Here is a 54,293-nt window from a genome sequence, read left to right as displayed (position 1 = left end):
AATAACACTAATATTTGCATATATTCACTAACCAATAAAAGGCTTTGACTAAAATTTCTTGAGTAATCAGATTTTACAAACATTTTTTAAACAGCTTTTTAGAATAACATACCTTTAAATTATCAAGGGGTTTTCACAGTTCAAGAAATGTTGAAAATTTGAAGTATTTTGCATTAGTTTTTCATAAATATTTTACAAAGTAAGAATTAAATGCAAATAAGGCTGTTTCAATATGACAATCTGTGGAAATTACAGACATAAAAAGAAGTTTAAAAGACATGTTGCACTATATCTTCATCTACTCAAGATAATTTCTAGAAAAGCCTTATTATTAGTAATATATTTATCTACTGTCCAGTGGTTTCCTATTGTTATTGATCTCCTTCAGTTCTGGTTATTCAAAAATAGAAAATTATTCAAACACTTATTTCTATCTTTAATATTTCTTGTATGTAAATATTATCCTTTACTTAAAGGTTTTATTGTAAAAACAAATGGAAGAAATCAACAAAGCCCATAAAAAAATTAATGTAATCCAATTGATACTGTGAGGTGTTGAAAAATCCCAATTTACCATATAAACACTCAAATTTGTTGACCATCACTTCAATGGAGAAACATACAATTAAAGAAAACTATATATATACGAAAGTGATGCTTGTTTATAAATATATTATTTTTATATCTATGTTAATATATATGGAATGTTACTATTTTCAATCAATATACTTGATGGATTTCTACAATATTAACTTGCAGACAATAATCCTTTATAAAACATTTATTATTTAAGAGAATACACCTGACAAAATGTAGAGGTATGAATAATTAGGAGCGTGGTAGCATTCTATATTTTTGTCATGAAGAACACATAATAATCAGCTGTATAATTTCTATTGTCTAATGAAAAAACTATGATATGTTAGAATGACCATGATTTACAAATGGTACAGCGATTTAAGGGGCCTGCCCTTTGATAATATAAGCAGGGTCAAAATAAAATATATATTCAAGATCTACTTAGAGGTAGAGCTGTTGACAGAATACCCAGAAAATTGAACAAAAATATCATGTTATAAATCTGTGCTTTTTAAGTTTTTATCATTTTGATTAATATACATTTTCATCTAGTACAAATATATATTGTTTCACATTGAACTGAAGCGTTGTGTGTTTTTTAAGTAGCATAATAACAAATCACATTCAAGAGTCTTAATCGAAATATTTTGTTTTAATATCTGTTGTGATTTAAGTTTGGTAAAATTTGTTCAAAATCAGAGGTATGAATAACTAGTAGCCGTTCTCTACTTGTGTCATGAAGAACACAGAATTATCACATGTTTAATGTGCACAAAAGTACTTTGTAGCCAGAAATAAATCAAAGCTTAAAAATTCAGAAAAATTACACCTTTATAAAATTTCCCCGTTATAAAAAATAAGAGAGCATGCATAGCAAAATATAGGATATTTGCATAAAAAAAATTAAGAAAAACAGACAAAATGACTTATTCATTTATATATGATTCTTTTTTTGAACGATTACATCTGAAAGGTGTTTAGAAGGAATGATTAAATTAAATGATATATAATACAGTGATATATGAGTATTAATGACATACATATAAATGATACTTTATCTAAAATTTACAATGTTTTATCAAATCAATTGCACTTTGCTATATCTTCAGAAAAAATTTACTTTGTATTAAGGACATTTTAGTAGAACTATATACTGTAAGCGCTTATTTTTGCAGCGATTATTTACAATTTTTAAAATGCAAAACCTGCTGATGAGGTCTAAATATAATTTTTTTTTATTCCTGTCTATTTTTCCGTATACATTAAATTCATGTGAATCTTATGTTAAGAAAGTTCGCTTGTCATGTTTAAGGATTTTTGTCTGATTTTCAGAATCCTCTGAATGCCTTTAAAAAATTTGCCCATTGACCCCCATTTTTCTTTATATAAATCTTTTACATGTATAATGATAGGCAATCTGTAAAAGTCTTACAAAATTTTATAATTATTTTTTAAATAGTTTTTGAAACAAACTTGTCAATGGTAAAGCTATGAATTGCCAAAGAAGAAAAGTTTCCCGCCACAATTTCAATGGCATATATCTCGAAAACAAGCACATTGACCTTTATTTTTTTTTGCTCTTTTGATTCCTTTATGAACCCCATACCAATATAAACTAGTGTTTTGAAAAGTTAATTATTTTTAAACTGAGAAGCGAACTCCCTTAATCATGAAATTAACTTTAAATTAGCTTTCAATAATATATCTTTAGAATAACATACATATATCAATCTAATGATAAACTGTGGTTAAGCATTTTACAAGTTGTTATTTAAAATAACTGTCTATTAACCTGGTTTTCGCTATAATATAAAAAGCTTAAGTGAAATTGGCAATCTGTGTTTTCCCCCAACAAAATGTTAACAAAGTTACAAAACATAATAATATGGAACAATAAATTTTACAAATAATATATCTATCTGTCTCTATAGGAAGCACAATGATCAATATAATGGACTAGCAAACCGCTATACACAATTCTCGACAGACTAAATACAAATAAAATTTATATCTTAATTTCATTTTATTCTAATCTCTTAACAACAGATAGCTTCATACATTTTTTTCACAACCATGTTGCCAACCATTACAATCCTTGTTTCTGAATACACATATTTATCTATATATCTAATATATTCATTGTAGAATATAACACACAGGAGTTATCTCCCTTTGATCAAAGTTCACTAACAGGTTTGACATAATTAGCTGGATAAAGTTTTTCTTCACCATCTGCCTTCCGTCCTTTACACCAACCTAACTCGTCCTCTTCGCTTAATTTGTAAAATTCTTCACCTGTAATAATATTATAGTATAGTTTAGCAGCATTCAGTAATATTATTATAGTATAGTTTAGTAGCATTCAGTTACAAGTGTTCTTATCTTTTATATTAAAATATAATTTAATTTTGGATGTAACGCGTCTTCTGATTGGCTGACGTTATTTTGTTCTGAGCCCATAGACATAATCTAGTCATGTGACCATGACGTCATCAACGTTTTTTCATGGTTTTCTACGGTTTAAAATAGAATTAAATTATAAGAAATGACTGTAATATTTTTTCTGTCTATTCGAAATAACATAAAAAATGTGGTGCACACTGTTAAATAACCCGCTATTCAGTGTGCACCAAATTTTTTTGTTATTTCTTCATAGACAGAAAAAATATTACAGTCATTCCTTAAATGACAATTAGTTATACTTTTCATTATAAAGCTGATATGGTGTCAAGCAATCACCAATCAATCTTAATATCACCTCTTTTCTGTGATACTGAGGTCAGTAGTATAAACATATGTCTTTTTAGTGTACTTGTTTGGAATATTAATATTTGTGTACTGCACTGTTGTCAAAATGGCAGAGCGTCACTTGGAGAAAATTGATGCAGATTTTGCAATAATTGTGAAGCAAGAAGTTGTTTTAATTGCACCAGGGCTATTAATTATTGATATGTGTAACATCTGCACAATTAGTTTAAAGTATCAAGGTGCAAAATTTCAGTTGTTAGTCTCACGGGTTGGTTAAGTAAAAGGTGGGGAGAGTCTCAAGTTTTATTTCACAAGTGATATTACTGAAATTGATTGTACATTTAAATCACTATCATTTATCATGTTTATGTAATAATATGAAACTATCAAAATATACTGATTGGACTATTATACACCTATGGCAGCCCTTATCTATGTAAACAGGATGTTTTTATGTTGGTGTATACATACAGAAATTGAAATAACTCAGCGGGAGAATTCAATATACACTTTTGAGAATACTAACCACATTTGAAACTGAACTCATCTTGCTCAACCGCTTCATAATCAAAGACAGCCCTAACAAGGACAGGGTCAGCTAGCCGAGGAGATTCTTTCGGTGAATCTTCTGAACCTGTGTCCTCATTACCAAAAGGATTTGAATCTTGCTCAGGCTGGTATGTTCGACCATTGTATGTTTGTTCAGTGGGTTCGTCTAGTTCTGGTTCTGGTTCATAGCTTGGCTGTGGATAGGATGATCTCTGGTTGTTTCTGGAAGGAGATAATTAAAAATGGTTGTATGAAGATAAAATTTACTAATAGCATTTTATCATTAAAGTGCAAAAAGCATTGTAATACAGCATTAAAAGGACAACTGTATGACACATTTGAAATTATCTGATGATGATTGGTTAACAACTAAATATTAAAAAAGATTTTTCAAAATAAAATTATGTGGTACAGCTGTGCTGATTCTTTTCAATGGAGTTCGTAAAAGCAACAGATCATTGATAATGTTGTATTTATAGCATTTTCAATATCTAATTCTGCATTCCGGCAAGTAAACATGGTACTGATTTAATATTGTCTCTTATGAATGATAGTATTTAGAGCTTGACAAGATACATGCTTGACAGATTAGAGATTTTATATAAGACCCATGCAATGAAGTCATAGTAGTAGCTTCAAACAGTTTAAAACATCAAGACCAGTCTATTTTGTCAAATTAATGTTTTTTTAAATCTCTGAAGCATGAACTATATCACTTGAAATAATTATTTTTTTAAATCCAGACATTTATTTGTATTTCTAAATAAAATGAATTAATTAATTAATAAATCAAACTATCTGTTATTAATCTAAGCATTCAATTTCTTTATTATTTACATGTACATGGCTATTTATATTAGTATCATTCTGATCAAGGAAGAAAAGCTAATATAAGGGGAATAGGCTGTCACAAATTTTAATTATATTGAATGTGCAGGTATTGAGATCTATTCCTGAAAATATAATTATCAGTCAATAAAAGTACATCTTCTAAACCATTAGTTAACAATATCATCAAAAAAGATTCTGTATTAAACTTCCATAAGAAAACAGAACATGTGCTTTCAATTCTTTTCTCTCATTATTTTATATTTGATTTTTTAAAATACATTTTTATGATGGAAATGATAAAATATGTTAAAATAGTGAGACACCAAAAACGAATTTGTAGTTCAATCTTATTATCAACCAATGGTTTAGAAAACATGAAAATGCATAAAATATTCAAAGATAAATGATGTACAAACATTGCTGAAAAATAAATAGCAAAATCAACTAGTATTTCATGCTCTGAAACATGGCAAATCTGGAAACCATAGATAACAACATGCCAGGCAATGGAAATCAGGAAAACGAACATTCAAAAGCTGTTAGAACAGTAGTAGGCATACGTCAGTTGGATTACTTTTCATCATCCACTTTGTCGTTTTCATCTTCATCGTCATCACCAAATGGATTTAACGATTCGTCATATTCTACTTTCTGTTGTATACTGCTGCCAGATTGATTCCTTATAAGTGTTCTCTTTGCAGGGGTTGGAGGAGACCGGTTCTGTCCTTCAGGTATTGGTCTGGTTTCGTTTTTATCAACTAATGAACTAGGTGCTCCCTCAGGTTTTGTTCTATTTTCTGACTGTTTATGTAGAGATGGACTTCGTTGTGGTTTTAAAGGTCCCACAGAGGGGTTTCTAGGTAAGATAATACCTATGGAATTTTTCCTGATAAAAAATTCAGTTTAAGAAGAGATACTTAAGTATACTAAGCAGTACACAATAATTTACAAATTAAACATTATTATTTTTAATTAATGCATTACACTACAACTCTTCTTATTGGAGACTTAAAAGTTTTACCTACTTTTTTTAGAACAACTGACAGGGTTGTTTTCGGAAATGCTACATAGCCAATTCCTGTAATGGATCATCATCATGATAGAAGACCATGATAAGAAGAGAATTCCATAGACAGATATTTCTTATTGAAGATCCATTTGATTGCAATAAATTGCCTAAAATACATATATCATAAAAATCAACTGACCTGCCATTATCACTATCATTTGTTTTGTTAGACGATTGACGATTGTAACCTCCAGCGTTTGGTGAAGCTGGTGCAAATTCTCCCTTGTGTCTAATGCTTGTTATCGTTATACCATCATTAGAATGTAATTGGGACTTCCTTTCTTTCTTTGAAATGGATTGCAGATCTGGTGAATATTCCTAGAAATAAATAATGATGACCCTTAAATAATAAAAAAAAATCAAGTAGTATACTGACTTGACATTATAATTCTGCAATTACAAGATAGAAATATTAATGTTTATATACCCATAGTGCTAAAAATGAAAGCCATTTCATGAATTGTAAAAGTGATGTCACCCAATTTCAAACTTGATCTGTGTTTTGTAGTAATAAGCATTGTGTATACCAGTAGTTTTATTATATTTGGTTGAGGCAAACTAATGTTAAAGAACTGAAACCAATTGTGTGGTCCTATGGACAGACAGGAAGCAGATCACAACAAAATGCAGATAAAAAGTGGTTTGACTAATGAATGGACAAACTGATAGAAGAAGCAGTGTAAATATATGAATAGAATGATTCTTTGCTCTCAGAAGACTGTTCAATTGTATGCATTTTACAGGTTAGGTCTTTCAGGTTTTAACTTAGGCAAAGCTATGAATGAAAAAAGTAATTACTGTACAAGGAAGAATATTAATGATTTTAACTGTTTTTACCTCAAACTGTGGCCAGTTCATTGCCATGTCTGAACCATTATTGTTTGACCACCATCGTAAATCTTGATCAGAATCAGTTTTACCTATAACATTGTGGAGATCTGTATAAATTTGTGGAAACCTGAAACACAAGAAATAAACACATTATATTTTTATCAAAAAGATTGTATGGTACAAATACATATTGTAAATAGGATGAAGTAGTGCAATAGCATTTTCTAATGTAACTGTTTGTGTTTGAAATGTATCTTTGTCATCTACTGAGATACTGATTGATTTACCACTTATTTCAGCACTATTGTCCTATTTTGTGGCGTTCAGCAAACGTGCCCTGAGAGAGTCACCAACATGCAGTAGGAAAAAGTGACAATCCTTCATATGCTGAAATATGTAAGACAGATTACCTAAGAATCATACATATACACTGTTACTCATATTACAAAAGTGGCATATTTAAAGTAAATTTTAACATTTTTTAATAGAACTTTACTTTTACTAGTCAACAAGTAGTTTTATTTTGCAAAAGTGAACTCAGGTTGCAAGTTTCAAAGTCATTTCTTAGTTTTCTAATATCATGTCTGTTACAGAAAGATTGTTGCATCTATTTTAGATTTAATTAAAGGCCTTATATATATCACAAATATTGTAAATTGTTTAATTATTTTAACTGGACCTCAGAAAAATCTGAGATACAGTTTTGTAGCATTTAGCAGTCAGGGGACTTACTTAAATAAGTGATTTTCTAAATCACTGATTCAAGTAACATTATGTCCATAAAGGTCAGAAGTAAGAGATGTCTTTCTTTAATATAAATCACCTATTTAAGTAGTTCAAATTTATCACTAGACTGAGTGATTTAATTTTATTTTAGCTTTAAATATAGAATACTAATGATCCAGAGACTAATTATGTTGCTGAAATTATCAGAACCAACATATGTGTTGATAGGATGACTGGGTCATTTCAGGTGATGACCTTGTACTGAATCTAGGATGACATAAAAATCACTTGTTTAAGTATCATACCTCAATTTCCTTCCCAAAAATCACTTCTTTAAGTATCAATATTTTGATAAACCCCACTAATTTCAACACCCTCCGAACAGTGAAATTTTTATCGGGAACAGTAGAGTTTTATTACATAATCTGAAAGATGAAACCTTAAACTTTACAGGAAAAATACTCCCACTGCTGGGACAAATCTGTTAAGAAAGTATCAGTTTATTATGTAAAGCCATTATTTTAGCATTTTTTCAACTAAAATAGAATTTGCAGCTAAATGATAGCATCAAAGGCATAAACCTTGCTACTTAAAAGAAGCAAAAAGTTCACTTTTTTGAATTTAACAATTGAAAAGGTATAATCTAAACCTTCTGTTTAAAATTTTGGTAAAATTACAACATCACAATTTGTGACAAAACTTCGAATTTGCTACTTAAAGAAGTGATTTAAAATTTACTTATTTCAATAAGTCATATATTCTAAGTTGAAAACACTATTTCAGAATAAGAATGGGTGTATGTTTTCGATTTTCTGGCAAATATAGTCAGTTAGAAATATATATATGCAGACAGGTAATGGTTGTTTTACAGCTTTTTTTAGAAATGCTTCTTGGGTCTCCATTTTATAATGTGGTACTTTATTTCTCTAAATATCATTTTAAAATGATAGATGTAGTTTTTTAAATAAACATAACCACACCAAATTCTCCTCCACAATCAAACTGTTGTTATTAACTTATCTAATTAAAATTTAATCAGTTTCTACTTTTTTTCTATTGTAAAATCACTGTCGAATTAATGTATGCATGGTCATTTGTATCAACAAGTTTACAGATAAATATAAAATTCCCAAAACCCAGGAAATAATAACAGTATTCTATTCACGTGTTATGTTTTAAACTTTTCAAACAATGTGTTTGTATGGTGAAGAAATGACAAAAAAGAAGCTATAACCACCACATGTGTACTTAACTAGTCCACTTTTTTACTTACTGTGGAACAACAGAAAGGTCCAAACATTGATGAATATCATAAAATGTTGATTTAAAAAATTCTATTCTCTTCTTCTCAAATTCTTGACATTTTTGGAAAATCTGTAAAGAAAGCATAAAAGAAAATGTAGCAGAGTTCATGAAACTTCATTTTATCTTTAAGACACAGGACTGTCAGAGTGAAACCTATTGCAGGTTAAATGATTTGGTGGTCTTCATTTTTTAACTCCATGAATGATGGTTTGAAATAATGCATGTAATGCAAGTGCAGAAGTCATGAACATGATTTCAAACATATAATTTACATTTATTTTCTTTCAGTTGCATTAGAATACAGATAATAGGATTGCGTTTGAAAGCATCACTTTTTGTTATTTGATGGTGGAAAATATTGATTTACTTGTTCTCCTAATGGGTTTTTAGTAAATTCAATATGCAACAATCAAATTGTTATCAAAACCACCGGAGCAACTTTCATATGAGAAATGACTTTTTCCTATATTTATGAAAGATCATTCAATAGCATTGTCCAATGCCCAGTGATCATAGGAAGCAATCTTATAACTTTTTGTATGTATGTAATGTTTATTGTACTAGCAGCCTTATTGTAGGGTAGATGGCAATAAAAACAGCCCGGAATTAAATGATCCTGTTTCCTACCTCTGTCATATCTTCTATATACTTGGCATTATAGTTGTTTATATCATTCAGAGAGGCCTCATACTTGTCTTTTAGTCCTGCTACTTCCTGTTGACATTTTGATAATCTTTCCTCCATTTTCTTTTTCTGTAAAATAAAGATGGACATTACTAATAAAAGGTCGGACAAAAAAGTTTAAGCAGTCAAGATTTTTATACTATAAGCATGCTAAATAAAATTCTAGCTTTTTGGGAAAGATTATAGGTTTTCTGTTACAAGGGAATTTGTAAAAAACTTACTGTAAAACAATTGTGAACTGTACATGTGATACAACACTTAAATGAGACTTTTTCAAATAATAGTGTCCTTTCAAGTTTGGCTGCAATAGGTTTAGCAGGTTCAGATGGGGAGAGGATTTATGACTATATTGCTCATTGTTGAAGGCTGTACAGTGACCTGTTGTTGTTTTAAAATTACTTTGTCTCTCTAGGAGAGTTGACTTTGTGGCATTCATTCCACATCCTCTTATATTTATATTAAAAATAATGTTTGAATGATGATAACAGTGCACTTTGGCATTAATGGCTAATAGTTTTTTTCAAATCAAATCACTGTGAGGCAAATTTCTCTTGGAAAAAATTTATAGCAAAAGCAAACATTGATACACCTACGTAAAACAAACTTTAATCCTATTTACATAAGATAGAGTATTTCCTTAAAATCTCCATTCAACTGTCTGTCGATAATGAGAATTGTTTCATCAATCTCAGGGATGACACCTTTCTATATGAAAGATCAATTAGGTATAGACATACCAAACAGATAAAACAATTTACAAGATAAATTGTAAGATAGACCCTTAGTTGTCAACATACTTGAAAGATACTTTATCAATACTATGTTATAATGCCAAACAAACTCCCAGATTCTTACTTATGTAAAATCAATAGTTATCAAAGGTACCAGGATTATAATTTAATACGCCAGACACGCGTTTTGTCTACATAAGACTCATCAGTGATGCTCATATCAAAATATTTATACAGCCAAAGAAGTAAAAAGTTGAAGAGCAGATTCAAGAGAGATTCATTTATTTAATTTGTTTTCAAACAGTTATTGGCCTCTTATTTATGGGTAGTGTCAAAAAAAAGTTATGATTGAAATTCAACATAAGAGTGATTGATTGTTGATGTTTTAACACCACTTTCACCACTCTTGACTATAATGTGCAGTGACACATCCCAGGGTTTCTTGGGGGTTTCTGTTACACCCTTTTTGACATCAATGTGTCAAAGTGTCTTGCTATCTAGTTTTCAGGATAAATTAAATTTGTCAATAGATTACTCTGTGTACATGGCATATGCACAATGTTGATCAAAACTGTCAATCGCCAAGTAAATTTAGAAAGTGGTAACCAAATGATGTGAAAAATGTTATCCTTTTATATACATAATTAAAGGTAGGGTAACAAGGACAAGCAAATTATAATTCAACTCTAGTCAATGTGAATGAATGTGAGAAATTCTGTTGTTCTCACAGGTTATACTGTAATTTAGACATTCTAACTAAAGCATAAGATACAATTACAATTTGTATTCATAAACATAAAGTACATTAAAAAGTTACTGTAAAGAATACCTACACCTATCTCTCAAACTTAAGAAGGTGAAGTTTTTATTTCAGTGCAATTTAAAATTTGATACTAAGAGATATCTATAAAATTTTCATATCTTATAAACTTATATATCTGCTATGAAATCTCACCAATCAAATATCGTCAACCTCGTAAAGTAAGGTTGACATCTTTTGTCTGCCTCTTACACTTAAAATGTATATTGTAGTGGTTTATACATTATATATATATTTTTGGACATGTACAAATTCAACATTTTCATACAAGGACAACAACAAAAATCCATTAAAATTTAAGACATTATCAGCAGGATCAGCTCAACATTTTTTTTGGTGTCAAGTTTCAGTAAATGAATACATATATGCTCAATAACATAGGAATATGATATGGATTGTTGATATTTCATATCTATCTCCCTGAGTATTCTACCGGTCTATCTTACAGGTAAATAGTATACCTGTCCATTCAGGTGTGTACTGGCAAACAAGTTTTCTAACGGTCATTTAGTCAAATGGTAATTATATACAGTAATTTTCTGACCATCACTAATGTGAAATGAATGTAACATGAGATATTTGTCAGGCAGTGTGACACTCTGTACCTGATTAACTATTTAAATTAGATTTTCATTCTTCAAACCAAAAAAAATAATTTAAAAAAGCCTTAGGACAGTTTACACTCTAGCCACCCATAAAAATTCTTACTTGACAAAATAGACAATTAGATATCATATCAATTTTCAATTGTAGACCCCCAAACTGAATAACTTAAGAATGTGTGATCAGTCGCCTGACATAAAACTTTAAAGCAGACCAGTTCAAACTTAAATGGCTGTACTGAGGTCAATTCACACACTTAAATGGGTGTACTAAGGTCAATTCACACTGTAATACAATATAGATGTTTATCTTCCATATTTGGATTTCTATCAAGAGTTAATTACCATTTCAAATAAGTATTGAGAAGATGTTTAACCCACATGCCTAACTAGGAGATTACTATAGAGTGGACAGTACCATTTGAGTCAACATTACACAAATCTGGTTAACAAAGAAACACTTTAGAAAGAGAGCACAAACTGTTGATCATTACTTTTCAATGAATTTCAGCAGAAACATCTAAGTAAAGAAAGGTTTTCATCAGAATGTGTTATAACTATAATGTTTTCCATTAGAAATAACACTAGAACAAACCTGCGAAATGGCGGGCATATATAGCTTGTAAACTGTTGTAGGATGAATTTTTGTAAAAGATATTATGTCTGGAGAATTTCATATATAAGGTATCAAAAGCCCTCTCCCTTTTTTCAAAAGTCCGTTATTTGTTTCCTTTCTGTTAAATTCAATTATTTTTCGGGTTTCTGGCCTTATACCACAATTATTCCTCACCTTTACTAAATGCATTTTTGGTAAAGGTCAAATTAAATTCAAAATTTGCACTGCTTCAAACATAAAATAAATGACACTGCTTATAGACCATTATTATTCTAATAAAAATGCTTCTAGGACAATCCATCAGTGCTTTTCCTTTTGAGAGCCTTATTAACATGCCAATGGTAGGATTTGAATCTTGTATAAATGACTACGGCTAATTTGAGGGGTGGTCGGAGGGGCCCTGATCCGCAAATCCCGACGTGCATTTTTTAATGAAATTCATATCCCGACATCCCAAATTCGAAAAAATATTCCTGGATCCCGTAAGGATCAATCCTGAAATCATGAGCTTAAATGAACCGATTCCGACGTCTCGAAAAAGTCCTGCCTCACCTTATCTCTACCTTACTTTCATTTTGGCCAAATCATTACTTTCCCTTTCAACAATAAATTTGTATGCCCCATTTATGGGCATTATGCTTCTAGTCTGTGCGTACGTTTGTCCGTCCGTCTGTCCCGCTTCAGGTTAAAGAATTTTATGATGAGGTAGTTTTGGTAAAAGTGTCGATGCGGCATCCGTATACTATGGACACATTCTTGTTTCCACATGTTTTTCTTATTTCAATATATATATGCAACTGGTATGACTCGTTTGATAGTAAATATTTCAAAGAAAACAGTAGACAGAATACAGAGAGTCTCTATATATTATAGTAGTATAATTGTAGTTTACATGTGGATAAACCTGAAAAATAATTTTCTGTAAGGAGGTATAATAGTTGTGGTTCTTGCGATCTAAAAACCATGATATGGAGAACGCTCTGATTGGCTTATTTGTTTTTATTTTTGTAATCTATCATACGATTGGTTGTTATTGTTTCATAACATTTAGTTGAGCCAAACTAAAGTTAGAGAACTGAAATCAATTTCTGGACAGACAAAGTTGAAACTTGATGCCCCCCTCCGCTATTGAAGTGGCATAAAAACCTATAAATTTTTAAAAAGTAATCAAATTTTAGTATTAGAAGCTTTAAAGGGTGTATCTTAATCAAGTGCCTATTTGTCTTTTTTAAAGGCATATTACTTATTATTTTGTATCATTTTGTCTTATGCAAATGAGTATCTATCATAATAGTAATAGATACATCTCAATACCAACAGGAAAGATTGAAGACCTATACTGTAGTTTCTTTTTAACGGCTATAAAATTTTACAATAGATGTTTAAACTAGGTGAAGCAGAAAATATAAAGCCTAAGTTATTTACTACAGGTAAACATTTAAAGGTAGTTCAATATCTATTGTGATAGATATAATACACATAGTTGAGATACTTTATCTGTCCACCAAGTTATGACATTTGTCTATGATATGACCACACCTTATATATGTCTGATAAGGTTTCATCTCATTCTGTGAATATTCATATAATATGACTTAAAGAATATTGGCCTTTAGTGGTTCATGAACTCTTGCTACTGCATAAACTAATTATTTTTTCAACTTACAACATATTCCATAGTGAATATCTTGACAATGACTGTCGGTCAGAATACATCATGCTGTGCCATGCCAGCAACCATCAGCACAAACATTATACCTGATTGTAATCCAATTATTAACCAATGACCAGAATTTTTAAAGTTTCATCAAAACTTAAATAAACTGTTGACACAGAGATATGTCTTGTCTGATGGCAGAAAATTCAGAACAAAACAATCTAATGTACAGTAACATGGCTAGTTTATTCCAGAAAAGCAACACCTATGACTCCCCTTCTGCTATGAAAGTCAGCAGACAAGACTAAAACTCAAAGAATACAATAAATCAATCAACAATTAACATTCTTACTTACTCTGTTCATAACTCTGCATCCCTTTATTAAGACATAAAACTTTTATCAGTAACTTTATAATAATCATTTTTTTTTATAACATTGGAAAAAGTGCCAATTGATTCAAAGTTCCTGGACCATGAATCTGAGGCAGAACATCTAAATGGTCAACAACTGAGATGCAATGAATAAGCATCACCCAGGCCTGCAACTTTCATTGAAGACAAAACATATAAATCAACAGATCATCATGCTGTCATGAGTTGTTCTTTTAGTTGTTATACTCTCAACTCTCTTCTTTTTAATAGTATACCCACACCTATAAAAATAGCACAAGATGAGATGCCCCAAAAAGATTATGAAACTGCAAAATGCAATTTCATATTTAGTTACTTTTATAAATTCAGATGTGATTTGTATCACTGATGTACATTTTCAACTTAAAATCATTACTGTAACATTTTATTTAAATTTGTAGTAGCAAACATGTGTTATTTCTATTTTTAGTTGAGTATTTTCACAGAAATTTCTAGGAAAAAGCTGTTTTATTGTTTGAATATTTGTGGTATGCATGGGTGCAAGAAGTCTACCACAAATTAGAATTAAAATAATAACTTATTTACTACATTATCTAAGACTGACTGCTAATAATATATCTTCACATTTAATCATAGCCTTTGATCTTGTATAATTTCACTTTATCCCAAACCTATAAATTCCAATTCTATTGTTAGATCCATTATCTACCAGCCGAAGGGAGAAAATTTAAACATCCATTCATGAAAGAGATAATTTCCCATTAAAAATAGACGAGAAGTATCAGGACCAATTGCTAATGTTAGCCATCCTATTTAAAAACTTGACCAGGTCTACTGAAAATTCAGGAAAAAATGTTAATTTCCAACGAAAACAAAAACCAAACATTGTTAAGGCTTGTCACATCTACTTGTTTATATATGTATTACCTGCTGGCTACAACACAATTCACTGTCGCCCTAATGAAAATGCAAATTACCTCATTATTCAAACTAATTACTAAAGGAATTTACCTAATTATTCATACTAATTACTTGAGGATGTCATAACTAAGACTAAGCTGGAAATAAAATAGAGTCCATGCTCTAAGATAATCAATAAGACAATGGAAAGTTAAAACACGAAAATTTCTTCACAATTTGTTAACTGTGCAAAAACATGAAGGATTTTTTAACTACAAATGTACGGCACATATGTAAAACTTCCATCAGGCTAAATTCTAAATAGATACTTTTCCAAAAGATAAGGCTATTAAAACTGGGAATCAATCAACCATGAAAATAAGGTCAAGAACAGGTGAGCACTGTCTAATGGCAATGAAAACCTAGCATTATTCTACAAACTGAAAAATGAAGGTCAGTTGACTCTTCTTAGATGGACATGTTCACCATACAAAGATTCTACATTATGTATCACTCTTTGTGTTTTAGAAACAGATCTAGACCTATTTAGAATATCTAGTAAACATTGAATTAAGTCATAAGAGCATGAAAATGAGGTTACGATGAGTTACATATAACAGATCTGAATACAAAATATGGATGTCTTAAGATTCTATACCTTCTGAAATACTAAGCTATATATCATCAATCAAGGCCATCTCTGGTTGAGAATACCCATCATGTACTTCTCAGATGGTTTCAGGCAAGACCATATAAATGCATGATAAAAAATCAAGGATGCAGGACATATTTATTTCTTGTTCACTCAAGACCCAAAACATTTTTCTATATTTTAAAACATTTTGTAAGCATTGAAGCAATGAGTTTTATTTTCCTAAAAGTAGAACCTCACACTTAGCACTTTTTAAAGATGGTAGACAATATCCCACATGATTAACACTGACAATGTAAACACTGATGTTATTCATTCAGGCAATGTCAATGATAAAGGAAGGTTAGGAACAATAAAAGGAACCATTTTCCACAATTAGCTTCACTTCATGACAATCAACATTGAAGAACCAAACAAATTGCTGGAACCATTAGGTAATACATATACACGGTAAACAGACATAAAATTTACAAAAAAGAAAAAAAGAATATATATATATGCATTTACAATTTCTAAATGCATTCATAAAGTATTAGACACATGGTATCCATAATAAATTATATCAGAATCTGTTAACTAAAAGAGATTTTGACTGAAAATGTTTCCTGATAATTCTCAAAGGTACTTATTACATAATATCAATAAATTACAATTTTGTACTTCCAATCATCAAATATTTGCACTTCCTCACCTGTACTTATGGTGCACTTCACCTACTTGTGGTATGTACCAGTACTCTTGAAAACCACAAACATTTTCACACCATACAAACTATGACATTACCGTACATAAAATCATCTACAGACAACTAAGTCAGTGCTATTTTTTTTAGATTTGAAGGATTTCTTGGCTTAGCAGTTCTCTAATTGAGATATTTATTGTTTACAAACAGAGTTCATTTTTAGCTATTTGAAATGATTGTTTTTAAATGAGTGATTTTTATGTATTAAACATCATAATTTATAAAATGTAAAATAATTGATGGCCTTAGTAATAAGATTCAAAATCATTATAACTGTAGTTTCAATTTTGCAATAATCAGTATTTCTACAATGAACTGTATTATCTTTCATGATAACACCTGCTTCATAAAATTTATTTTCTTCATATGTAACATGTATGATCATATTATTGTTTTTAACAAATTAAATTGATCTATGAGATAACTCTGGGTACTGTAGCTTGTTTTTTTTTTTTTGGATGACTTTTCTACAAGTTGTCTGATAAAAAAATCCTTAATTTTCAAAGAGCCAAAAAGAAAAAAAAACAGATTTTGAATCATCATGAAAATGTCCCTCGATAACATCTCAACTGGGAGATTTCAAATTCCCTATCCATTACAACAAAAGATTCCAAAACATCTTTGCAATCATTTAGTTCATTCACCCATACGTTTGTACTTACAGTATCTAAAGCTACTGAGTCATCACTTCTCATGTTATTGACTTGGTTAGCTGTACTTTTCTCTGCTTTACATGCATTGTGGTAATCTTTTCTATTGGACATTACTTTTGTGTATTTCTTTTCCCATGGTTTCTGGGCCTGAAAAAATACAAAATAATATTGTAAAGTATATATGTTCTGTTAAATCTACCAATGAAAGTGTAACAGAAAAAGAAAATAAATTTAAATTACCACTTATCAAAACTTTAGCCTTGCACATAATGGACAGACTACCCCACTGCGGTAGGCAAAAAACATAAATGACAGACAGGAATAATTTTTTTATATGTATATACAAAGTGAAACTAGAGAATTTCTGTACTAAAACAGCAATTTCCAAAATGAAACAGGTATCTTTATGATTAAATATCATTTATGAACCTGTTCATTCTACAATGTAATAGTAAATCTAGCTTCCTGATAAAAATTTACTCAAACATAAGCATGAACTGTAGTTAAGTGATTTAAGCTAGCAGTTTAAATAATGGTTTCTATCAAATGTACCAAAATACAAAGTGGAACCACGTCATCTGGAAAGGCAGAGTGTAAATCAATATGCCTAAGACATAATATCATTGCAGGACGCATTAGATGCACATATAGCCAACCCAGAACATGATGCTGAGACTGGGAGACACAAGATACAAATAGCTATTATGTAATGCACAAATGTGAATATGTTATCAAGAAAAATGTAGGAAGTTTTGAGAAATAATCAAAGTCTGAGGGCTGTTATATTATATCAGAGCCAATTTGGAAATATCCTGTTTTCTAAAGAATTTACAAGGCAATTTTTTTCAATGAGCTCAAAAAAGTGAATTTGACATGTCTCCTCATTTACTATTGAATACCATTCCAAAATACTGAGTCAAAATACAAAATGTATATAAAGTGAACCAGAATATAAAAGTCACCCTCTGTACTGTTAATAACTGATTTATCACACTTTTGAATGGAGGATCAAATTGCATAGACATATAATTACAGCCTGAACAGAAGAGAATGATTGGACAAGACAAATGTGACATTTAAGTTCATGCTAACACTAGAACCTAACAATAACGAAAACAATACAAATAGTGTATATTCAATAACAACCAAGAAATGACCAGTCCTAAAACTATATACATGTAGTATTCCGGTAATACAATAATGTATGAATACTGAGCAGGACTGGACCAAGTATTTATATTTTTATAATACAGTATCTTTTTACAGGATAACAATGTCCCCCATTGTTCACAATCAAATCATCAACATTCTTTACATGTTTTTTCTACGTTGATGAACTGATTTCCATGGCCTTGTAAGTTGTATTGTAACATTGTGCATTTTAATGACACTTAAATCTGATACAATTTTATTATGACAGGTCTTGACAAATTCAGGTCAATTAAAACATAACATCTAACCTTGTCACACTTCTTCTTCCAAATTTTAAATTCAAACCAAAAAAAAAAAATCATGTTCTCTTTCAGGAATATGAATTACAACCTTTAAAGATTAGTGCATCAGTTATATCATCAATGAAAGTGTTGTACAAATAAAATCAAAGCTAAGGGTCAACTTTTCTACAAGCAAGCTGATTCCCACCGTCTATGGTAAAACATATAGGTAAAATGTACATTGCCATGTTAACATACGAAGTGTGCTGTTTTTACCAGTCCATTACAAGCTATATAGCATGTGGTGTATATTTTTACTCTCTGGCTCTACATCTTTGTACCATGTAATTCTTGTAAGGACCACATGAACATGCAGGTCACGATATATATAGTACATCAAAAGTTTATATGTTTTCTATGGTTATTTTTCTGTCCTCATTCTGTCAATTTAGGAATTTGGTATGATAGAAATCCTTGTTTGCCTACGTTAAATTTATTCATTACTTGCAAAGGGTAATTCAAGATCATATTTTCTCGATGTGTTGTTGGACTGCTGTTTACATTTGTTTGAAATTAATGAACATGTTCAACACAGTCAAACATCTCTATTTATTTATATTAATTACCTGTATGTAAATCATACATGTACATGTATAAAAAGTGAAATTCCTTTCAAAAAAATAATAAAATAGGTTTGAAATGGGCAATATGTTTACACATGTACATAATTTTTCAATTTGTGTGTCTATTCAAAGTCTGACCTAGATTGAACTATAAATATGTAACAATAAATCACAACATGATAACCAGACTAACTAGGTAGTGAAAACACCATAAACTATTAGTTATATAAATATAAACAGCCTCAGGACATGATATGATGACATGGTATTCATCCTTAATTCTATCTCCACTCAGTAGTGATTAGTACATTGTTTGTCATCACATTTTTCTTGTACTTATGATGTTTATCTTTTGTTAAATATCAATAGATTGATAAATGATTAAGAAAATCTGTCATACATCTTGTACTTTGTACAGATTGTAACAGTTGATCTTAAAGTATGACAAGCTTATACACATGTACTTTAAACACTTACGTGTGTCTGTAAGCAAGCTTAAGTCAGTGTATATCTATTGCACATTGTATATCTTTATTTCATACAAGGAAAGGAAAGGCATGTACATACTTTAAATAAAGTTACTGTAAAGTCATAAATTATTGTGTTTGTTAAGAATGGACAAAATGTGAGATTTATTGTTGCAATTTCAAGATAATCTGCATACAGATATCAGAATGTGAGTTCTCAATACCCATCCAATGGTCACATTTTTGGCATCAATTTTAAAATGTCTATCAAATTTATCAAGGGTCGTATTCAACATGTTCATTAAAATAATATAAACTAACATAAAATAAAATTAACATTTTGATCTAGCCAAATATCTTAGAATTTAACATGTTAAATAAATTGATGCTACATTTGAATATGTGTACTCCTACAACGATGAGACATTCATTTCTTAATTTGGCGTATAAATATTCGCAACACTTAGACTCAGTGATTCAGTTTTCACATATATATCAAGATTTCACCCCTTTTCTCTTGTCGAGTAAAAATTCACTGATCACATTGACATTTATATTTTACATTCATGATATGTTATCAAATAGAGTTATCTCTTTTTCTGATTGAACATTTTATATATTTGTAGATTTCCTACCATTAAACAGAGATCCGTAGACCATGATTTACATGACCAAGGTTGTCTCAATTTATTTATATTAAACTGATCAGTACAAATTCTCATCCCACATTGCTTTTTGTTTTATTTACGTATTATTAAGACAATCTTTATGTTTGTATGAGTATAGTGAAGAAGAACATAAAGAACTAGAATAGTGACAAAAGAAGACAGACAAGTGTCATTTCTACTTCTAACCAAGATAACCATTGACACTAGCTATGATGCCATACAAATTCTTATTAACCTTCGGATCAAAGGATCAAATAGGAATTGAATGAGTCTCATTAGTATACTAACAACTCGGCATAAATTTCCATTTTTAAGAAAAATTATTTGTATGTATATTGGCATTGAACTGTTTTCTATATGTTCTTTTGCTACGGCAAATAAAACATCTTTTATCTGAAACCTCTCATGACCATGATGATGGGCTTTTGAACATAAAATTAAGGACCCAGTCGCTACATTAGTAAACTAAACAGGTTATTGGTCCTTCTTAGTCCAAGTTGTGTACATTATATTAGTTTACAGCTTTTACATTAATGCTAGCAAGACAAATCTTTGTTTGGCTTGCTTGCTTTGCTTGTATCAATGTTTGCTCAAGCATGGTAATTAAGATAGGCAGGGCTTCGGCTTGTTTACATCATACTTAAATTTTATTGGACGTTATGTTGGAGGTTAAGGACACGAAATTTTAAAACATCTGGTAAAGATGCCAATGGTCTTCAAAGGTAACAACTCATTTCTCTGATTAATACTTCTTATAAACATGATTAACTAGTTTTTAAGTTAAGGTTCTAAAAAATTATGCCCAATCAAATCCTACCTTTTTGAATCCATCATCAAATTCCTTTGTTTCTTTATAGTGCATCATAGATTTGTGGTAATTTTCTTTTTGCCATGCTTTGATTCCTTGATAAACTTTCTGCATCAGGTTCTCTGCTACAACTGTATGTAATTCAGCTGTACTATTGGCCTCCTCTAGTAGTCCTCTCCACATAGCTTGTGTTGTTCCATATTCTGGACCTTCAATTATATACACACAATGTTTAAGTCTTTAAGGATAATAAGAGCACAAGAAATGACATAAACCTTTTGTTTTCAATTCAAAGCTTTTTTTCAGTCTTCATTCATTTACATTACAATATGTACAGCATGCATAAAGGGAAAACAACAGATACCTATTTCATTTTGATTATTGTTTCAGAAATATACTACTTTCAATTAATATAAAACAAAGAAATACAAATGAAAAATATTATCAATTTTATACATTTATGATGACTATATCATTGTATGTCTCCTCAATTTTCTTTTGGAAAGAAGCCTCACTTAGACTAGATACATTGTACATGAGTATATGCAGTCGGAAACCAGGTTGAAATAGAACAAAAGAATCGAAGCTCTCTATTAGAGAAGGCGATAAATGTTTACTGTATTGTTTACTATAGTGACAAATTTTTAAAAAGTTAATAGAAACAAACAAAACTGCAATTTTCTTCTCAATTACGAGGTGTTTTATTTCAAAAACACCATTTGCATAAGTTTTCAATTTATCTAGTACATAGTTAAGCAGAACAATTAGATATCAAGTCGACGACATGGGTATCTTTCAAGTTGGATGACAAAAATGCATAACCTCCGATTTTTTTGAAAAAATTACCACGGACGGAAAAGATATCAATCTATTAGTTCAGTAATTTTCGTGTCTGCCCTTCCATTATGTGACTGAATAAAAAATTCCAAAAAATAGGTAACAATTGTATCGAAAAGAGAAAATCGAGTGCACCTTTTTATGTTAGGGCGTGTTTGAGTTGAGTATTTTGTCTTGATATCGTTCAAAGTAAGAATATTTCATACATCGTCTCGCTTCAGATTCTATCATTTTTATAAATTAAAGCTACAGGTTGACTTTATAACACAAAAAAATAACAGTACTAAAAGATGAAATATATGGGTCAAGTGAAATACCTATCTAATGAGTCACACAAACAGGGAAGGTGTGTTCGAATAGCTATTTTTTTACTGAAAGTACTTGACGACAGTCTTACAAGTTGGATGATGAAAATGCATATCTTCGAAAAATTCTAATTTTTTGTGTGTGATAACTAGGGTTTATAGTCTTCAACCACTAAAAAAATCTAGTCTGCCCTTCCACGAAATATTTAATTAGATTTTTTTTAAATGTTTATGATTTTTCGAAAATTCCACCTAACAACCGATCAGACAATAGTTTTAAGTTGAATCAATGCAGACAAGATCATTAACTGATGCTCATTAGCTAGTTGATACATTTGTCTTTTAAAATATAACTGACATATAAGGATCGTATTGGTGCAATGTGGATAAATTTATCGGTTTCCAATAGCAAAATTGGTAGCGCGTCATCGCTACAATGGCTTCCATTTTTACGATTGTGAAAATGAACTGGCGTAATGGGGAGATAATTTTGACGAAGTAGGATCCTGACTGTATGGTAAGACATATACTCTTACTGTACATGTTAAATACAGAACTTGGTGAGAGCACACAAGTATGGTAACATGTAGATACAATATATGTATTTTGTTGATTCCCCATTCATATTTTATTTATTTACAGATTTTCCAGTGACTATATACATACCTTTATCGAGAAAATCATTCCATTTTTTAGTCCAACCTAGTAAATTTTTTGAATATCCTTTTTCTATTTCTGCTCTCTGTTCTATAAGTTGACGTAAATTGTCACAAAGTTTGTATCCATTGTCACAGCGTTTCACAGTCCGACTATATTTTCCTATTTCCCAAAAACTGTCACTAGTGGCCGTCATTTCATCATGAATCGACATTGTGCTGGTTTTAATTTACCTGAGACTCTGAAATTAATTGTTAAATACTTATTTTGAAAACTACAATATACAGTTTTTAGTTTAATCATAACAAGTGTAATTAATCTCCTACTGTGTACATGTAAAAATGCATGATGAAAACATTTACAATATTTGGCTTTGTAGTGATACATCATCCTAGACACTCAACTCTGGATGTACAGGTTTGTAATTTACACAAAAACTGGTTTATTCATGTTATTTCTAAAATTTCAAGTATTTACAAATTTGATCCAAAAAAATTATGATGACTTACAAGAACTCTACAATGCTACATGAACATGAAATGTAATTTGACTAATTAGTGGCCTTTTTTAATTTCCCTGTTAAGATTAATTACTTTCCAGATAAATATTACAATGATTTGAACTTTCAAAGTGTAAACAAATTTGTCCTAGGCTAAATTGATTTTCTTTTGTATATCCAACTACATTTTATAAATCAAATTTCCTTATACCTAAAAAGTGGTCCAGTACTTTATCAAATAAAAATTTATTCCAGCAGGAAGCACAAAACGCATGTAAACAAAACTACATGTATTTTTTTTTCAAAATAGTCTGGACATACATGTACTTGTACCAATAGTTATAATTATCTAGAGGCAACTTTCACCTACATGTATAAATCTAAATCATATATTTGTTTGTACCTGTAAAAAAGGTTAACAACTTTGGATTGGTAATACACAAATATGATAAAACTATAAGAAACAGAAATAGACAGCGTTCCACATGTCCATTCTCAATTTTATTAGATACAATTAACAATTGCTATACTTTACAAATTATTTCCTCAAACTTTGATGTTTTAAGTACAAGCTGTGCAAAATATTTATATTGGTATTTCCGATACTAAATTTAAACCCACTTTTGACTTTTGGGGAAACATGTAATTTTATTATAATTATAATAACGTATTGATTCACATGAATTATTTTAATTACTTATAATGATGATCATCAATTGAGCAACATTTTCATGATCATTATATTAGTATTTTATTTTTAATGTATTGGCAATTACAATGTATTTACATTCTACATTTTACATACTAAACCATATGAAGATGAGATTTTCAATTTGGTATTTTATTGGGTTTTTTTTTCTGACAGAAAAAGAAATGGAGCGGGGGGAGGGGGGGGGGGGTATTCTTTTCAATGACATGCATTCTGAATTTCAATTTGTTATCAATTTTCCAGTACAAATTAAAGCTAATGCATAGGTTTTTTGTCTGCATGAAGCAATAGTACATGCCCCCTTGAAACAGCACGCCACCTGATTAAAATGCTAGTTTCTGAAACTTACATGAATTGTATTTCCATGATTACAATATATATATAATATTTATTGCACTGTAAAACATTCACCATTTAACAAGTTTAAACTGAACTTTTTGGGAAACTGTAGGCTGTGACTCAGGAAGCCTTAATTTGTAGATTAGTATCAATTTTTTGGTGGGATGGTATGATGAACCACAGAGTCTTCACTAGTCAGATCATTAAGGCCATACTTAAAAATATTTTGGTATGCCCAAACCTTACCCAACATCGAGACAGTGGGTAGGTAGGTAGGCATTTTCTTTCTGTTTTTTGGCAAAGATAAATTTAAGTACTAGATGTTTATTAGTCTTCATGCCTATCTGAATAAAAAAAATCACATCAGGACAATTAAAGATTTTGAGTAGGCAGCAATTTTTTGGGTAGGTAGGGTTAGGGCAAACAAACCTATTCTTTTTTATGGCCGAACACAAGAAACAGGTAGACAGATAGATACTTTATTCTCTAAAATTAAATACAAGTTTACAGGTAGATCATATCATAACATGATAACACTGTCATTTTTCTTTATCAACACATATTTCTGAATTATTTTTAAAAGTAATGGTGAAGGATGATACATACAATGTATATTGACTGTTCTAATTCAAAATGCTTTATTTTCATTTCCTTTTAAAAAAGGAAGTTCAAAGGTTACAACAATGTTTTCAGTTTAAATTTTATGTAATAATTCATTACATAATGAACTTCAATATTTAGGATACATAGTAAATATCAAATATTTCAATAACTAATCAGCTTTAAGACCTTTCTAATCTTTAAATTCCTTTCCATATAGTTACACATCAATTGCTCTATGGTTAAGGAGATGGGATAGCTATACCCTTACAATTGGTAAATCATTGTCAAAATGACATTTGACTTGTTATAAAACCAGAAAAATTATCACAATCATTAAATTACATTATTGTCATTTGGAAAATATCATTTCTTCATGATTTGAGAAATTAAAACACCCTTAAATATTTTACTGATACAAATGTTTTCAAATGGTAAACATGTTAGATTGATTAATCAATTGATGTTTGTTTAATGCCAATTGGTAAATTCAGCTCACTTCAGAATCATTGGGGACAGAGTTAATTTGACTAGTATTTGAATTTATGGTCCTGTATCCATGATATTGCCTATTTTATCAAAATATGTCTGATTAGGGAAAATTTTTGGCTCACTTGCATATGCAATGTGTCATATAATCATAAAATAAATTTTGTGTATTTATACATAATAGATCATATAAGAATAAGATGATATGAGTGCCAATGAGACAACTCTACATTCAAGTCACAATGGAGAGTTGTGATAAGCATAATATATTTCCTTTTCTCTTTCATGTGCATGTTGTTGATTCATTTCAGTTTCCTTTTAATACTTTTATAATTCTTATTCTATGTCGAACAGAATAACAAACTGATGACAACATGCATGTCTGTCCATAGCAGATTCTACACTTTACTGTCAAATAAGTACTACACATTTTTATTTCTTTTGAATAAATGTCATGGTCGATGATTCTGAGAGTTCAATGATTATTCACCCTCAAGTATTTAACAATACTAACGAATTATCTTGAGTCTTTTTACAGGTACATGTACATTATCATAGACTGATCCAGTGAGTTTTGCAACCCCCATCCCCAAACTAGAAATTCACAAAATAGTTTTGGTGAATAAGCTTTGTTGTCATTTAAATTATATATTCAATGAGCCACTGAAAGAGGTGACATGTTGTCATTAGACTAATAATGTTTACCCTGGGAAAAAAATTCTGAGATGCTGTTTCCGTCAGGCATACAAGAAGGATTAACAGAAAAGAGCTTTTTGCTGTTCATTCATTCTATTTTTTAAATAAAACTTGTAATGAAAATTTCAACAATTACAGAGGAAAAATCATTAATGAACGACATTAATCTTTTTCGTTTGATATGAAATAAAATAAATGTAGTACAGTATCCTAATGTATGAGCAAGGACTTCTACATTTGTAAGTTATACGTCCTTGGTTAAAGTTTATGGTTTCCCTGCAGTGTTCTCCCCAGGATTTTTTTAAGGCGCAAAATTCAAGGGCGCGTAACTCTTTTTTTAGAGTGAACTTTTGTGATCTGAAGCAATCAGTCATTAATCCATGACATGCAATATGAATTATAATGCAGAGTATTTAATAATGAATTACAAGAATATATATATGTATATGAAATAAATTGATTTTAAACACAAAAGTTATTTATAAGTCAAAATACAAATATTCATCTCTGTACTCTCTGCTACTTCTAGGGATAATGTTTCAAGATAATGTTATTTTGTTGGACATTCTGTTCCTCAATTTTGTCTTTATCCTCTTTAGGGTTTTCTGAAAAACCCCTCTCACAATAACTTTTGCTTATACCCCCTTTAACATTTGTAAGCCATGAAAACTCAGTCAGCCACTTGTCATTGAAACCAGAAACATGGTGCTTGTTGTTATCACTTGCTAAAACTTTAGCTAGGTTGAGATTAGGAGAAGCAATGACATCTGCTTATACTGACAGTGAAGAGGAAGGTGTATTCCCCTTTTCATTAGAAGTCATTAGGCTAAAAAATAAAACTTCTACTTCCATCATCTGTCTTTTGCTTAGAATTCACCTTTCAGTGTTATTTGCAGAGAACATGTTCATTCAGAATTAATAAAATCGAATATGGTTAAGATATTTGATCATATTTGGTATACAACTTTTTAAAACAAAAATATGTTAATGAACAGCTGACAAGTTTCTGTAGTTTTACATTACGCTTCCGTGTGTATTATTGTTAAAACCTATCTCTGGCAGGTAAATATAAACGGACTTTGTAAGTTTTTTTAAAGTTAAGACCATTGAAATTATCAACTAGTGACATTATATAGAAGCTGCAGCAATTCCGTACCCGTGTTGATTGTCACATATTTCCCAACGAACGGAATTTTACGATCGATGTTCAATGATCATTTTATTCATAAAAACACGACAGTTTAAGACAATTTACCTTGCAAGTAACATTTTTTCACTTTATATTAAAATAAATCACTTCTCTTTATCTTTAATCAAAGTTTATTTTATTTTTTTCAATTACAAATACTATCATTCATAATTTTCATCGTAAATATCTTTAGCAATGTGTATTCAAATTTATAACGTGTTTTCATCACGTTCATTGGTCGTGTTAAAATAGATTCTTCTTCTCGACCAATGAAAAAATTCGTTATTTAAATGGTCAAGTGATCACACACACAATGCGTAAATACCGACCTCTCAGCGGTGATCAGCAACTTGACAATTTTAACCAACATTTATAATGAAAATGTGAAAATTAACACGCTGCGGGATCAAGTATTAAGGGACAGCGGACAATTAAGATGCTGCGGGATCTTCGAAAATATTATGAAGGCGCTGCGGCACCGCAGCGTCATATCGGCCTGGGGAGAACACTGCCCTGTTACAAATTTATAGGGTATAACGTACATGTACATGTACAATGTATACTTGTTTGTACAATATTTTTTCAAATAAAAAATCATTTCAATATAATCATGACTATCATGGTTTTATATGAATGTAGTTCTGGTATTGCATGTATTAATATCAGTGATTGTCATTTGCAATTTGTATATGTATATATTTTAATGCACAATTATTGGTAATTTTTTTTCTTCTAAATGATAAATCCTCATAACATTTTTAAATGAGCTCATACTTTTGGTCAGTCAAAGAAAACAGTTGATTTTTCTTTGACCTATAATTATTTGAGCTCTTCAATGTATTGCAACAGGTTTCATGACCATACATTTGTCTTAGAACAAATGATGAACTTTCATTATAACATGCTGATCTACAGGCATGACAGCCCAAATCATATGGTCACACCCAAATTGGCCTTTGAAACATGAAAAAAATATTATCATGAGATTGAGACACTTAAAATTATTTTTTTTATCAATGGCCAGATTATATTTTTGCCCCCGGCCAGGTGTGCTAAATAAAAAACACCTGTCAAAATTTTTTCTTCAAGGAAGTGGTCTGCAATGCAAACTGACAGAGTGTCAACACTTGAAAGTAAATTAAAGTTTAAAATATTGCCAATACACTTCCAAAGCAGGCAAATGAAAAACAAACGAAGGGTAAAATTAAATGATAATTTGATCCAAAATTATGTCAACAATCCAAAAAATGTCAGGATTGACAGACCGTCCGGAGACTTATTTTGTTTTGTGTGCTACGTTTAAACTTGGAATATTTTTATACCTCTGTAATAATATTATATCAAACTTATTTGTCTTTTATAGAGGGATAATTTCACGGTGTTGTGTGTAAACTATGCTCATACTCACCCAGATTTTGCAGGTGAAGAAAAGTTAGAAAATCCAATATGGCCGACTTGAATGGGTGTGGTTTATTTTTCTGCATGTTATAACGATGAATATGATTGGATAGCGAATTTTATAGCAGTTTTACAAAAGTTGGTAGAGATAATGTTTCGAAAACTTCCATCATCTTTTGAATGATCGTAGTTTCTTAAATTTTAAAGGAAATAGACTAGTGAATCTCCTGACAAGTCGTTTTGATATTATGTGATATCTTGGCCGTTTTTATAGTGATTATTTGATTACCAGACAAAATATTTCATGATTATTTCATCATTTTATAATTTAGGCTGTGACTGTTTGATTATCTTGCTTAAAAATAATTGATGATTATGTGATTATATTGGCAAACAATTTGTGATTATGTAATTACGTTGACATCCCCCACGAGAGGCCTCACTAGTTTATCTAAATAGAACAAAGAAATAAAATACAATAGTCGGCTTATTTTAATAGTGACATTTAGTTGTGCTATAAAATAGTTCACGCCACACGACGTCCACAAAAAGTACTCATTTAAATAATCTTAAATAAGGACATCGCAAAATGAACAGTAAACATAGATTTTTGATAAATAAAAGAGGGGCGGAAGTTGAAAATGTTCTTCAACCATATTTGGAGAAACATGAATCTTCAAACATTCGCAATAAGCAATTGTCCATTGACCCCTTATGGAGTTATTGCCCATTATACATTTTTTTTTGTATTTTTGTAATCTTTTTCACAAATAAATTTAAAACCATATCTTTGCATCACATCATAACACAGCCTTGTATGGCAAAACCGATATTGCAGAGGGGAATTTGTTTCGATGTGGGTGTATAAAATTCAAATTCTCATTATTTCTGAATGGGAATATTAAATATTGTCATATATTAGTAAAATGCAATGCTTTCTTCTAGCCTGGGGTCCTGGCTAATCTTTGCCTTACGACGCGCAGCTAGATTGGGCCGGATCCCAGGCTATGCTTTCTTCAAGTTAAGAACTCTACATTTTTTTTTATTTTTGTTTATGGCTGTTCTGTGTGTGGAATTTTCCTTTCTTATTCAAAATACCTTCATTTCAATTGCAAGCGTCTGTCCTTTATTCGGTTCAATCCCCTATATATACAGAAGCAACCCATATGGATTATAACCAATTTGTTCTTGTTTAAAAAAAAAAATGCATGACATATTTGCGACTGAAAGCAAACAAAAAACAGTCAGTCAATAAACAAATATTTTTCTCTGCTTCCCATGTTTCATTTTAATTTACTATTTTGAATCTAGAATTTCTAAAATTTCTATTGTACATTTTGTTCTATTGACAGAACAATTTGTCCTTCTGCCATTTGGACAAAATAATCAAAAATTCACTACTGGTATCTGAAATACAGAATGAGTATGTACTTTATGCAGTTTCACAAAAAAGTACACATCATATGATATGCAATCCTTCTGAGCTGGTTTTTTGAAAAAAAATAAGTTATTTTCTTTGTAGTCAAATAAAATCACACAAAAACAAGATTAAAAAAAATAATAATGTATACGCGATCCCAATATACCATAACCGAATTTTTAAATATATATAGCCTGAATCATTCTGTCAACGCCGCCACCGCTTATCTGGGCAATTCAAGTTGGTATACTTAATTCATAATTATTAGAACAATACAAACCTTTCAAACACATGCGAAACCCTGTCTAATATATAAAAGATGGAGTTAAAGTCTATATGTATAGTAACCTTCTTCCCAATTGTGAACTTTCCGTTTCCAGTTAGCAACATTCCAGCAGCACCTACATACGGAGTATGTATCTCCCAATTGATACGATATTCCCAGGCTTGTATGGTCTATCATGGTTTCCTTGATAGAGGGTTGCTGCTCACAAGGAAGCTATTAAACCAATCATTCATTCGTAAATTTTACGGACGCCATCACGAGTTGGTTGACCGTTATGAAATAACCGTTTCACAGATGATAACGGATATGTTCTATATGTCGTAACTACAATCCCCTTCCCTAGGTTTTCACGAATATCATTGACCTACCGAATTATACTATTTACCGGGTTTGTAATAACATAAGCAACACGACGGGTGCCACATTTGGAGCCGGATCTGCCACGTGCATACCTTTTCGGAGTATATGAGAACAACCCAAGGTTTTGGTGGGGTTCGTGTTGTTTAGTCTTTAATTTTATACGTTGTGTGTTTGTGTTCTTTTATTCGTCTGTTTGTCTTTTTCTTTTTTAGCCATGGCGTTGTCAGTTTATATTCGATATATGAGTTTGACTATCCCTCTGGTATCTTTCGCTGGTACAATATAATAGCGTTATAGAGTAGAATGTGTTTAAACGTTACTGTAGACATCAATAATGTCGCCGATTTTTTTTTTTTAATTTTCCGCTAAAAGTCCAACTTCCAGAGGATATAGCTTGAAAACAAGCACGGCTGCTAAGGACTTTCTTTGTTCCGATGTATTCGTCGTTCATTTTTGAATCGCATTTCCATTTAAAAAATATCTGTGGACCAACGCATTAGGAAATTCTTAAAAGGTAAAAATATCTTCCGTTTTTATTTTTTTTTTATGATTTCTTGGATACTTGATAAGATATATATATCCTTTGTATTTCTGGCGTATCATGTTGTTAATTTCAACAGCTTGTATCTTAAAAATGAAAACGGTTACCCCTTTTTTATTTTATTTTCTGATGTTTTTAACCAGTAGAATACACATGTAAAATTTAAAAAAAAATCTATGGAGTAGTTAATTATGTACACTTCGCCTTAAATTTCTTTGCCTGTACACTTTAATTTGTAGTGTAATGCAGAAAAGGAATTATAACGACTATATTGCAACCAAAATTGATCAAAATACTCGTTTACATTGGCGTAGGGTGAGCTGAATAACGGACAAATCTTCTGAAAATGACAAGCATTATAAACAAATGTTTCTGCGATAGAGTCAATGTCCTCTTTAATAAATCATTTTAATTTATCAACTTATTTTACTTTTCCCATATTTTTTCCATATTTTGCTTATAAGTGGAGGTGGATTGGATGGTAGTTTATGTATGTTTGTGTATAAGTGTGCATGGAGTATGATTGACATCTCCACCTTCCAGCATCTTACGTTAGTAAAAAATCGGACAGGAAAAGAATGTTTTATTATTGATTTATTTCGGACAGTATATGTACATCAAGTTCAATTAATTAATATGAACTCTGTAGAACTATTGCGACTTGATGTTTGCGGAAAACCAAATAACAATTATAAGAACTTTAGAAAGAACACACATCACACATATAAAGAAATACATGACAAGTAAGCAACATAAATCAAAGCAAGGCCGGCAAGATAAAAAACATTTTACTGTGGCTGTCAAAGGGACAAAAAAGTTATCAAATTATTGAAATAAGATTAAACGATAAACAGAACAGACTCTAAGACTTCAGTTTTATCCTTTATATCTTTTATATAGTCATTTTATAAAATTTACTGTTTGCAAACGTATAAATTGTTCTTATCCCAAGCAGAAAACCCTAGCTGTATTTGGCACAACTTTTTTGAACTTGTGGTCCTCAGTGCTGTTCAACTTTAATTGTACTTGTTTTGGCTTTCGAACTTTTGTATCTGGGCGTCACTAGTAAGTCTTGTGTGGACGAAACGCACTAGTACTTCTGGCGTATTTAATTTTAAACCAGGTGCCCTTTGTTAGCTTTTATTCGTGTGTTTCTTGTCCAATATGTTTTCCTATTTATTTGTAAATTGTAGTCCTGTAATGTTATGTTGTCATTTTAATGTTATATTTAACATTGCCATTAAAGCGGGAGGTTTGGCATGCCACAAAACCAGGTTCAATCCACCATTTTTTCTTTAAAAAATGTCCTGTATCAAGTCAGGAATATGGCCATTGCTATATTATAGTTCGTTTCTGTGTGTGTTACATTTTAACGTTGTGTTTCTGTTGTGTCGTCTGTTTTCCCTTATATTTGTGTGTGAATTCACATTACTATAAGACGTGCCGGTCAAGGTACTTTTCTATCCCAAATTCATGTATTTAGTTTTGATGTTATATTTGTTATTCTCGTCGGATTTTGTCTAATGCTTAGTTCGTTTCTGTGTGCGTTATATTTTAATGTTGTGTCGTTTTCCTCCTTTTATATTTAATGCGTTTCCCTCAGTTTTACTTTGTAACCCGGATTTATTGTTTTCTATCGATTTATGAGTTTCGAACAGCGGTATACTACTCAGTGTTGCCTTTATCTACACGGCAAAGTTATTGTCGACATAGGTCATCTTAAGAACAACATGTTAATATAAATTAGTTAGGTCTTCTTCTTCTTCTTCAGTTATACAACAAAACTTCATGATACTGAAGATTACTTGCTGTTGAATTCCATTGTACTGCATTCAAAGAATCATAGTAAAGCTATTTTTTGCATTTCCCTTTTTAGTATTTGGCCGTGAATTATCTTAAAAATCAAACCGATTGTGTAAGAATTTGGACTATGTTTGTCTTCTTGTTTTCAATTCCGTTTTTCTTTTTATAAGATAATGTGGAAAATTATGTTTGATTAGTGCCGTGGAATTGCATTTTGGTGTTTATTTGGAGGTAATACGGTAAAAGTCAGACCGCCGGACTGGGCTCGTTACCATTCCAGTACTTATCTAAAACTATTTTTTCAGATTTTCGGAACATTCGTATCGGCACTCCTCTAGAGTTATCTTTAGCGAAATAGAAGTTAGAAGACGATAAATTTTAAAATTTAGATAAACGGCGCTAAAAGACAAAATACATGGATGGTAATCATAACTCATTGTCAATTTATGTAGCTGAAATGTAAAATAATGACGCAAGTGTCTTTTTATTCGAGACAGGTGTTCCCATGGCTCTGGATTCATAGAAAAGGGGGCAATTTTCATAAATTTATGGAAATGAAAAAAAATATTCATCGAAAAACCTTATTGAAACAGAATACACCTTATCGCTATTTGTCCGCCATTACTAGATATCACACAGGTTCCCGTAAATTTTTGACGTCACAAAAGAAAATATCTGACGCCACAATGGAAAAGTGATTGTTGTATGCGTCAAAAGTTCAAGCGGCCGGGTCAGCCGGGATTAGCGATAAGGTGTAAAGGTGCTTGGAGACATGCACATTTTTTCCCACACTCTCTTACTTTTACCAATGGATTTCATTAAAAAAAAACTCTGCTTCTATTCAATGCAAAAACTCACTTTGATAAATTTGTGAAGTGCCAATTTTATTGGCAATATTTAATCAGGTTCTACAAATAATTTATTCAATGACGGGTCCTTTCACCCTAATTACTTGACTAACATGATGGCCCTGGATTTTTTGAGCTGAAGAGTCTGTTAGCCCTGTGTCTGCAGGGGCGGATCCAGCCATTTAAAAAAAGGAGGGGTTCCCCAACCCAGGACAAAAAGGGGGGGTGTTCCAACTATATGTCCCCATTCAAATGCATTAATCGTCCAAAAATAGACGGGGGTCCCCTGCAAAATTTTTTGTCGCAATTAAAAATATTTGATGTCATTATTAAAAAACAATTGTTGCATGACTTCAGAAGGTTAAAAAATGTATTTAAAGCTTGATCTACATGTAGGGTCATTCGGAGACAATTCAACAAAATACAGAAAAAAGTGTTGATACGTCTGTAATCGTCTATTGCTAGACATAACAGACATATCAAAGAAAATTTCTCCCATCTCAAATAACTGATGATCGTTATACAGTAGTTTTAGTGTAAAAAAAATCATGAGTCAAGTGTTGCAGATTCCCTAATAGCTATATGGTCTTTAAAGTAAGTATTAGGAAAAGACCCAATTCTTGTATGTCTATTTCTATGCTTATTTCATCAACCAAGTGGGGTTTGACATGTTCAAAAGTCTTTCCAGACTCCAGTGTAAGTAATTAAAAGTTTCTTTTGTCTTTTGAATTGGATTGAGACAAGAGTTCCATTGGTATCCCCAACATATTCAAGGAACAAAACAAATTACAGTTTATTCTGACGTAATATATATCATATGAAACATGTGGAACGTTTTCCAGTAAATTGCCAAACCTTTTAAACATAAGGTTTTATGATTTTTGAACCAATTAAAAAAACATAGATGATTATTTCTGTATACAAAATTTTAACATTACTGATTTTACAACAGTTCCTTCTTATTTAATATAGTTTCAAATTGCACTTCCAAATGATACTATCACACACTAAATCATTTAACAACCGTGACAACTGTTATGACAAAGTTTTAAACAGTTTATTCAAGCTATATAAGCTGCAGATAAACAGAACCTGATGATATGTTTTAAAAAGGCAGAAGGCTTGAAATTTTAAATTTTAGATAGAACATGTAGAAGGAGTAAAAGTAATAGATGTTAATGGTTCTAACTTACTATTATACGTAATTTAATGGTAAGTTCATTATCTTATTGTTTATAACAGAGCAATATTTTTTAAAGCCTCTATGATCTTATATGAGAATGCAAGAAGCATTAAAAAAAATCATAACTCTCTTTGCGGACATACTGTTATTAATTCACACCAGACCAGGACAGCTATATAAGTAGATATTAAAATACTTTATTAGATCATGTTGATGAGGATGTTAAATTTGATGTATGCCTTTTTGTGCTTCTTCGTTTATTTACATTTGTTGTTTTTTTTATAGTGATTAAGATGATAACACAATGTTGACTGTTGTACCCCTATTTTTGACATTTTTACTTATTGTGTCTGTTTGTTTTGTTCACACATCGTTGACAATGTAATGGAATTTGATGTGACTGTCATACAAGTGAGAGGTTTAGCTAGCTGTAAAACCAGGTTCAATCCACCATTTTCTACATAAGAAAATGCCTGTACCAAGTCAGGAATATGACAGTTGTTATCCATTCGTTTGATGTGTTTGAACTATTGACTTTGTCATTTGATTTGGGACTTTCCTTTTTGAATTTTCCTTTGAGTTCAGTATTTTTATCAGACTGTAAAAACATGAATTGGAACAGGAAATTCGCGCCTGGCAAGTCACATGAATAGCTATAGCTAAACAAAATAAAATTCAGGAGCCAATCAGGAAGCACCTTTCTCTTATTAAATGAAAATTCATGGGTACAGGTAAAGCACAATTTTAAATATTCAACGAATGGCACATTTTCTATATGCTTGTATGCTGCATTTCTGGCTTTGTCAAAACCTCAAAATCAAATACTAAGGTATCCAACTTTTCCTTAATTCACATACCAAAAATACAACTTTTCCTTAATCCACAAAAATCGATATCCACAAAAAAGAAAATTCAGATTCCTTGTAATATTAACAGAAAAAGTTTACAAGGTAATTAATGGCACACATTCTTTTGTTTATGTTTTATATTTTTATTGCCATCATTCTTTTGGTAAACAGATATATACCGCTTTATTATTGTATAATAATTTATTAAATTATGATTTGATTTTAGTTTACAGGAAGGAATTGGCAGACACAAAACAAGAACTAGATACCATCAGTATAGAGATCGACAGTCTTTTACAACGTCAGGCTTCTTTACAACAACGTAAAACTGAATTAGACTCCATTCTTAGACAAAGTAGTGCAAAATCAGATGATAATGATAAGAAATGGGATAAACAAGGTAAACTAGTGAAAAATATGAAGAATAGAGATCTTTGAAGCCATTTAAGTGGGTACCAACCCTTTGTCTAAAATAGATTTGTCTCCTTTAATTTTTATAAAACTATATAGGAATGATTTAATTAGACGTCTAGCAGTTTGACAAACACATATTTTGATGCTTTAGAAGTACTAGAACACACCCGCGAAATCGCGGGCATTTAGACCGTAGTTTAAAGTATGTAAAGTGTTGTTGGAAGAATTTTGTAAAATATTGAATGACTGGAGAATTTCAGCAAATGTATCATAAGTCATAGGTTATTGGGGACAGGAAAATGTTTTTTTATCCCTCCTTCTTCATTTCCAAAATTCCCAATTTTTGGTTTTCTATCAATTTCAATATGAATATACATTTAGTATCTATGTTATGAACATTTAAGTAAGGAACCTGTAATTCAGTGGTTGTCGTTTGTTTATGTCAGAGACATATAAAAGTATTATATGTCTCTGTTTATGTGTTACATATTTGTTTTTCGTTCATTTTTTGTACATAAATATGGCCGCTAGTTTTCTCGTTTGAATTGTTTTACATCGTCATTTCGGGGCCTTTAAAAGCTGAGTATTTTCGGTATGGGCTTTGCTCGTTGTTGAAGGCCGTTCGGTGACCTATAGTTATTAATTTCCGTCACGGTCATTTTGGTCTCTTGTGGAGAGTTGTCTTAACATGACAATCATGCCACATCTTTTTTTGTTGTTGCAATAAATGAATTTTGTAAAAGATTTAACATGTTTAATGACTGGAGAATTTCAGAAAAGGTATCAAAAGTTCACATGAATAATTTTAGCACTTATCTGTATATTATGAACATTCATTGCTATATAAATAAAGTGTATTGACTTTCAATTCCAAGTTTACTAATCGATCCATGGTGGTCAATTGATATAGTATACAGACCCTCTCCATTTAATAAACTCTGTGACTGCCGTGGATAGTAAACTTGAAAATGATAGCAGATAGAATTAAAATACACTTTATTCGTAGTATATGTATGTTCAAAGTATACAGAAAAACGCAAACCGGAAGTCTAATCTGACTTAAAATTTCGTCCAAAGACGGGACAATATCCGGATGCCTTTTTTTCTCGTTTTTCTCCCAAAATAACTCAATCTGAATAATCATATAGATGGATGACAAATGTGACTATGCACCGGCTCTAATCTTTATTTATTATTCAAGCTTCCAAGACTGACTTGAATAAACAAAATGCATTGCACTGTACCTATAGGAAACAGAGGCGTGTTGATTAATTTATTGTGGAAAGAAGAGAAGCGACACCCAAAATGAGGTCTTCTCGTTTAATAGTATAGATGATTTCTCATTACTAACAGCTATAATCCGATATATTTATATACAATGTAGTACGTGATTAAAACATTTAACTGATTTTTAAGAACTTTTTTCTTTGATGTTCTGTACCCGCCATAGTACACTATTCCATAAAGATTAATGGCACTCAGCAAAGGCACTTCTTAAATTCATTATTTGCAAATGACCATTAAATACATGAATAAAAATAAATAGATAAATCTGATAAACATGATAAAAGAACAAACATTTTATAGTAAAAATTTCTGTAAAATTCATAGAATAATATATTTGTTAAATTTGTTTTAGATTTTGAATGGAGTAATAATCTATTGGCTAAGATGGTATCAGTCTTTAACATACAGACTTTACGACCCATGCAGTTACAGACCATGAATGTGACAATGTCTTGTAAAGATTGTATGTTGATAATGCCGACAGGGGGAGGGAAAAGTTTATGTTTCCAATTACCAGCCCTCTTGTCCAAGGGTAAGTATGATTAAGAATCCACCTCAAATTTGTAAGTTTGTATCATTAGTAACAACCTTATAGCCTTTCTTTTCAAATCAATGAGATCATACATTTACTATTTACTTTCCCAATTTTTTCCCAAGTGTGCAGATTAACAGCCTTTTTATGCCCCACCTACGATAGTAGAGGGGCATTATGTTTTCTGGTCTGTGCGTCTGTTCGTCTGTCCGTCCGTCCGTTCGTCTGTCTGTCCCGCTTCAGGTTAAAGTTTTTGGTCAAGGTAGTTTTTGATGAAGTTGAAGTCCAATCGACTTCAAACTTAGTATACATGTTCCCTATGATATGATCTTTTTAATTTTAATGCCAAATTAGAGGGTTTACCCCAATTTCACGGTCCATTGAACATAGAAAATGATAGTGCGAGTGGGGCATTCGTGTACAGGGGACACATTCTTGTTTTGACAGTCATGACAGTGACTGAGTGTTTTCCTGAATCTTGAATTAACTCAAACTAATTTGATACAACATTTCAAGGGTAGCAGTACCGGTTAAATGGTATATACAAAGTAATGAAGAAAAGGTCATTTGTTTTATACCTTGTTAGGTCAACCTTGAGACAAAAGAATTAGTATATACAAAAAAAGCAGATGTGGTATGATTGCCAATGACACAACTCTCCACCAGAGACCAAAATGACACATAAATTAAGAACTACTGGTATAGGTCATCATACGGCATTATATTCCTATTTTCTCCATCAATTACATGTATACACAAAATTTAAAAGAATATGAACAAGTACTCAATGGCTTTGAGTCATAATGTTGTATATGAGTAGGGCGTGTTTTCTTCTTAAAGATTATTACCTTCTATGTCTGTGCATTCAAATTCTGACTATATATCTAGTACAAAACAATGTATTTATATTTTCCAAATATGCTTGTAATATTTGCCACTGGATGTTAAGAACCCTGATTATAAATGAAATATTAAACAAAGGATATCAAAGTGGTCATTGAATCAGTTGATTCAAGCACATTCAAACCTTGTGTATAGGTCACTGTTATAATCAAAGAAAACCATATTTCATTTGGTAGTATATTCCGAAGTTTATAGGTGCTATGTGAATGATATTTTCTTTGACTTTGTAATAGGTGTAGCCACAGAAAGATTATTGCTTGCATTAGATGTTTATAATTTTCTACATGTAGGTTTATAATTATAATTGGTAATTTATATTATTCATTGATGAATTACAGGTATTACCTTAGTTGTCTCTCCTTTAGTCTCTTTAATGGAGGATCAGATAATGGCATTGGAAAGATTTGGAATTGATGCTACAAAACTAGATGCCTCAGCCAGCAAAGAAAAGGTCAAAGCTGTTCAAGAGGCTATGTTGGACAAAAATGCTAGTCTCAAACTGTTATATGTCACACCAGAAAAACTGGCAAAAAGTAAAAGATTTATGGCAAAATTGGAGAAAATGTACCAGGCAGGGAGGTTTTCTCGACTAGTGATCGATGAAGTCCATTGTTGTTCACAGTGGGGACATGATTTCCGTCCAGGTAAATATATCAGATAGATGTATAAGGACGTCCTTTGACCTTTAACATGTATAATCGTTTACTTTTTACTAATTGTGACTTGGATGGAGAGTTGTCTCATTGGCACTTATACCACATCTTCTAATATCTATATAAGGTTTTATTTATGAAAATAAAAGGATATGTTAGGTAAACTGAGATAAAAATTTCATGTTTAGGTCAAGACTTTATTGTCATACAGAGAGTATATAGCTAACATATATCTGTTACAATTATAAATTTAAAATGAACAAAATACATAAAGGGAAAAATATTTTCATTGGTGAGGTTTGCTGAATTGGACAGGAACATTATTGAATGTCAGAATGAAACTTCATCAAGTTATATGAGTACTCAGTCCTTCCCTATTAAGTTGATCATTACGTATAGTGAATAAAAAGAAAAATGAAAATTGGTTGAAATTAGAACTTAATTGTTATTTTGGATAAAAAAGATACAGAGTTATGAAAAACAATGCTTTGAAATTCTGAATCAAAAGATGACCGCAAGTAATTAAAGATTGTTAACGTTGCTTTAAATGTTTTTCAGATTACAAGTTTTTAGGTATAATGAAGCGACAGTTTCCAGAAGTTCCCATTCTTGGTTTAACAGCTACAGCTACTACTAAAGTGTTGGAGGATGTCAAGAAAATATTAAATATTCCTAACTGTCATCTGTTTAAAGCTTCATTTAACAGACCAAATCTATTTTATGAGGTACAAATCAATGATTATTGTTTAAAGCTTTTTATTTATATAGATTGATGTTGTTGAATAATCCACACATTGCATATAGATTTTTAAAAGTTACTATTTGGGAGTATATTTATGGTTCACGACCTCATTTTCATGGTTCATGTGACTGAAATAAAAACTGCATACTTTTAGTGATAAGGTGATATAATACTCTATTAAGCAATATTGTTTGGTATGTAAGCATTTTTGTGAAGCCTGCAACCTTTGTCGCAAAAGCTAGACATAGTGATCCTATATTCCGTTGTCTGTGTCGTCGTTGGTGGCAGCGGTGGCATCCACAAATATTACCTCTGTGGTTAAAGTTTTTGAAATTTTAATAACTTTCTTAAACTATCCTGGATTTCTACCAAACTTGAACAGAAGCTTGTTTATTTTCAGAAGATGGTATCCAGAAAAAAAATTCTTTTTCCCCCTGTACTTTTCTTATAAATGGACTTTTCCTATCCAAGGTCGTGGTTTTCTCAGGGCACTCCTGCTTCCTCCACCAATAAAAACTGGCTGCCACGAAATAGCCTAAAAGTGGCGCCTAAAAGTGGCGTTAAAACACCAAAAATAAATAAATAAATCTAAATGGAATTAGTTTTTCTGCCAGTTAACATTACAATCATTCTGTAGTTAAAGTTTTTGAAATTTTATAAACTTTCTTAAACTATCCTGGATTTGTACCAAACTTGGACAGAAGCTTGTTTATGATCAAAAGCTAGTATCTAGAAGGAAAATTTGTAAAAGTATATTTCCTGCTTTTCCTTTCATTATATAAAAAAGAAGATGTGGTATGAGACAACTATCCACAAAAGACCAAAATGACACAGACATTAACAACTATAGGTCACTGTACGGCCTTCAACAATGAGCAAAGCCCATACTGCATAGTCAGCTATAAAAGGCCCCGATAAGACAATGTAAAACAATTCAAACGAGAAAACTAACGGCCTAATTTATGTAAAAAAAATGAACGAAAATCAAATATGTAACACATAAACAAACGACAACCACTGAATTACAGGCTCCTGACTTGGGACAGACACATACATAAATAATGTGGCGGGGTTAAACATGTTAGCGGGATCCCAACCCTCCCCTAACCTGGGACAGTGGTATAACAGTACAACATAAGAACGAACTATAAAAATCAGTTGAAAAAGGCTTAACTCATCAGATGGACAAACATACAAGTGGACGTTGCCCGGTACTTATACATCCCGACACAAAAAGACACAATGAACAGATCTGAGAGTACTCGCAGTTATCTGACAGCTAGTTCAAAGCCATTAACAACTAATAAAAAAATCATGCATCTAAGACTAAACTATCAATCCGTACACATCCAACATCCAATGGATTTAGTGTAAAGACGTCTTAAACAGCCAGAGAACTTATTTTACTTATATATGAACTTAGTTTTTTCCAGTTGACATTATGATTACATACAGTCTGCAGTTAAAGTTCGTAAAACATTTATGAGATTCATAAAGTAGGCGAGACACTGGGTTCTGTGAAACCCTGTGGTATGGGCTTTGCTCATTGTTGAAGGCCGTACGGTGACCTATAGTTGTTAATGTCTGTGTCATTTTGGTCTTTTGTGGATACTTGTCTCGTTGGCAATCATACCACATCTTCTTTTTTATACTTACAAATATTTTACTCGTCTTTTGTTTATGTAAACTCTATTTTGACATAGTCATAGGGTGATATTGCTATGTGAATATTGCTAAACACTGCATTTTATGACTGTTGTGAAAGTAAAATTTTATGTGTTATTGGATATACCATTTTGTCACACAATTCAAAATAATTTAATCATTATATTTCGTTTAACATGTATTGTAGGTAAAAGCTAAACCATCAGCATTTAAAGAAACAATATCAGAGATGGTTGAATTAATTGATAAAAGATTTAGAAACCAATCAGGTCAGTGATGATATTTATAGAATAAAAACTAATCCAAGAATCTTAATATAGAAAAATATTCACAAGTGACACACACCAACACATTTAAACACAACTGTGTGTAGCTATTGTATTGATTATCAGTGTTGTTCAGTAACATGTTGAATATTTTTCGAAATTTGATTTTTTATTATTAGTTTCTGTAAATTCAGAAATTTGTAAATTCAGAAATTTGCGATGTTTTTCTTAATATAAATAACGCTAACGAATGTATCCCATAAGTTAGTACTTGCAATCTCATATTTAATACATATATCTATATGCAAATTTTCCTAAACTCGAAATTATTAATTTCACATTTTTCTTTCTTTCAAAGGGCTGTTCCATAAAAACATACATGAGACCAAGGGAAGGCAACTTAAATTTGCCTCTATGGGTGGGTGTGAAATATTGTGTTTAATGGGTCTAAAATGTATGCAGGACTTGCTTCTATGGATGGTCACTGTATTTTTAAAGTGCCTTCCCTGGGTTCCATGTATGTTTAATGGAACAGCTCAAAATCCTAATAATGAATGCACACAATAATTTCTGAATTTACTGTACTCTTTTTATTACATTTTTCATGGACTTTTTAATGGAAACAAAGTAGAAAATGTAAGTAAATATATCTATGCCTACATATTTGTTTTGATGCAACATCTAGTTTATTAACAGCACCCATTGTTCTATTACATCCCATGAGTAAAATCAGCAGCTTTTATCTCACATGTGAAATTACTTTTTTTTACTGGGAAATCATTGTATTTCATTGCTATCAATTTCCAGGTATTGTGTACTGTTTTACACAAAAAGAATCAGAAGAGGTTACAAGAGAGCTGAGACAACAAGGAATAAAGACAGGGTGTTACCATGCCAGCATACCAGCTAAACAAAAAAGTCAAATACATGAGATGTGGTTGGCAGATAAAATTTTGGTGAGTTAAGTTTTATTTTCATTTTAATAACACCTCATAACCAACTTCTTGAGCTTACAATGTTCCTCTGTCCAGGTACTTATCACAACTATGTTCCACCCGTAAAAACTGTAGATCAGTGTTAGGCAACTACTTATTTTTGTAAAAATCAGAAAAAGGAAATTTGAACATTTTCCATCAGTAAAAAGATAATTGGTTATTTAACAAAGATCCACCATTCCTCATAACCTAATAATTGAAAGTTAAATATATACATCTATGCTTGATAAAACAACAACAATTATACACCTCCTACTTCATATTTTGATCAGATTGGCTTGTTAAATTTGCATTTTCATATGATAGGCAATCTGACATATAATTTATTTGGCTTTTTATCAGTGATTTAACTAGCAGATAAATTGCCCATTCATTGGTATCAACGAGTTCTATGCTATTAGTTTATCTTTTGTATATTTACAACATATTTCTGTACATAAATTTTGAACATTTTTTTCTGACCTCCTTTTACTCATTAAATGTAATTGTAATATTATATATTAATAAATGGTCGCATCATGTCTTCTGCTCTGGTACAACTGATTGTCAAAACAAATTAAAATCTGGTATTTAAATATAGTGGTATTAATAGTGTGTAATGAAGTAATGAATTAAGATTTCTAGTGGTATATTGCTTTTTACTAATATAACAATTAATTCTCTATTGGTACAATGTACCATATGTTGATCTATAATCAGAAAAGGTTGATGCAGCAAATACATGATATATATAATTTTCATTATCAACATTATACAATACATTTTTGTTTTGATTTTAATCACTGTCTTTGCAACAGAAACCAATGTGTTAATGACTTTCATTATAAAAATCCTTACATAATGCATGAGTCTGACAATTTTTTTTTTTTAAAATAAAGTATTGAGGTTAATACTTAATGTTACTAAATGTAAAACCTTAGGAGCAGTATATTGTCAGTAAGAATATATGAGAATTGCATCTTGTATTTTAGGTTATTGTGGCAACTGTTGCTTTTGGCATGGGAATAGACAAACCAAATGTCAGATTTGTTATTCATCATTCTATCAGTAAATCTATGGAGAATTTATACCAAGAAAGTGGACGAGCAGGGCGAGACGAACAGAGATCAGATTGTATCGTATACTACAGATTTGCTGATGTGTTTAAACAAAGTACTATGGTATTCACAGAACAGACTGGTTTAGACAATGTCTATGGTGTTATGTCATACTGTTTAGACATATCTAAGTAAGTACATAAACATGCTTGTATACACTATATAGAAGAAGTGATTTTTAGGCAGTTAAGCTGCCTTATGCGAGCACCCTGGATTTTGGTTCCCCCCTGGGAATTTTTGAAAAAGTGCCATTTCTCTGATCTGGCAGGTCTGGTAGATTATTTATAACTAATTAGACATTTTTTTCACACTTTTTGTTATGAAAAACAATAAATATAAGGAAGATTACCTTAAATGATCGTCGATTTTCCCAAAACAATTGATGTTCCCCATTTGAAAAAGTGCTAATTAAAAAGTTAAGCATAGCTTTTTATCGTCTGTGCTTTTGATGAAGATGTCAGTGAGCTATTGTAAGAATAATTTCATTGCCGAAAATGTTTGTAATGAAGGCATTAAAATTTGCCAAATGGCGCATGGATATAATTTTGCGGCTATTTTTAATCAGTGACGCCGTTGAATTTGGTGGATTCCATCCCAATAAAGGTAAATATTTAAAAGCATTGTCTTACTTCCTCTCTGTATAAGTCTTGAATTTGTAAGAATACTTGATTATTTTATTTCTACATTGTATGAAGATATGTATTTTATTTAATTATTTAATGCAAGCTGATGTTATTATTATTTGTCATCGTGTCTCTCTGTACTTGCTATGTATCGTGGAAACCCCCAAACATTATACTCGATCAGGGCCTTTGCAATTTTAATCGGGACCTCATTTGAATACGTATTTATAGATTTTGTCGATGTCAAGGTCATTTCAAGATGGTTTCCTTAATCGTGTTTAAGTTAAGACTTTGGTGTTACAGACTGCTACATGTGCTTTGATATAGCCAAAGGCGCTTAAAAAATATTAAGATTACTACTTTATCAATAATTTGCTAATGGACAGCATTATTTCACTTCAAAAGTATATAATTGTAAAATATTAAGTACGAAATTTGTGACGCTTCCCAAGCCTTAATTGATTTGGATTTACAAGCACTTTTCATTTTCCGGATATTTAAGCATTCGTGAAATTTTCAAGAATCATAACTTTTCGTTTCCTTCAGCAACTTGATACTGGTAAACCACTTTTCTATTAAATTACTGTGAAATAAAACTCGCATGGTACGAAAAGAAGCCTGTAGAAGGTAACGTTGTGCGTTACGAAGTTACGTTTTTAACAAGTTACAAACAGTATTTTTCTTAATTCCTACATCAATTATTTATAGAACAGATATATTATTTTATTATAACATTGGCAATGGATGACAGCGAATCCGTGATCAAGATATTTCACTAACAATTTCAAATAAAATTGGAATGAAAATGGGGAATGAGCTAAAAAGACAACAACACGACCAAAGAGCTGAGAACAGCCGAAGGCCACCAAATGGTCTTCAATGCAACGAGAAACTCTCAAACATGAAGGCTTGCTTCAATTGACCCCTAAACAAAAGTTACTAGTTCAATGATTATGGAGTTCATGTCATACTAAACTTAAGTTAAAATTATACACAAGAATCTATAATTGAAAATCATACAAGACTAACAAAGGCCAGACGATCCTGACTTGGGACCCTAGAAAATTTAAGCATTACAAATGTAATTATAAGGGCCTCAATGACCATGAACATGGACAAAACTAATACATAAAGATTTTAGACATGATTGAATATATAAAAAAGAAGATGTGGTATGAATGCCAATGAGACAACTGTCCACAAGAGACCAAAATGACACAGACATTAACAACTATAGGTCACCGTGCAGCCTTCGACAATGAGCAAAGCCCATACCCCATATAAAAGGCCCAAATAAGACAATTTATAACAATTCAAACGAGAAAACTAACGGCCTTATTTATATAAAAAAAATGAACGAAAAACAAATATGTAACACATAAACAAACGATTACCACTGAATTACAGGCTCCTGACTTGGGACAGGCACAAACGTAAATAATGTGGCAGGGTTGAACATGTTAGCGGGATCCCAACCCTCCCCTAACCTGGGACAGTGGTATAACAGTACAATATGAGAACGAACTATAAAAATCAGTTGAAAAAGGTTAACTCATTAGATGGACAAAAATACAAGTGGACTTGACATGAAGCCTTTATGCTACATTGTATATGTAAAAATTTTAAAGCAATAATGAATATTATACCTATTTGTATTTGTTTTTATTTCAGCTTGATTCCAATCTTTTGCAATGGCTAATACAAGAAGAGGCAAGGCATACATGTACATGTATATGTACAATACATGATTCTCTGTAGCAACTGGATTGTCTATTCACCCCTATAGTTCCACAACAACAATGAAACTTTAGACTACTACATGTACGATGTTATTAAAATATTTACATATACCTACATGTAAATCTACATACATGATCAATTTTGAAGATTGTTTTTGCCAGGTGTAATCATGTCAACTAATACAACAAGTTTTGATTCAGCTTTCTGACAGGAATTATTTATAAACTTGCCAGCAGTTACAACAAATGAATATTATTAATTGAGTTAAAAATTAAGCTCATTTGGACAGTGATGTGATTTTGACGTGTATTGAAGTAGACATTAAACATGTTAAACGTTTCAAATTGATATCGAATTATGTGTAAATGCAGCATTGATTTATTTAAGAAAATAAGAATAAAGAAATATTAAAAAAAGATGGACAAAATATTTGTATTAAATTTGTTGGAATTTTTGTCTTGCCAAAGATGACAGAGTCAAAAAGAGAGGCATACATGTATATATAGTTGTGTTGTTTTGTCAGCATGGTCAGCATCAACAATGTATTACAAAAATGTAGTTTGTGATTGTGTGATTAGGTCTAGTTAATGGGAGGTCAATGATATTTGGTACGCAGTTGTGTTAGCATAGGTATATCTCATTACCTGATTACCAGAATATTTAGCCCCACCCCCTTTGTCATAGTCAATTGACTCTGAAACTTAGTTTACATGTATTAGTTTTTGATTAGGTGAGTTATTGAGGAACCACTAGTGAATGGTCAATGATATTTGGTGTGTAGTTGTATAAACTTTGTCACTTTCAATTTCTATTGAGGATATTTGACCCTGCCCCCTAAATTATTCTCTTTTTACTTGGAAACTTACGTTACTTTGAAATTTCATAAAGCTTTTGATTATTTTACTATGAAGGAAACCAATCGTCGTAAGTCAATGATGATTGCCATGTAGGTGAAGAAGCATTAGTACGTTTCAGTTCCATAGAGGATATTTGGTCCTTAACCCTCGGTCATATGCATGATCTATTGACTTTGACTATAATTATGTTAGTTTAAGAAACCAGCAATCTATGTGTTAGGGTTTGATTAAAGGGGACAACTTATGAAAAGTCAATGTTATTTGGTAAGCAGTTGTATAAGTGTTGGCACATCTTATTTCCATAGGGATCGTTCAGCCCTGTACAATCAGTCATGGATCATTGTCTTTGAATATATTTTACATGTTAATGCATTTCTATTTTAATTGTATTATTAAAAAATAACAAATAGGCAAAACATGTCTCTGTATTAAAAGCTGATTATAGATAAGACATGTAGAATTATTATAAAGATAAGAATATGTGGAATGATAGCCAATGCATCATAATGAGACAACTATATATATATCCACCAAAATAAATGAAGAAAGTAAGCAATTATAGTTAGGCAACCATACAGGCTTCAAAAAATGTTGTATCATTGCTAGGCCATTATAACAACATCAGCATTTATTGTAATATAACTTACAAGAAAATTACATCACTTAAGATAGTTTCAGCTATGATTTGATGATTGTGCATACAATGTAGGTGCACCAACTGATGCAACTAAAACTGCTAATATGGCATATTCATACTTTAGAATATAGTTGAATTAAACCATACACCACTGCTGGACCCCATTATTGAAATTATTAATCTGATAAGAATAATCCTCCATGCAGCTTGTAACTATTAGCAAAACCTACATGTATACTGCATAGTAAGCTTTAAAAGACCAGAAAATTACAAATGTTAAACAATAAAACTACAGCAGCCTGATTTATGTACAAAACAATTATGAAAAATGGATATGATATACAGCAACAATTACCAAATTACTGGGTCCTCAATATGGACAGGCACAATTTTAACTCTAAGTGGCAGGATTGGATAGTGAAAACTTTAGGGTACAAACATTATTCAATACTAGAGAAATAAACGAGATAATATTTTCACCAATTTTTCAACAATATTCGTCTTAACTTCTGCCAAGTTTGCCTCTCCTTTTTTTTACTTAACTGCCTACAGCGCCTTTGGTGCTTTGATTTTGAAATGCACTCAGACAGTTCCTATGAATTTAAAAAAATAACTTTGTCATAATTAAAGACTTTAATACAGGATCAGTGCCTTTATTGTCTATTATTATTTCATCATAGTCTGCCAAATGTTTGTTATATGAAGAAGATGGTTGAAAAAATGTGAAGAGAGATTGATTTTGTTTTTAAAGATTTATTATACCCCACGCAAGGAAGTTGCGGAGGGTATAATGTTTTTGACCCGTTTGTTCCTCTGTCCATCCATCAGTCGGTCAATCCTGTTTCTGGTCATCGCAACTCCTCTCAAACCACACAACAGAATTTCATGAAACCTTTTAAGATAATAAGGACATACTATGTAGATGTGCATATCAACAGGAAATGATGATTTTATTATTTTCTAGGAGTTACGCCCCTTTGAACTTATTTGCTTCAATGTACTACTGCAACAGTTTGTCATCGTAACTTCTCTGAAACCACACAACAGAATTTAAAAAAACTTTTTAAATAATAAGGATATACTATTTAGATGTGCATATCGACAGGAAATTACAATTCAATTTTTTTTTCTAGGAGTTCTGCCCTTTGAACTTATTTTCTTTAATGTACTACTGCAACAGTTTGTCATCGCAACTCCTCTTAAACTACACAACAGAATTTCAAGAAACTTTGTAGATAATAAGGACATACTATGTAGATGTGCATATTGACAGAAATTATGATTCAATTTTTTTTCCTTACACTTATTTTATTTCTCCAATGTTGGGACGTGGGGTGTGTGAGCGCGCTCACTAGGGTTCTTTAATTAAAAATTGAAATGACAATTAAAATGTAACTTTTTGTTTTAGATGTAGAAGAGCATCAATAGCTAGACATTTCGGAGAGCTGTGGGATAAATCACAGTGTAATAAGATGTGTGACCATTGTAATAAAGACACAGAAGGTGAGAATGGTTAGGAAGGAGAGTTGTGATATTTGAGGGGAACATAGTTGAAATGTAATAAGAAATAGTTACAAATGTTATTAGAAATAATTTCTCTCATGTACTTTAGATTTGAAAGGTATAAATAGTCATGATAGTGTAATCCCTAATTGGTAAATAAATTTCGTATAATGCTTCAGCAGATATTTTAGTCATAGTGACCTTGACCTATTGTTGTTGAATAAATAAGCTTCTTCCCCTTCCCTATATCTTCAATCTGTTTATGTTTCATTCAAGGGAAACTCAAAGAAAATTAGAACATTCATTTTTATGCCCCACCTACTTATGCCCCACCTACAATAAGATTTTGGTCAAGGTAGTTTTTGATGAAGCTGAAGTCCAATCAACTTGATACTTAGTACACATGTTTCCTATGATATGATCTTTCTAATTTTAATGCCAAATTTAATTTTTTACCCATTTTCACGGTCCATTGAACATCAACTAAAATTTTGCCAAATACAGCTAAAAAACTTATCTTTTCTTACAGGGGAAAAGAGAGATGTTACAAAATTAGGATTAAATGTTTTAACAATATTAGACCAAGCATCTGCAACTGATCAAAGGATAACTGCATTGAAACTGTTAGATGCCTGGGAGGGTAAAGGGGCAGGCTCACTAAAAGTCAGAGGATTGGACCCTCCTAAGGTGTCCAGAGACAAGCTTGAGAGAATTATTGGTCACATGTTATTACAAGGTTTTATAAGAGAGGATTTTCATTTCACACCATACAGCACAATAAGTTATCTTGTTGCAGGTAAATATACACAAGTACAATTATTTAAAAATTATGAAGAAAGTTTGGTTTTTTTTGAGAAATTTTAGAAAAAATACCTCAAGCAAACTATTTTGTTTTCAACTGGAAAAATAGTTTAAATTTTAAAACTTTGTTAATTTTTATCTTGTCAGATATATTTTGACAGCTATAATAAAGATGTCCCTTTTAAAAGTCACCTTCCTGAAATGAGTTTAAAGTGTACAGAGCTAGTTCTGGGAAGGAAATTGATTTTCTCTAGTTGGATGACATACGTTTTCCTTTAGACTCCAACATGCCTTTCACTTTCAGATTTTGGTTGTTTACTTATTAGTTAGTTAAAAATTATATTGACTGATGCTTTTGCTAACAATGCATTCAATCCTAAAAATCCTTCCATATATATTCAACTTCTATGTAAATATGTTGTAAATTTGACAATATTTATATGTATTTCATAGGTTTTACAATTTCTCTGTCTGAAACACGAAAAAATTTACAGAACCAGATCATAGATTCTATAATTACATGAATTCATTATTATTAAGCCTATATTTGCGGCAGTGTATAAAGATTGATAACTGATTCCTGTACATATAACTAGATTGTACAATTATTGAATATAATATATAAATAAAACTTGCCACACACTGATATATCTAAAAACAAATACTAAGCCAGATAACGAACACAAAGTTCGATTTGTTTTTAGGAGGCAATATTGATCAGTTTACTGTTTAAAGCATAATAACAAATGATACTTTTATGTATATTTTTAGGGGCAAAGGCGAACTTGTTAAAAAGTGAATCAGCAAAATTAGCAGTGGAATTTTTCAATAAAAGAAGATCACTACCAACTCAGAATTCCAACACAGACAATTCACCCTCATCACAGAGTGATCATAAACCTCTAGCCAAACAGAATGATACAAAACCAAAACTTGTTGTTATAAACTCAGAAAATTCAAAGTTCTCAAACTTTACTGGAACTTCCACTAATCAGAGTAGTCAAGATGAAAATGACTTTACAAAGACAAAAAAGTCAGGCAAATTAAAAAGGAAGAAGCCAGTGATAGATGACTCTGATAGTGATGATTTGGACTTTGGAGAAGAATTTAAAAGAAAACCTGCTATGAAAAAGAAATCCTCTCGGGATACAAGTTCTTCAAAATCTGAACGTATTAGTGGCAGTCACAGTAACAATTGTTCAAACTCAGAATCTCTTAATGGGAACCTTTGTGAATCTAATGAAGCAGAATCAGGGGACGATTCAGATGTTATAATTGAAAATGTTAAGAAATCAAAAGCTATTATGATTGATTCTGAGTGAATGATAAAAAAAGAAAAGAAATTAAGGTTATAGCATCAGTCTTATGCAAAATTTGAATGAAGGCATACACCATGGAAATGTGTAGCACAAAATAATGCTCATAAAAAACATAAGTTCTTTCAGCTGTTGTAATCTCTTTTGTGATCAATGAAACAAGGGTTTCCTAGTTTCTTTTTCAAACATTTCTTATATTTAGTTTGTTATGTTGATAATTCTCAACATTACTTCATTTCATATTAATATTCATCAAGATAATTGAAAACATACAAATGTACACAAGTTTTTATACGCCCGTCGTCTTTTAGACGGGACGTATTATGGTATACCGTTGTCCGTCTGTCCGTCCGTCCGTCTGTCCGTCCGTCCGTCTGTCCGTCCGTCCGTCTGTCCGTCCGTCCGTCGTCCACACTTCGGACAATAACTCAAAAACACTTTCACCAATTTCCATGAAACTTAAGTGAATTGTTTATATCTATTGACGTAAGCTCCCTTTCGTTTTTTTTTAATTTCAGATTTTAAGTTTTGGATTTATGGGGCTTTATTCATAAAAAAGGGGGGATTTTCAACACTTCGGACAATAACTCAAAAAGGCTTTCACCAATGTCCATGAAACTTTGGTGAATTGTTTATATCTATTGATGTAAGCTCCCTTTCAATTTTTATAAATTTCAGATTTTAAGTTTTGGATTTATGGGGCTTTATTCATAAAAAAAAAGGGGGATTTTCAACACTTCGGACAATAACTCAAAAAGGCTTTCACCAATGTCCATGAAACTTTGGTGAATTGTTTATATCTATTGATGTAAGCTCCCTTTCAATTTTTATAAATTTCAGATTTGAAGTTTTGGATTTATGGGGCTTTATTCATAAAAAAAAGGGGGATTTTCAACACTTCGGACAATAACTCAAAAAGGCTTTCACCAATGTCCATGAAACTTTGGTGAATTGTTTATATCTATTGATGTAAGCTCCCTTTCAATTTTTATAAATTTCAGATTTTACATTTCCGTGTTATGAATTTTTATGCTTAAAAAAGGGGGGATTTTCCAATTTTGGGACAATAACTAACACTTTCACAAAATTTTATGCAACTTTGATAAATTGTTTATATCTATTGACATAAGCTCCCTTTCCATTTTTATAAATTTTAGATTTTACGTTTTCTTAAGTAATAAATTTTTATACTTTAAAAAGGGGGATTTTATGAAACTTTGGTGAATATATAAATGTAACATCCCTTTTGATTTGTATATATATTTCTAGTTGATCATATATATTCATTTAAAGCATAAAAGACAAGTTAAAAGAGCAACGGGCGTATCATGCGCTAAAGCGCAGCCCTTTATTAAAAATGGGTCGTTGACTACAATCAAGATTAATTTATTGAAAAATGCCTAACTGCCAATTAAGACTTGTAACATGTTGACAGTCAGCATTGTAAGTAATACATTTTGGAAAGGCAAGACTTAAATTTTTCACATTAAAAAAAAAGTAAAATAACAAAGTTAAAATTAAGTAGAAAAATTAAAGCTCAAACACATCAAATGAATTGATTATTATATTTGTAGAGCCAAAATGAAAGATTTGAAAGAAAAGGAGAAGGTTCACAAAGGGTTAAAATTGGCCCTGATTTTTTTATGTTTTTTAAATTGGGCAAAAAATTACAAATTTCACATAGAAATACTTGTGATAATACTACTAAGACAAAAATATTTTTTCTGGCACTTTCTTTTACTATTTATGGAGCAATGACCCCTCAAATGAGCATAATTTGTATTAAAAGGTCAACTTTGGTACTTTTTGTCCATAATTTTAATTGTTTTTGGCATAATTAACCTTGGCCTCCATCTACGATCCAAAAAGTTTTTATATTGATGAAATCTATATCAAAATTGGAATCTTTTGGTTACAACACATTCTGGATCGTAGGTGGCGTCCAAGGTGTTTCAAAAGCTTTTAGGTCTGAAAAATGCACAAAATCATCATATTTTGACAAAATGTCCAAAATGGGCTTACTTTTGCGAATATCTTGTAGTCTTATGAAAAGAACTGATATATTTAGCATTTATACTTTTGAAATAAAGTTATATTTTATTGGAATAGTATTATACAGCTCAATTGACAGTCTGGTGTTGTCTTTGTCTGTTAGCTATGACTTCCAGAATTCCTTGATGTAAATTGT

General features: G+C 31.1%; 2 protein-coding genes across 5 annotated transcripts; one reads left to right on the top strand and one right to left on the bottom strand.

Annotated features, from left to right (window-relative positions):
* Positions 1-908: 908 nt before the first annotated feature.
* LOC143082811 (protein kinase C and casein kinase substrate in neurons protein 1-like) lies at positions 909-28,857 on the bottom strand. 4 transcript variants are annotated; one of them, XM_076258667.1, is made up of 12 exons: positions 28,796-28,857; positions 22,876-23,107; positions 21,077-21,276; positions 17,078-17,215; positions 15,049-15,078; positions 9,266-9,391; positions 8,607-8,707; positions 6,614-6,734; positions 5,916-6,094; positions 5,282-5,593; positions 3,854-4,098; positions 909-2,874 (listed from the first exon to the last, which is right to left on the bottom strand). In XM_076258667.1, exons 2-12 carry the CDS (start codon positions 23,078-23,080, stop codon positions 2,756-2,758), a joined length of 1,776 nt encoding a protein of 591 aa, XP_076114782.1. In that variant the 5' UTR covers positions 23,081-23,107; positions 28,796-28,857; the 3' UTR covers positions 909-2,755. The 4 variants fall into 4 exon arrangements, with proteins under 4 accessions (XP_076114782.1, XP_076114783.1, XP_076114785.1 ...); XM_076258668.1 differs by lacking the exon at positions 28,796-28,857 and adding an exon at positions 23,577-23,601; XM_076258670.1 differs by lacking the exon at positions 5,282-5,593.
* Positions 28,858-33,520: 4,663 nt separating this feature from the next.
* On the top strand, positions 33,521-52,229 carry LOC143082807 (ATP-dependent DNA helicase Q1-like). Its single transcript, XM_076258659.1, has 11 exons — positions 33,521-33,617; positions 36,301-36,474; positions 38,128-38,307; positions 39,549-39,854; positions 40,422-40,588; positions 42,458-42,539; positions 43,344-43,492; positions 44,503-44,759; positions 49,894-49,988; positions 50,518-50,784; positions 51,561-52,229. Exons 1-11 carry the CDS (start codon positions 33,611-33,613, stop codon positions 52,109-52,111), a joined length of 2,235 nt encoding a protein of 744 aa, XP_076114774.1. The 5' UTR covers positions 33,521-33,610; the 3' UTR covers positions 52,112-52,229.
* The last annotated feature ends 2,064 nt before the right edge of the window (positions 52,230-54,293 follow it).

The sequence above is a fragment of the Mytilus galloprovincialis genome, chromosome 7 (assembly GCF_965363235.1).
Source record: "Mytilus galloprovincialis chromosome 7, xbMytGall1.hap1.1, whole genome shotgun sequence".
Classification (NCBI taxonomy): domain Eukaryota; kingdom Metazoa; phylum Mollusca; class Bivalvia; order Mytilida; family Mytilidae; genus Mytilus; species Mytilus galloprovincialis.
The sequence above is the reverse complement of the archived record's forward strand: the minus strand, read 5'-3'. Positions and strand labels throughout refer to the sequence as shown.

Excerpts from the sequence above, each read along its gene's own strand:
- LOC143082811 (XM_076258667.1), bottom strand. The coding sequence starts at position 23,080 with ATGTCGATTCATGATGAAATGACGGCCACTAGTGACAGTTTTTGGGAA. Across the intron at positions 8,708-9,265 it reads ATATAGAAGATATGACAGAG|ATTTTCCAAAAATGTCAAGA; the intron begins GTAGGAAACAGG and ends CTTTCTTTACAG. Across the intron at positions 6,095-6,613 it reads TGAACTGGCCACAGTTTGAG|GAATATTCACCAGATCTGCA; the intron begins GTAAAAACAGTT and ends ATTTATTTCTAG.
- LOC143082807 (XM_076258659.1), top strand. Across the intron at positions 40,589-42,457 it reads GACCAAATCTATTTTATGAG|GTAAAAGCTAAACCATCAGC; the intron begins GTACAAATCAAT and ends CATGTATTGTAG. Across the intron at positions 49,989-50,517 it reads TTGTAATAAAGACACAGAAG|GGGAAAAGAGAGATGTTACA; the intron begins GTGAGAATGGTT and ends CTTTTCTTACAG.